This window comes from Ixodes scapularis, unplaced genomic scaffold, assembly GCF_016920785.2.
Source record: "Ixodes scapularis isolate PalLabHiFi unplaced genomic scaffold, ASM1692078v2 PGA_scaffold6__148_contigs__length_123643588, whole genome shotgun sequence".
Lineage (NCBI taxonomy): Eukaryota > Metazoa > Arthropoda > Arachnida > Ixodida > Ixodidae > Ixodes > Ixodes scapularis.
In genome coordinates, this window is record NW_024609881.1 from 33,995,593 (window position 1) to 34,067,681 (window position 72,089).

General features: G+C 45.3%; 1 pseudogene; it reads right to left on the reverse strand.

Annotated features, from left to right (window-relative positions):
- Positions 1 to 28,107: 28,107 nt before the first annotated feature.
- On the reverse strand, positions 28,108 to 44,300 carry LOC115324390 (annotated as a pseudogene).
- Between the last annotated feature and the right edge of the window lie 27,789 nt (positions 44,301 to 72,089).

Genomic DNA, 72,089 nt, shown 5'->3' on the forward strand with positions numbered 1-72,089 from the left:
TCGTTGCCTGAAAGGATGAGGACACCACGGCCTTACAATGTCGACGGTCAACAACTGTTCTGCCAGCCAAAACAACGCCGCGTGCGCGCTAAAACCGGCGGCGCGGGACAGAAATCCCGCAGACGCACACACGAAGATGGGCCGGTTTCGTTAGGGATGTGGGGAAATTTGAAACCAGCCATCCGTGCATGCGTGAAACGATACCGCCTGTTTGCCCTAGCTTCGAGCGCCCTATCCTTACCTTGAAACGGCCGTGCTCTCTCTCTCTCTCCGGGGAGATCCGATAGCACCGAAGGGTTATCTATTAAACTTGAGGAAGAAAACGAGAAGGGAGTGTTTAAGTTTCATTATCCCCACCAACCCGCTCGTTCTGTCCTTATAAAGGGTTATCTCTTTTGGATACAGCAAAGCCCGGAGACTGACATTAAAACGAGCGTGTTGGTAAATATACTTGTGTTTGTATTCTGCCCGGAGACTAGTTGGGTCGAAGTCAGCCTCCTTGTCAACTATAACCGTTTGTGAAGAGTGGGCTTCTCCCGAGATGAAACATTAGCGCCGGCTGACATGTTCTTTTGAAAAAGGGAAGGGGAAAGAGAAAGAAACTACCTCGAAAGCTCCTCTCCCGATATGAAGCTTGAAGCATAGTCTCGGTTACCTTCTCGCGCATCGCCTGCTCGAATCTATTCTTCACTTTCTTTCGTACAGCCACTGTTCCGCACAGCCGTCGTGGATGTGCGTAATAGAGGGAGGAACAGATTCGAGCATCATCTGGACGCCGTCATCATGCCAAACTTCAATGCCGTGGGACCGACTCGTGTGTGTTTCTTCGCCCCGCTGAACTTTGTTTCTCGGGTGCGGTTTTTTCTGAACGTTTTCTTTTGTTTGCTTTTGTTTTTCAATGTTTTCTTACTAACTGTTTGTTAGCACTGTTCAGTTGTTGGGTTTATTTCGTCACAACGTAGCGGCCTGGCGGTGATGTAGAGAGCGTGTTCGCACGCATTTGGTTGTGTCCCGTTTAGGGAATGCCCGGGGGAGTTGGTTTTTGTTCTTGCCATGTGCGGCTGAGTTTTCCCGTCTTTATTAAATTATTGATTTTTTGTTTGTTTTACCTTTACGTGCCGTCGACTTCTTTGACTCTCCACCAGGCGTGGACCTATCGCCTTGCCACCGCTCGAACCTAAATACTTTTTTTTTTTTAACGCAATTTTCGTTAAGATTGGAGTTGGGCAATTCAATTCCTATTTATTTATTTTTATATCCTACCCCTCTCCATGTCACACTCTCTGTGTGTTTCGGACCGTTTCTGTGTCACCACTTTTGTGTATTACGGAAGTGAAAGGACATTCCCTGGTGACCTGTGCGATGTGCGGTGAACAAGCCCCAGTGTTTAGTTTCGTAAAGAATTGTATATAATATATCGACGGATGTGCTGACTTTCTTTGTCTTAGTAATATGACAGCTAATAGCTAGTCGTGCTAGTTTACATTGAAAGGTTTATAAATCGAAACAATACAACGTCTGTGCCTTTTGGTTATTGAAAGTCTACCAGGCCTGCTCATTTGGTTAGATATGTATCTCATGGTTCCCGCTCCTATCAAAACATACATAAATATTCAATACCACAAAATCCGTTTATAATTGATTACAAAATGCAGAAGAAAATTCAAGAAAACTTTTTCACAATTCATAGACACGCATGGGTCGCTATGTCTGACTTAGGTCTTGCAAAACAAAGACGTCTTTTTCCGATATTCAGGCCTAAATATAAAACATGCAAACAAAATATACACTTTCTAGGCTTGATTTTCGTGTAGACAACTATCATATCTACATTTGAACAAAAAATGAAAAAAATAAAAAATGGGTTTTTTGAGAAAATCAATTTCAAAAGTGGTACTTTTTGGTTTTTGCATAACATTAACGTAAAGGTACCGCAAAGGATATTTTATACAACCAAGGCATTTTATTATAAATATAAAGAGCGTGTTTTGAACTCTCCGTGGACATAAAAAATATCGGTGTAACCCAAGTAGATCGCCAGTAATTAATTGTCAAAGTTCGTCAACAATTGACCGAGGAGGCGTTTTTGACATTTTTACAGAAAAAAAGCAAAAGGCCTAAAATTATTTCATGGTATTGGAGCCTTTTAAATGTGTCCACAGAGTGCTCCAAAAAAGATAATATAATGTGGACTGAAAATCCATGGCGGGAGATCAAGCGAAACATCCGACCCACGACGGGTGTGAAAAACACTGCTTTTCGCCGCGGCCTCTTTAAAAATTCATAAGTCGAGAACAAAAAATCCGACGAACTTGCGGTTTGTGTCGACTGCGGTTTTAGAAATGGCGCCATAACATATATTTTTTTCATCGAAATTAAAAATTCGACCCTTTTTGCCTGCACGATTTGAGATGAAACCACCCATATATATATTGTCACGATTTTATGTGCAACACAAAAAGAGTTCGGCTTCGTGGAAAAACAAAAACTTTAACTTTTTCACTTCAGTGTCAAGTCCCAGCGGAGTAGATGAAAAGAATGTCCCAAAAAACAAAGCTCACAGTCACGCGATGGCACGAGCGCAGGACGCTCGTGCGACCGGCCCGTGCGTCTGGTGTGCGGCACTGCCCAATGTCACGTGCTTATCTTAAAGCGATAGCCTGTGCCATCCGTCGGTGTGTCTAGCGCGTGGCACTGCCCTCCCCTTCCGATGAAGCATCGTCCCGATGCTTAAACAAAAATAAATGCAGAGTGAGAAGTGTCTATTGTCTGGCGTAGTAGGGCTTTAGCCGGACCACGTGGACGACCTCAGGGCGTGCGGAGCGTCGGAAGGAAAGATGTCCACTATCCGGAATGACTTCGTATGTGAGGTCACTCAGGCGACGAAGAACTTTCGCAAAACTCAGGCCGAAGTACTTTCGCAAAAGTTTTTCACTGAGTCCTCCACGCCGGATAGGTGTCCAAACCCATACTTGATCCCCCGGTCGAAATCGGACGTCCCGGCGGCGCAGGTTGTAGCGGCGGGCGTCGACGAGCTGCTGTCGGCAGATTCGTGCTCTCGCCAGTTGACGAGCTTCTTCTGCACGTTGCGCGAAGATATTAGCGTCGGCATCCATCATGTCCGGGAAGTGAGGCAGCATGGCATCCAACGTAGTCGTTGCCTCGCGTCCATACACTAGTCGAAATGGCGTGAAACCTGTTGTTTCCTGTGGGGCCGTATTATACGCGAGCGTGATATAGGAAAGAATCTCATCCCATGTGCTGTGTTGGACGTCCACGTACATGCACAGCATATCGGCGATTGTCTTGTTGAGGCGTTCTGTGAGGCCATTAGTTTGCGGGTAATATGCTGTAGTTTTTCTGTGAGTCGTCTGACTTAGCCTCATGACGTCTTGCGTGAGCTGAGCTGTGAATGCGGTACCACGATCTGTTATAACCACTTTTGCGGCGCCATGACGCAAGACGACGGTGTCGGCGAAGAACTTTGCGACCTCTAATGCGGTTCCTCGGGGGAGTGCGCGTGTCTCGGCGTACCGCTTCAGGTAGTCCGTCGCAACGTTACCTGAGGACGAGGTTAGGAAAGGGCCCAACAAGTCCATTCCGATTTGTTCAAATGGTGCTGACGGCGGGTCAAGTGGTTGAAAAAGGCCGGCGGGTTTCACAGGCGGCGTCTTACGCCGCTGGCACTCGCGGCATGTCCTTACGTAATGGTGTACAGCAGCGTACATTCGAGGCCAGTAGTACTTCTTACGGACTCTCGCGTGTGTGCGGGCAAAACCAAGGTGTCCCGACGTTGGCTCGTCGTGGCTGGCGTAAAGAATTTCGTCGCGAAGGGCGGTCGGAATGACAAGAACGTATGAAGCCGCGATTGGCTGGAAATTTTTCTTGTACAGATTTCCGTCTTTTAAGCAGAAAGAACCTTGACTTTGAGAAAATGCGGTTGGTACAGGTGTATCACGGCCTTCCAGGTGCTCAATAAAAGCACGAAGCTCGGGGTCTGTTCGTTGCTGTTGGCCCATGATCGCAGTGTCAATAGCTCCGAGAAATGCGTCGTCCATTTCATCGGTTTGCGGAGCAGGGTCAACAGGAGCACGAGAGAGGCAGTCCGCGTCGTTGTGTTTTCGCCCCGACTTGTGCACGACGGTGATTTCGAATTCCTGAAGTCTCAGGCTCCAGTGCGCGAGACGCCCGGAAGGGTCTTTGAGGGTGGCCAATCAGCCTAGAGAATGGTGGTCGGTGACCACCTTGAAAGGCCTCCCACAAAGGTAGGGGCGAAACTTGATGGTGGCCCAAATGATTGCGAAACACTCTTTTTCCGTGGTCGAATAGTTAGTCTCTGCTTTGTACAGTGAGCGGCTGTCATACGCAATCACCCGTTCGACTCCATCTTGCCACTGGACTAAAACAGCTCCGAGGCCAACGTTGCTAGCATCAGTGTGAATCTCGGTCTCTGCGAGCTCGTCGAAGTGTGCGAGAACTGGTGTTGACTGCAGGCGACCCTGAAGCTCTTCAAAAGCACACTGCTGCTCTTCCGTCCACGTAAACGGGACATCGTCACGCGTGAGTCGAGTGAGCGGTTCGGCGATTTTGGAAAATTGCTCCACAAAGCGTCTATAATTGGCGCACAGTCCCAGAAACAGTCGTACGGTCTTCTTGTCGGTGGGAGCAGGGAACAATGCGACGGCAGAAGTCATCTCAGGGTCGGGCAGAACGCCTTCTGCGCTCACGACGTGGCCTAGGAATTTGAGCTCTTTGAATTCGAAGTGGCACTTTTCCGGCTTAAGTGTGAGGCCAGTGGTCCTTATGGCTTGCAGTACAGCTTCTAGTCAATTCAGGTGTTGTTAAAAGCTCGTGGAAAACACTACTACATCGTCTAAGTACACAAGGCATGTTTGCCACTTGAGGTTGGCAAGAACACTATCCATCATCCGCTGGAATGTGGCCGGCGCCGAGCATAGCCCAAACGGAAGGACCTTCGACTTTTAAAGACCATCGGGCGTAATGAAAGCGGTCTTCTCTCGGTCTCTTTCATCAACTTCGATCTGCCAATAACCTGTTTTGAGATCCATCGATGAGAAGTACTTCGCACCACGCACCCTGTGCAGAGTATCGTCTATGCGGGGCAGCGGGTATATATCCTTCTTGGTGACCGTGTTTAGCTTACGGTAGTCTACGCAAAATCGTAGTGTACAATCTTTTTTTCTCACAAGCACAACAGGCGTTGCCCAGGGACTTTTTGATGGCTGTATAACGTCGTCATGGAGACTTTCTTCGACCTGTTGCCGTATCGTTTCTCGTTCCTTATCCGAGACCCTGTACGGTGGCTGTCGTTTCGGCGTTGTTGCTTCATTCGTGATGATCCGATGTTTGGCGGCAGTCGTCCTGCGCACCTTCGATGACGATGAAAAACAGTCATTATACTTATGTAAAAGATCCAGCAGATGTTCCTTTTCTTTTTCTGGTAGCTCACGATTAACGTCAAATGTTCTTGTGGAGGTTGTCGTTATCTTGCGTGGCAGTGAAGCTTCTAGTGAGAAGCACCCACTGACATCAGCGACGTCCTCAAGGTAGGCGATGGTAGTTTCACGGGAAATATGCTGGTGTTCGGAGCGAAAGAACGTAAGTAATAACTCAGTTTTTCCGTCGTGGAGATGAACGAGACCCCTGGCTATGCAGATTCCCCGTTCCAGCAGAAGGGAAGAGTTCGCCTCGGCGATTCCTGAAGAGGCAGTCTCGTCGGTTCTTACACTCACGAGCATGCTGCTACATGGCGGGAGACAAACGTGGTCATCCGTTACTCGGAGTGGAGAACGCCGTAGTGCTGAATTCTCCTCTTCAACGCATCGTGCAGTGGAGAATGTGATCATTTGCGTACGTAGGTCTATGATTGCGCCGTTCTCTCCGAGGAAGTCGATTCCGAGTGTAACTTTTCTTGAACACTCCTTGAGAACGACAAAACTGGCGATGAACGTAATTCCTCGTATCTGGATTCTTGCTGTGCACCTGCCGACCGGTGTAATTAAATGACCTCCAGCCGTGCGGATTTGTGGCCAATCCCAGACAGTCATAACTTTCTTCAGTCGAGCGGCAAGATTCCCACTTAACACGGAATAATCGGCGCCCGTGTCGACCAGCGCAGTCACTTCGTGTCCGTCGATAACCAGGGAGAGGTCGGAGGTAGTTAGTTGATCGTCGCTGTACGGTGTCTCCATATCGTCGTCTTGTGCGTCTCGCGTCGTTGGAGGGTCTTCTCGGATTCGGCGGCAAGCAACTTCACGTCCCGTAGTCGCCACCTTTAGTTTCCCCGGCGTGGACTTGGCGACCGTGCCCTGGGAGCGTCAGGGGAGGAGCGGCGTCCAGAATACTCGTGACGTCTCGGTGACGGAGACCTAGACTGGCGTCGATCAGCTGAAGCACCAGCCGGTTGGTTGAGGTAGTCCGCGATTTCGGGTGGTCGCTGGTCGTAGCGCGGGCGGGGAGCATCAGGCGAGAAGCCTCGAAGTCCCATTTGGCGGTATGGGCACTGTCGGTACACGTGCCCTGCTTCGCCACAGTGGCAGCAGAGCGGCCTGTGATCTGATGTGCGCCAAACCTCGGTCTTCCTTGTCGGCGGGCGCTGTTCGCTAGGGCGTCGAGTGAACTGCCGTGTTGGCCGCGGATAAGGCGGAGCTTGCCTGGAGAAGTCAATGAGGGGTGCGGAATTCCTCACGGCGGCAGCGTATGACAGAGTGCGCTGTTCCGAGCCTTCCTCCTGTACTGGTGTTATGCCAAGGGCGTTTTGAACTTCTTCCCGGATGATTGCTGACACAGGGGCGACGGTGGGTTGAAGTACCGGCGTCTGTAACTTTTGAAGTTCCTCACGCACGACACCTCGAATGAGCTCACGAAGGACGTCGCTGGTGCTACCGAGAGCCGTTAGTAGATGGTCTTGCGAGGCAGTCGGAAACTGGCGTTCGTACAGCCGGGAGCGCATCTGTAGCGTTTTCTCGATTGTAGATGCCTCTGCGACAAACTCAGCCACCGTCGAAGGAGGATTCCTCACGAGGCCTCCGAAAAGGTCTTGCTTGACGCCTTTCATCAGGTGCCGCACCTTCTTTTCTTCGGTCATGATCGGGTTGGCACGACAGAAGAGGCGAATCATCTCTTCTACGTACGCGACGACGCCCTCATTGGGGTGCTGCGTTCTTGCCCGAAGCAACTGGTCAGCCCTCTCCTTGCGCTGTGCGTTGGCGAAGGTCCGCAGAAGCTGGGACTTGAATTCGTCCTATGAAGTAAAGCTTGTTTCTCGGTTTTCAAACCAAACGCGGGCTGCGTCCTCAAGCGAGAAGTAAACGTTCCGTAACTTCAACGAATCGACCCAGCCGTTTAGTATCGCTGCCCGATCATAATGCTGGACCAGATCTTCCGCGTCTTCGTAAAGGTCCCCGTGGAAAGCCTTCGGTGTTCGTGGAACCTGAAAGACTATTTGACTCGGGGCAGCAGGGGAAGACATGATCCCGGTGCCTGAGGTTTCGGTTCTTGCTGAAGCCTTGTCCGAAAGAAGCCCGAACTCCGCTGGTAAGCCTTGTTGTCGTCGGCTTAAGCGAACGTCGGTGCTTAACGACGTGCTTCCTTCGATGTGGGCGTCCCTAGCTGGGCTGGGGTCACGGGTGTTCGAGGATGTACGAGACGTGAGCATGTGGAGGACAGTACCCCGCACCTCCACCACTTAATGTCACGACTTTATGTGCAACACAAAAAGAGTTCGGCTTCGTGGAAAAACAAAAACTTTAACTTTTTCACTTCAGTGTCAAGTTCCAGCGGAGTAGACGAAAAGAATGTCCCAAAAAACAAAGCTCACAGTCACGCGATTGCACGAGCGCAAGACGCTCGTGCGACCGGCCCGTGCGTCTGGTGTGCGGCACTGCCCAATGTCACGTGCTTATCTTAAAGCGATAGCCTGTGCCATCCGCCGGTGTGTCTAGTGCGTGGCAATATGCAAGACATATTGCACGCAGAACAGAATAGGAACACTTGAAGCAATAAAAAATACACTGGTATAGATAAAATAGGTAATGGAATCGAAAAACAAAGGAATAAGAGGAGGCAAGCGACAAGGCAATGTGATCTCAAGGCAGAGCGGCCAGGCGAGGGACAGTCTCTGCCACAATTCCTCGCGCACGGGCCAGGGCGCTTGGAAAAAATTCAGAACGTCTATTCAACGCTCGCAAGATTTGCGTGAATGCACCCTGTAGCTGGTCGCACTTTTAGAGTTAATTTGATGTTGCAAAAATGAATAATGACATTGACATATTTCTCGTGCCAAACCCTTCACACCTGTTCCGAACTCTGATCTCCGCGAGATCACAGTAGCGTCATTTCTGTTGTAGTGGCACGGCAGACTCCATAGTTGTTTTGCTTCAATCTTTGTAAGGAGGTCGCTTTAGTCCAATTCTACTCATATCTGGTGTACTAGATAGCAGCATATTTGCAGAGATAGTCTTCAGATTTTGTAGTTCCATCGAAATATATTTCAGCGTATAAAATATTTGTTATTTGGCTTGTACATTTTCAAGCATATCTAGATTGAAGGCAGCAAATATCTTAACGGCAGTCATGGTACGTGTCCGAAGTATATTGCATTAACATAATCGACCCAACCTCTGATTTTTGTTTTCAGTGCCTCTAGAGAATTGTTGATGCTAGGATTGCTTTTTTTTTTTTTGTTTGTTTCACATAATCTACAACACTTTTTCACCTTTATACTCAAAGCAGCCCTCGCCGAACGGAAGCTAGCATCGACTAGGCCAATTCGTTCCTGCATCACCAGCCGAGCGGAGGATCAGGTCCATGGCAATCTGCAAAGGTTGTTGATGGTAAGCTGGCTTATATATACATCTGTGTAATAGCAGCTTGTCCTGGATGACAATTTGAAATGCGTTTTTATGTTTTAGAAAGTGAAATTTGCATGGACTTACTTGCAACGTGAAACCTTACCAAGCCTGTTCTGATCTTTCATCCCCTTGAGATTTCAGTACAGCCGTTTCTGCTGCACACGCAATGCCTACTTCGGCCAGGTAGAAACTTGATCCATATGAAGGTAAGCAGGTGATTATCAACTGCTCAGTGCTGTCCGTGGTGACATTCTCTCCTTATCAGACGACTTACCATGCTTGGTTTGCAAGGTCAGCTGCTGCTTAATGCGCCCAGTACTGAACAGTCGACGATCGCTTGTTCACACTCGTAGAGATCACGACTGTACTTCAAGCTCGGCAAGTGTGACACTTATGTAATTCAGCCTAGCTGTGGTATGCTGAGCGGTATGTATATAGCTGGTTGACTTGTGTACACAGAGTGGCTGTGTGGTATAAAACGCGCCCAATTGACAACTTTAATGCAGTCTCCTGTAGTCCCATTGATGTTGTCTTTTGGCGTGCACGATATGTGTTCAGACTTTTTTTTTCTCGCTTACCGACAGTCCTAGCTGTCTGCAGAGAGTGAGTGTGAAACATGCCAGCAAGCCTCTAAAGCAGTGTGCAGTGCAATTTTGGTCTATTGTGCAAGCGAGGAAGAAGAGACTGCATGTTTGGCTGTTGAGGCTGCGACATAAACATAAGATAGTTTTATCTGAGCATCGTTAGACCCGCTCCACTCAAAAGGAAAGCACCTGCATGCGCACAACGCTCAGTCAGCAGCGACCAATTGGAGCGCAGATGCCGATGGAGCGGACAATTCCTGCGTCCCGATGGCCACTGCCGACTGAGCGTTACGTGCATGCCTGGCTACTTTCCCGCTCAGTGGCTGAGCGTTGCGAGCCGTAAAAAGCGCTTAGCTAAAACTTTTTCTGATAGGGGGTGGCTGACGCATAGATATTTCAGACAGAAGGATGGCCGACACTGCTCACATCAATTCTCAGTGTGAGCAGCTCTCATCGGAATACGGAAATTATGATTAAAACTTCCTCTACTCGTTTCTAGAGGTTTTGGGACATGTGCTCCTGGCAGTATTGTCGGGCTAGACATAATGACACCCAGATCCACTCAAATAAATTATAAGAGGATAAAGTCAGTTGCCACATAGCTTCTGCAAAACTAAATCTGAAACTCACACCTCCTTCCTGTTTGCCACTATATTGAGAACCTTGTCCCAGTATGTGATGGGTCTGTGAAGAAAATTGACCAGATAAACAATATCACTTAGAAAATAGATGTCCCATACATATCAACCTGCATCTACCAACCACTGTACACTGCCTCACTACTGATTTGGTATCTTTCAGTTAATTTGCCAGAACTGTTCGCACCTGTAGTCATCTTAATGATGATCACGAGGGAATGTTTCTTGTCATGTGATGTCACATGCTTAAAGTAAGTGAGGCTTGCGGGCATTTTCAAGGGCTATAGGACATGCCGATGGAAAACACTTGATGTGAGTTTGATGGTGGACGCTGGTAATATATACTAGTTTGTGTGTAAGTGGCTATTGTTTATTTCATGAAGTCTGCAGATGACTTTTAGTCGTCAAGTTACCATTATGTGGGAACCGGGGGGTCATACTTTGCAATGCATTACATGTTTATCTTTGTCTACCCAATCTCATTAGTATTTGTACAACATTGAGCTGTATATGTCAAGGATAAGATTTGTCATTGTCTCAGTAAGTCTAATGAATCTCTATATTTAGCTAAAGATGTTGAATGAGGATATCTGGGACTGCTCACCTATCCTAACAAACGTCAGTGTTAAACTACATGCCAACTACTCCGCCAAGCTCGCCCGTCTCTCGACAAGCCGTTTTGAATTATAATAGATGATTTCCACAAGCCTTTCTTTCAAGTGGGCCTTTTTCATACAAATAGCTTACCTTGAATATGAAATAACTGGATCATTTTTGCCCCTTGGTCATCCAGTGTGTTCTTACAGGTGTGACCCTTAGGGAAATCGAAGTATTCTTGTTTTGATATAGTTTCCAGATCAAAAATAAAATAAAGACAATTAGTACATTAGCTACAAAAAATTTCCGTTTACATGCGCTGCTTTTCTCATGCCCCTCACCCCAGTTTGGAATTTCTGGATTGTCACGTGCAGCTGGTATTGATTTACCCTGTCGTTCTACTGTGGTGTCGATTCTCTTTACAGGTGCTGTAATGAAGGACTTGCCTTCCCGGGTGCCTGGTGGACTTGCATCACAAGCTGCACGAGAAGTGTGAAGAAAATTTCCTAGGCCCGTGACGTGCAGCCGCTTTCATTCAGCGCACTCCTCAGGCGACAAGCGCATGATTACCAGCCGAACTGTAGCTTCACTGCAACTGACAGTAAACAAGTACGGTAATAATTTTGTATGTTTCATTTACTACCCATGTATGAGTGACAGATGGATGTGGCAGCTGCTTTACCAAAAAGGCGTATACCTATGCCAGAAATGTACTTTCATGCACAGTCCGAAATAATTGACTACACACATTACTTGTTAAAATTACCCTTGGTATGAACTACATAATTTCTGTTCAGTTGTGAATTGCACACAAAACCACATGTTAGCCTGAATAACAAGACCGTGAACTGTGCGGTTTTAGCCCGCTAGCCTGGGGTATTGCGGTACTGCTGGTACTATGCTGGGGATTTGTGCTGGCAGCAGCCTGGGAGCTCGCTTGTACAAAACACCGGGAACTGTATGGCTTGAGGCCGCTAGCCTGGGGTCTTGCTGGTATCTTACCGTATTACTTTTACTACGCTGGGAATTTGTGCTGGCAGTATCCCCGGAACTCACTGGGACGCCCAGTGCCGGGCGTCCCAGTCAGTCCCAGTCGCTGGCCAATGACTGGCAATCTCACTGGCCCGTTGTCGCCCCACGGGGCGTTCCAGAGTCGGGCCAGTAGGATCTTGCCGGCAGACCGGTACCGCCCCATTCCCCAACCAGCAAGTTGTGCTACTTGAAATATTGTTTCTGTCCTCTGTTAAATGGTTGTTTCTAATATTTGTAATTTTGCCTTTTTTATTCTACACTGATTCTTAGGCTCAGAATAGTCTGCAATATTATTAAAGGAATAAATAGATAAGCAAAAAAATAAATCAATATCGTTTAATTCGAAATATACGAATAACTCCAAAAATACTTTGAACAATAGCACGGGGAGTTGCCACTCGGGGTCACTAACGTTATTTTTCACTCAGAAAAAAAAATCTATAATGTATCCATCTCGGTTTCTATATTATCATACAAAAAACTCCGAGACAAAAAACAAATAAGTCCTACAAAGAAACATCTGGAAACACAGCTGATATTTTATTTCAAAGACGATGGTAGCGCAAACAAAAATAATATAAGTACAGGAATACACACACGGAAAAGTGCTGACTCGCAGCTGATGTTTAGTGAAGAAACAAAGGAACATAAATCAAAAGTTCAAGGAAGTATATGAAATCAAAACAAATGACGAAACAACGCAAGAATTTATTTAGACGTCAAAATTAAGAAACAAAAAACTGTATTTCAAATTAAGTTAGACTAACATATGCTTTCTTTTACTTGCCGTCGTCTTTTGCGCACCTTTATTTGTGTAATGTATAGACAACTATCCCGTCATATGGCCCTAGTGAAAGGTCATTTCCACGAGAGCCCCCTTTCTATATAGAACAAAGAACACCTCTCGTCCTCCCCCTCATCAGAGCATACATCCGTCAATCATAATATCTTCAAAGTGGAACAAAAGTACCAGATCTGCTAAAAGTAGGTTCGATAGCGGAAGCATTTGCATTCGAGGGAAGGGGAGGCGATTAAATTAAAACGTGCTTTTCGGTATCGAAGGAAGCTGAAACTCCCTGAACATGTTGCGCTGGCGCTTTGTGTAAAGCACGAGTGTTTGAGAAGGGGACGTTAGCTGAAATAAAATAAAACAAAGGAAACCATATTTCTCTGTGAGTCCACCTCTACCTAAGCCTAATTTTTTCAGTACAAGACATGATGCTGTGGATGTATCTGGAAATCATGTCAGTGTAATACACACTACAGCTAGAAAGAGTTCACGGATTTTTTTTTTCTGGCTGAAAATCTTTTTGAGTGAAATAAATACTTAAAGGGGTGACGCAGCGATTTATGTACTTTCAGCAAATAGCGCTAAGAACGGAACCCTTACGTAAATGACTTGTGAAACACCCGTCCGATTTTCACCACACGCAATCAAAATCGCAGGAAAACAAATGAAGAGCAAGGTCCTTCTTTTTGTTTTAAATCGCAGCCAGAACAAGCAACTACGTGATCTGGAGTCGACTCTATGCCGCCAATGTTCATCGTAGCCACACGCTGGGGTTGGCAAGGCACGTTACACGGGCTGAATTCCAGATATTGTCATGGTTCGTCTATTGTCGTCATTAAAGTGATTGGACACGGAAAACTACCCGAATGCTTGTCCAGCTATCGATTATCATGAGCCCAAATTCAGTGATCACACGATGCTGGGGGTCCAATCTATGAGCCGCCTTCAAATATTGTCACTAGGCAGTACTGCAATCGCCCAGCTATGTAAAGTTCTGTGAAGGAAATACTCCAGCTTGCTGCTTGCCTCCCGTGCCTCCCGTCCTTGATGGATGGACGGATCGATGAATCCGGCTGAGCCCTTTGGTTCGGGCGGCAGCTTGCGCCACCTAGCCATTTTGTTTTACCGCTTAAGCTTAGAATATTTAAATGTGAAAACTATATTCACTCCGCACTGCAAAGAAACTGAGGCTATACAACCCCTTGTCATCAGCTAATAAAAAAATACCTAGTTTTTTTCGCTTTCTGGCACCTTTCACTTAATCTTTGCTTGGCAATCTCCACTTTCTCTACTGTCCACTCTTCTTTCGCTGTTTCTAAAACCCAATGACTTTATAAAATCTATGTTGTCTTCGGTAGGTATAGGGTGAATACCTTTGCAGTAGAGTATCAAGTGCTCAGCCGTCTCGTCCTCCTCTCCACAGGCAGTGCACACTGTATTCATTTCCGGGTACTTCGCTCTGGTATGTTCCGGTTCGCAGAACACCCGTCCTCGCCTCAAACAACAATGAGCTACCCTAGAATTCTCATAAATGCTTTCTTTGGAAATACTGTTTTGCTTAATCTATACCTTTCCAGAGCCATCTTTGTCTGCGTTCCCTCTAGCCACCGATCTCTTTCTGTGGCCTTAACTTTCTTAACTCAGACCTGCTCTTCCGTAACTGCACTATAGCCTACAAACTTTCCACATAATTTCCTGGTGCGCTGTCTCCGTTTTGGTTCTATACTCCTGATGTATAAATAGATCAAAACTTTTCGTGCCCCTTGCTCTCCATCCATTTGCCTCAACCGATCCTCTAATTCTATCTTGGTCACAGCTTCCCTGCTCTCAAAGGACACCCATCCCAAGTCTCCTTGTACTCCCTGCTTTGGCGTTTTGCAATGTGCCCCAGAGCCAGCCTACCCACTCCACGCTGTTTTATTTCTAGTATAGCATGCACGGCGTATTTCATGCATAGCACTGCATTTCCGCAAGTCAAACCAGGTACCATGACCCCTTTCCAATTCTCTCTCACCACCTCATCCCTGTTGCAACTCCAAAGTGCTCTACTTTTTTTTACAGCAGGATTTCTGTTGCCCTTACCTATTATATACTTTTCATGCTCACTGAGATATTCTGCACCATCACATATCCATACTACTAGATACTTGTATTTGCTAGCTCTCTCAATTGTAATATTTTGTATCTTCAGCCTCACAACTTCATCATTGTTAAAAATCATGACTGCTGATTTTTCACTACTGAATTCTAAACCTAATTCCTTTTCTTCCCTACCACAGATACTCATTAAATCCTGCAACTCTGTCCTGTTGTTAGATATTAGTACGATATCATCCGCATACATCAGTTCCGGTAAGGATTGCTGAATTTTTTGGCCTAGCTTACAGTAAGAAATGTTTAATCCAAGCCCACTCTTTCTAGTATATCCTTTAATTCTCTCAGATACAACATAAACAGCAAAGGCGACAACGGGCACCCCTGCCTAAGACCTCGACTTATCTCTATTTTCCCCGTTGCGTTTCCTTCCCATGTTATAATCACCTTATTATTTTTGTAAATATTCCTTAATATTGATGTTTGTCCTTCACCTAGGTTTAGCTCTCTACTATGTCCCACAGGGTCCTTTGGTTCACATTGTCATAGGCACCCTTGATATCCAGAAATGCCAGCCAGAGCTCTGTGTTGTCTTTTTGCGTTGTTTCTATACACTGTGTTAGAGAAAATATACTGTCCTCCAACCACCTTTGTTTTCGAAACCCGTTCTGTAACTCGCCCAGTATGCCCTCGCAATCTAGCCATTCATCCAGTCTGTTCTTTATAATCTGCATTACCAACCTATAAATAACTGGTGTCACGGTTATGGGACGATAATTCCTAATATCAGACTAATCTCTCTTTCCCCTATATATCATACTCATCCTACTAACCCTCCATTCATCTGGAATATTTCCTTTCGTTATCATAGTGCTCACTACCTCCCTTAGTTTTTTCTTAGATTTAGGACCCTAATTCTTCACCAGCTTGATTCGGATACCATCTGTGCCTGCCCTATTGAAAATAATTCTAAAGGGTCTATCAGCCTTGACGGATTATGGGACCTCACAGGCCTTGAAAACCATTCAGAAATACCTTACAGAAAAACCCTTCAAGGATACCCCACAAAAAAACCCTTCAGCCCCACATCCCTTCACCCCATACCCCTTGGCCGATCAACATTTTAGACACGCAAATAACTGAATAATAGACAAAAATACAGTTCAAAACGTTATTGGAAGTTTATTTAAGACATTTTGTTTTACATGCATATTGTAACTCAAGAAGACAATGCAGCTGGGTAAATTCCTGATATACGGTAGTTCAGCTAATAAAACCGAGCGGGTGCACGTCACGGACACATATACACACAAAGTAAGCACGTTTGACGAAAACCACGAGCTCGGAAGCAGCACCCGCACCGTTGAGAAATCCTGAGCACGGTGGTGTCGTCCCTGATGCCGTCGTGGCGGCGTCTCCGGCGTCATTTTCGCTAGCTGGATGCTTCTGAAGCTCGAAGTACGAACAGGCGCACGGAACCGGTCCGGACAGCGGCCGCCATCCATCGTCTCAGGTCCCGCAGTGGCATGATCCCGGTGCGCAGGCACTACGTGCGGTGGGACGCTGACCCCGACAGCCTGATTTGCGGCGAGTAGGCCGATACCGGCTGGCGCGGGAGATCGCTGGAGAGGCCGCCTTGGTGAGGGTCCTCGGGCATCGCCTTGCTTTCTAGTGGGTCCCTGGTCACTCCGGCATCCAGGGCAATGAGCAGGCTGACAGGCTGGCCGACAACGTGCACGACGAGCCCCGGTTCCGGACGTCCAGCGTTGCCCCTACGCCGACGCCAAACTCCTTGCCGCCCGAGCGGCTGCGACGGCGCACCCCGAGCGGTGCGCGGTCGGGAATCACCTGGCAAGACCCCCCCCCCTTCCCCCCCCCCCCCCTTCCCCGGGCCACGATCCCTCGAGTCAACGCCGTCGTACACCGCATCCGAACGAACTGCGCCATGATCCCAGTGCGGCTCCGCTGTTTTCCGCACGACGCCGAGACGCCAACCCACGCTGCCCGAACTGCGGAGAACGGACAGATATAAGGCCCACCTCCTCCTCGCCTGCAGGGAGCACAACGGCGTTAGGGCGGCCATGACAGCATCCCCTGCCGCGCTGGGCCTTCCCTACGGAACGAAGGACGAGATTTGGCTGCCACGAGGCGACAGACGCACCAAGGAAAGAGCTCTAAAGATCCTGCCCACCTTTCTCAAGGATACCAGCCTCATCGAATCGCTGTGAGCCCGTCGACGAGCGGATGGCGCGGCCGGTTAAGTAGAGCACTTGGTGCGCGCCTCAAACCAGCGAACTTGCCAGGCGACTTAAAACGGACAAATGGCTCCCGCGCGGCATTCCCGAGCTTTTCTCCCCCAGCGTAACCGGTCCTGCAACTCCTCCTCGTCCAACGGGGATTTTTTTCCCCCACTGGATTCCTGTTTTTCCCCTTTCTACTTCCCGGCTTGGTTCTTCGACCATTCCCCGCCCCTCCTTCGCCTCTATTTTCAGCTCTATCTCCCCCATACCTCCCTGCTTTTTTACCTCCCCCTTCCAGAGACAGTGAGAAATGCGCCCTGCGCACAGACACTATTTGCTCTCATTTTCCCCCCTCATTTTCATTTACAACGCTTACAAACAGACACCGAGCGGACGGAATTGCGTTCGCTTGCAAAAAGCCGCCAGGCCGGCGCCTCGTCAATTCTTCAAATGGGGCGGTCATCCCCAGTGGCCTCCTTGGAGACTGAACACCCGGGCAGTGACAGACGGGTCCAAGAGCCGACTCGTGTTTGATAGAAGGGAAGTAATAAAAATTTGACCGGACACATACGATCGTCATTCTCGAAACGATTATTTTTTCCCATCGCAAACAATTAGTAGCTAATTAAACTTGTCGAAGAAAACCAGAAAACGGACAACCATGAAAGTTTGTTGTCCGTCCTTCTTGTTTTCTTCCTCAAGCTTAATTATCCCTATCATCCCACTCATTCTGTCCTTAAATAAGTAGCTATGTTCTAATTCTTGGTGATTTCAGATAAGATCGACCAAAGGGTGGCTGGTCGACATTTTTAAATCAACTGATGTTTTTATATGACATTGTCTAGTGTCTGGTATAAACGAATGTACACTTAGTTTTGACCAGAAAAAAAAATTGGAGACAAGAAAAATCGTAAGGCAGGGAGAGGTGGACAGTTGCAATAACGCGCACTGATGGAGGGGGCAAGTTTGAAAGTGAATAATTAAAACAATAAAATTAGGAGAATTTTAAAACTTTTGACAAACAAACTATGGGTACAACTTGCTTGTAAAATAAAGTAATATTATTTATTAAAAATTTATTTAGTTTTCTAAAAATTGCCAAACATGCCTGCTCGAACGACAAATGGCAAACTTTGGAAATCTGTACCTCATGAAATAATTTAATCATTATTACATAACTTGCAGACATTATTTTACTAATATACGGCTATTATTGAAAAAATAAATAAGGTATCTGAGTGACACAATAGTTACAATATATTTAGGCAAACATGGGAAAAAAATCAAACAAAGAAATATTCCAATGCGAATAAAAAAAAACACCACCTTCGATTTTTTTAAAATTTGGGTACCCTGTTATACTCTATTTCGGCATTAATTTCTATTAAAAACATGTTGCATCATTGCACTGTTAAAGAAGAAACAACTCCCCAAAGTAGGGTCCTTTTTCAAAGCCTACACTTAGCAGTGTCCTATACAAGAAGTGACTCTGAGTTCCAGATTCAGGAAACTTGCACAAATCTTTTATATACATTTATTCAGATGAGGTCATTGATAAAAAGAGCGATCGGTCACACAGTAAAAGGGAGGAGAAACTATATACAGCATTTTACATAAGCGTACAAAGTGGTATCATATTAGAGACTAATGATTTGAGAAAAGATGATGCAGTGTGAAGTTGTACCTTCCGGTATATTTTAGATCTAGAGTAAAATAAATAACTTTACTTCCACACACAAAAACAAAGATATAATAGTAAGATATTTAGGTTGGCTGTGTATTTACGATTACAAACATTTTCAGGTGACGGATGCCATAGTGCCTAACTGGAGCAGCTTCGACGCTCTCGGTGTATGAATGAATCGTGGCAAGCCGATATATTTTATTCTGCTCGAGGATAACATTTTGGGATTTTTTTTATAGTGATCAGATAAAAATTATTAGTAACCACCAACAAAAACAGTAGGTTAAATACCCCGTGAAGAAAAATGTGATAAATAAGATGTCCCTGCATTCAAAATCAGCCGTCCTTGGGAAATCAAATTCTGCACTTTACGCTAAGGTTTTCCTCGCTGTACCCATTTAATAAAGTTGCTTCCAAGCAGATCCGACTGTCCGTGCTACATATACGTCACAGGTCCCTTCTGTTGATGACTTGCTGAGCCGCCACGCGTGCCAAGACTGAATGCCAGGGAAGGCGCGCACCGTCAGCCACTCTTCTTTTTTTTGTTCACGATACCGAACAACCTCATTTTCGTCCTTATATACAAGGTGCACGCCTTTCAGTTTCTTTGATAGAACGCTCACCATTGTCCTGGCCGTCTGAATTGCGCTTACTGAACGTTCTCTCAGGTTGTTCAGCGTGGCCTGGTGCTTCACGAGTCCGCCAACTCCGTCACATGCATTTTTCCCATGTCCAGATGCAGAAAATAACCACTGGGTTTGTGGGCAATCGTCCTTTGCAAATTGGTGAAGCTGGTAGCGATTCTTGAAATGACTGGCGGCGCCGTCACTTACGTACTACGAGTATACCGCAACGTTGTCTTCAACCCACTCCTTCACTTTTTCTAGAGCCAAGCAAGCGTGAGCGGCGTCGTGACACAGGTCCTCACTGATGATGGGAAAGCTGTTTGTAGATTTTCTTGTCGTCACTACACATGTAAATATCGAAACTTGTTTTTTTTTTCCAGTGATATGCTTGCACTTCGTCAGGAAGCACGATGGTCCAGTTTTCAGCAAACTCAAAATGAAAGACAATGCTCCCGCGTTGCATGCACTGTTTTTCATCGTAGATCGCTTTACCTTGCGTTTGCCGGATATGGTTGGGAAGTACCCAACTTCCAACCGTCACTTGGATGACTTTTAGGAAAGTCTCAGGTTCCAAAGTTTTTTTCACAAGGTCGCCGGACTCCCATGTTGCAAGCACAATCTCTTCATCCTCCGGGATATCAAGTTCCTGGAGTGTAAGAAACTAGCCTTTTGGGCAGTGATCACAGTCTCCTTGAAGGCACAGTTCTGTTGCTGGGTCGCACAGAAATGCCGAGTTCATTTCGCCAGTGTTGAATGTTGAGGCTGCAAGGTTCTCTAGAGCGGCAATACAAAGATAATAATTGGCGCTGCGCACACAAACGCACACTTCCTGGTGTGGAATACATTGGACCCATCTAGGGCGCAACGAATAAAATTTCGTTAGCCCAACGCCGGAATCGGGATGCTTGTCTTTGTATATACGGAAGGCCTCTCGTATTGAGCGTGTCATGAAGCGCTTTGGCACGAACGTCTTCTCTCCGTTGAGCATGACAGAGATGACGTCCTTCTGGTTGGGACTTTGGCGCGAACATTGCAGCTCGTCTTTCGTGAAGTACTCTAGGGCAGCAGACAGGTTCTCAGGGCTCACCTTGCACCTCGTGTAAGGATCCGGCTCATACCACACGCCATGCTTTTCCTTGAGTTTTCGGGATTTACTGATGAGGTACATTGAGGCCCGTGGAATCATCTTTTGAACCTCATTCTTCGTCAGTGTTGACGGCAGGAGTGTAAGCAGTTGACAACGTTCCCGGAGAGAGGTGGCGGTTTCAAAGGCCTGCCGAAAGTTGTCCACCCACTCAGTGCATGTGGAGCATGTTGGTTCGGACGACCCCGATGGTGCGTCCCTGTCGTACGCAATACTTAGCCTTGAGCGTATATTCTTGACAGCAACCTGCTCCAGTTCTGTCTGCTTTCTCTTGACATAGGCAGGCCTGTCCCGACTTCTTACGACGCTTGGTTGTCTCAGCGGCGACACATCTGTAGGTAGTATGCTGCGATTTAGATCTTCAATTGCTTCTTCAGCTGGCACAAATATGTCAGGGCACTGCTCTGAGCTTCGCATCGAGATCTCCTTAGTGATGTGCATGAAGCAATGGTAGCACAGGTAGTCCGTCGCACTCACTTTGGTGGAACAGTCAGGCGGAAGAATTTGCTTCAACGAGTTTAGGTCCAACTCGCCAAGACTTCGAAAATTCCGCTGCTTTGGTATAGTCTTTTTGTGTTTGCAAAAGTAATCTGCACAAAACACTCGTTCGGAGCTCCAGGACGTCTTCATAATGTATACATAAATAATATAAATTAAACCCCAACTGATGGCATATAATTGCCAAGTGAAAAAACTACTGGGTGCACAAGTGACAAGTCCGAGGCTGAGGAGCTCACTCACTGCAAACGTACATTTGAAAAGAGAGGTCACAACTGAGGCTGTCGGCAAAGCTTTATCCACGTCAAAGGAAGAAAGAGGGAAAGTCTCCAGACAAAAAAATTGTGGTCAGCGGCCTTCGAAAAAGACTTTCCGGAATCGCACTGTCGTCCCTCCACGCGCTGATATGAAAGCACCCGAGCTTCTACCACGTGGTTCATGACACAGCCTGAGCCATGTCGGCGACCGGTTCGCGAGGGGTTGGCGGTGGGGTTACGTTGATGGTCACTCGGATTAGCCCTTTTTGTACTGAGCTACCGCCTGCAGTGCCTTATCGCCGGCTGGTGTCAACAACGAGAACACACACACTGTCTACACCAAAACTACAAGCGTTCACCGCACACGCGTCGCCGCCGCTTTTAAGCTTTTGTGAAATTGCTTTTTTTTGCCGCGGAGAACCGCTTTATCTTAACTACGCGCCTGAAATCCTTCCAGGCGGGCGTACACAATATCAAGCGTTTCGAGAAATGCCCGTGGAGTAGAACTATGGGAAAATTCGGAGCCCGCGATGTCGATATCGTCGCCGTTGTGTCAGTACGCCGTCGCGTACTGCAGTCCCCCGTTGGGGGAGGGGGGGGCGGTCTTACTACGATAACATGGCGACAGCGTTTACACTCTATGTATTTACGCGAGGCTCGAGTATTTGGGGATAATGCTGCCGGTTGGTGTGCCCCTTTGTGCCTGATATTATCACCCGTGACGCCAGCGAGTGAGATGGCGACAGGCATGACTGCTCAGTAAACAGGCATCGGCGGCCATGTTTTGCTGGTTGAAGCGAACCCCCTTGTCCTTGACAGCGAGCGGGGAAATGCGAAAAAAAGATTGTATCGGCCGTTTTGCCAGAACTAGCGACGAGTGTCGTCTGCGGTTTCCGGCAACTATTTTGCCATAATCGTGAGCTTAGCGAGGAAATGATTTTTGCTAGCCACAGAACACTACCACGCAGAAAGGGAATGCTTGAAGATGTTTTTGTTATGGATATATATCAGGGATATATATGAGAGAGAGAGAGAGAGATGAAGGTAGAGCGGAAGAGGGAATAGCATATAGTGTCGCAGGAGAATAAAGTAAACAAAGTTCCTAGTGGCCGATGGCTGCATGATCTTTTCTCGGATCACTAGTCCGTAATATGATACCTCTTTGTACACAGTAGTTTCTCCTAAATTTAAGTGTGTGAACGATTTCTTTAGTTATCATTGGCCTCATCTGAATAAAAATATATAAAAGATGTGTGTTGGTTTCATGAAACTGGAACTCAGAGTCAGTTCTTGTATAAAACACTGCTAAGTGTAGGCTTTGAAAAAGGACCCTACTTTGGGGAGTTGTATCTTCTTTCTCAATAAAATGATGCAACATGTTTTTAATGGAAATGAATGCCGAAATAGAGTATAACAGGTTACCTAAATTTAAAAAAAATCGAGGGTGGTGTTTTTTTTTATTCGCATCGGAATTTTTCTTTGTTTGATTTTTTTTCCATGTTTGACTAAATATATCCTAACTATTGTATCACACAGATACCTTAGTTATTTTTTAAATATTAGCTATATATTATTAGAATAATATCTGCAAATTATATCATAATGATTAAATTATTTCATGAGATACAGACCTCCAAATTTTGCCATTTGTCGTTCGAGCAGGCATGTTTGTCAATTTTTAGAAAAATAAATAAAATTTAAATAAATATGATTACTTTATATTACAAGCAAGCTATACCCATAGTTTGCGCCTAAAACGTATTAGAGTTCTCCTAATGTTATCGCTTTAGTTATTCACTCTCAAACGGGCCCCCTCCATCAGTGCGCGTTAATGCAACTGTCCACCACCTCATGCCTTACGATTTTTCCTGTCCCAAAGTATTTTTTCTAGTCAAAACTAAGTTTGGATTCGTTCATACCAGACACTATACAATAACATATAAGAACATCAGTTGATTTGAAAATGTCGACTAGCCATCCTTTGGTCGATCTTATCTGAAATCACCCTTCTGCGAAATGTGTTTTCTCCACCTAGGCCGCGGCCCCACAGACATCTCAAGGAGGCTGAAAGTTTTGCCGGCCCCATTACAAAAGTTCTCGACAAGCTTTTAGACATTTCAAGGCATTGTAAAGGGGACTTCAGACATTTCAGGAGAGCCTCTGACGGGGCCAACGAACACACCAGGAATTATCGGTGCCCCCTTCAAACATCTCAGAAATTCCTGAAGTCCCCTTCACACCCTTTAAAAAAATCTTGAAGTCCCATCAGAGCAATTTTTAATAGGGTGTCAACGTGCCACTAGGGACTCTTCGTTCCACCTTTTCCCATTCTCTTTGTCCAAAATCCGCGATGTCACAAGCTGGACTGCTAGTTCTTCTGGTGTTTGCTATCTTCCACATCAACTTGTTCCCGAAATTTCTCCTCCATCACTGCTCCTATATGTCGTATCGCGTAATCTCCCTCTAATTGATCTCCCTGGTGCGAGAGTATGAACCTCTATCTAGCTTGCGTCGTTTCACCGAATGAGTTTAACTGCTTCCAAAACTTCTTAGCTGCGTTTTTATCTATCTGGCTTACATTTCTCACCCATTCCTCACCCTTTCTCTGAATTTTCGCATTGATCAAACTGGAGGCCTCTCGGCGACACGTTATAAAAGTGTCCCATTTTCTTTTTACTTTCGTATCTGACTCCCCACTACACTCGGAAATGCCTGTGTTCTCTAGAAGCTTCCTGACGTTTTTGTTTCGCTTGCTTCACTTCTTCGTCCTACCACCTTTTTGGTCTATGGCCTTACTTCCCCTTTCGTTTAAACCGAACGTTGTCTAGTTCCAGAGCAATAAGCCTAGTTAGGTTCTCATAGGTCCAATCTGTATACAGTTGCCCTTAAATTGCTTCCTCTAGTTGGTTGGATGCTGGGTGGTGCTGGGTGAATGCTGGGTTATGCTGCGTGAACTGCAGATGCTGGGTAAGCTGGTGGACTTCTCCAACAGTTTAACCAGTTTAAATTAATACACAGGATAAACAAGCCAAACTCTTTAAAAAAAACCAGCTCGGCATCTAATTTATTATTTTCTTATTCATGGCTTTCTCACATGAGCCCGGATGCCACGCATCCTCTGCGCCGACACAGTACTAACCGACGCAGAGACAGTTGTCTGGGTGCAAAACAAACAGTGCTTTTCAAAATAGATTGCTTATCTCTCAACACGAAAAATACTAGACACACACCAGAAACAGGCAATAACATTAAAACATACTACACCGATGAGAGAAGCGAACCTGGGTCCCGCCAGTGATGGGGGCGAAGCGGCCTCATGCGTAGTCGGCAGAGGCGAGGAAATCCGTGTGGCTTGGGTGGAAATGGTGATACTCTTGGGCACCAGCGTAATTCACGAGCATACACATGTTCAAAGAAACGAAACGACGGCTCACTCGGGGCGTCCGACTTCTTCCCGCGCTGAACGAACTGCCGCTCGCTGTCACCTCAAATCCCGCTTCGCTTGCACCGCCATTCAAGTAGTCTCCAAACATCGCGCACACAGCCGTCCCTTCGAAAATCTGCCCAAGATAGCCAAACGGGTTTCAAACATTCCATTCCTACCACACTCTCACTCTCCCTTTTCTCGCAGACAAAGGAACCTCGCAGCGCTCCTGAAGCACGCGGTAGTTCACTGAAAACGAGAGGGCAAAGAGCAGGACGTGGCCATTCGACCTTGGCGCGCGCGCTCCCAGCATAGCCAGTTCGACAAACTCCAGCCGACCATGGCGTGCGCGCTCCCAGCAAGAGCAGCATGACCAGCTCGAGCCAGCTTTGCCCAGATTCAGAACCAGTTCAAACCAGCTTGACAAGCTTGAACCAGCTCAAGTAACAGCTCGAACCAGCTTGAACCACCTTGACCATCTGGAACCAGCTTGAACCAGCTTCAGTACCCACTCGAACCAGCTCAAGTACCAGCTCGTCCAGCTGAAGTGAGAGCTCGAACCAGCTTGAACCAGCTTGACCAGCTCGAACCAGCTTGATTACCACCTAGACCAGCTTGAACCAGCATAAAAACCAGCTAAACCAGCCTGATTTTCTTGCTGTCTTTTCTTCAAAAGGGGCTTAATACGTTTGTGGTCACTACCAGGACTTTTGAAACCTTCTTCATCTGTTTTCATTACTTGTAACTTAACATATATTTTGTGTGACATGAGTACGTAATCTATAGTTAAATGTAGATTGCCAGTTTCCCACGCTATGTGCCCGTCATACTTCTGACTAGTATTACACAAAACTAAGCCATGCTTTACCACCAGTCCAAGTAATATGCTTCCAGCTGAGTCCGGATACCCGTCCAGACCCTCGATATGGGCATTCATAACTCCCATAATAATTATCTCAGAGCCTTCCCCTAGCTCACTAATGTCTCTTGATATGCAATCAATCATTTTTCTGTTTTCCTTTTTAGCACCTGGCCCTGTCCATAAGTAAACAACTCCAATAACTGTTGATTCTCAAGCAACTTTTCCTTTCAGCCACAAATGTTCGGCGCACTCCTTTCTGATACTTTAAAAGTTCATGTTCTTCTTAATAAATGCTCCAATTCCACATTCCTTCCTCGTTCCCTCCATTATGTTGCATTCTTTCCACACATAGTCAGGGTTGCAAGGTGGCTGCTCCATGTCTCTGAGATGTGTTTCCACAAACCCATACACCACTAAATTCTCCTTTCTTGGTTGCTCCTCTACCTCTCTCCATTTTAACCTGTTTCTACCACCCTGCATGTTAATATATCCAATGTCTGATCGTGCTTTTTGTTTATACCTGCCCTTACGTTTTCTCCTCGTTTAACCCTGGGTGCCTCTCCTGACTTTGTTGGGTTTTCCGTTATTTCTGTGCCCCCAGGGCCCTCGGTCCCCCCAAAAAGCAGTCACCGTGCGGCCCATCCTATCCCGCAACCTGTGACACATGGCCGCACTGTAGTGAATGCCATCTGCAAAAGGGCGGGAGCCAGCCTCGTATAGTTTCCTGTTTACTTCCATTACGTCGTACTGATGCAGTGGGCTCACAAACTTAATTACTCTGTTGGCTTCGACAACCTTCCCCTCCGTTACCCCGGACTGCCCTCGACCTTCTGGAATAGTGCACACAACCACATGCACATTCTCAGACATGTCCCTCAGCTGACGCATTGCCACGTTTAGCTGCTTTCCGAGGTTCTGGCTCCTACCCTGGAGCGCATCATTAAGCCCCGCATCAACTATTACTAGGTTCCTTTCCTCCCGGTTATCCCACACCCCCTCCATGCTGTTGTCATATCATCCACCATACACTTCCCTTCACCCTGTTCTGTACACCCCTCTCAAACCCGTGCTACGTTAGAGCTCCCCACTACCAGTACCCTAGATCCCCCTGGTACCTGCGCGTCCTTGTATTGCGACTTAACTCCCGTCACCTGACTGCCCGACGCCTTCTGCTCGAAGGCGCTATTGAGCTGAGGGACACTCAGCTCTCCAGCGTCGTTGAGCCCGCCAGCCAACAGGCTGGACTCCCAACCACCAGCGACCCCAGCCTGCAGACTGGTGGTTCGTCCCGCTAGAACTGACACTTCCACCTTTCTTCCCTCGCTACTCTATCTCGCTCGAATTACCCCTTCCAGGCGGTCTACCCTACTGTGACACTGCCTCTTACGCTCCTCTAACCCGCCTTCCAAACTTCCCCTCAGCTCTTCCGTCTGCTTCTCGAGGCCGATCCGCTGCTCCCTCTCATGATTAAGCTGCCTAGTCAGCTCCTCAACCTCGGTATCGAGACCCACCCCCTTCTCTCCTTCTGCTTATAGGGGCCCTGCAACAACTTTTTGACTGGTTTTTAATTTGCACCGAACCTGAGCGCACTGAACGTAGTACCTTAAAGAAACTTTTTTTCTCAAATTTCGCTTTATTTTAAACGTTATGGGCAAATTAGAGTTACAAAAACAAGCAAGCAATAACCTCCTTCATGACGTCGTAGGCCCTGGCTTGAGTGGCCGTGAACTAGTGGAGGAGTAGTGAGCTCATCGAGCGCTCACGGCTGCCGCACTCCGTCTCGACGGCCCGAGAGAGCGCCACTAAAGCACGTGTTGGATAGGACGTATGAAGCGGGCGGCCAGGGCGGCTCGCATTGCATTTGCTGCGCGATTAAAGACTAATTCGGCAAAACACTTCATTGACCACAAAAGACAGGAAACACGGGATAAAAATCAGTTCAGAACGGGAGCCACTTCGTGCTGCTATACCGCCAAATGGCCAAATCGCCAGCCAAGCCCGCGCCGAAAGCCTGCAGAACGCTCGGAACCGTTCGGATCCTCAAACCGGTATACGACCGCAGCGCCGCCGTGTACATCCGGGACCTTTCTACGCTCGCCGTTCGTCGGAGCCTCATCCCACTAGCCCTTTCTAGTATGCGCCGTTTTTTCCGCCGCTTGGTAGCGGGTCTGTCCACGGGTCTTTTCTTGGAAAAACAGTTAGGGCGCAGGCGATCTGGTGTAAGTTTACCATTATTTAGACAACCTGATACTGGGTGGAAGAAACACGACGACGTCTCAATTGAGACGTCGTCGTGTTTCTTCCACCCAGTCTCAGGTGGTCTAAAAAATGGGTCTTTTCTTGTTTACGTACTTTATAAACTGCATTTGTTTCGTTTCTGATCTAAAATATCAAACAAAAAGTACTTTCATACATAATTGAAACGGTTCGCGACACTTATATTTTGTATTTCGACTAAAAAAGAAATTTTAGCGGCTCTGACCTGCACTCTCAACACAAGGGTAGTCGTAGCCCTACTGAAAAACACAGTATGATTTCGCTTACCGGGTTCATTATCGGGTTTCAATATGGATTATCGAACCAGGAATCATACTGGTGAGCCTAATCGGAAAAAAAACCGGGGTTAACGCCGGGCACGTATACCGGTCTACTTCGATCTGGTAATAAACCGATTTGTTCCAAACTGGGGACCAATCTGGGGACCAATCTGGAAACTACACCGGTTAGTTCCAAACCAGGCATGAATCAAGAATTGATTTGCCAATTAGGCCGATTCGTGTTTCTCCTGTGCTGAATACAGACTAGCAGGTGAAAGAAAATATATTTCGAATATTAAAAATGCTTCGGAAAAGATTGACCTTGCACCTTTTCCCGAAAAATAATAAATGTTTATTACATAAATTGTAAAAAAACTGCTCATTTGTGGCGACATCTATCGGCGAAGCTGCTTCTTTGTTTTTTGGTTTCCTCTGCCTTGGTGGTCTGTTCTTTTCACTGAGAAAATTGGACAGGTTTGTCTTCACCAGGTCAAGGCGCTCTTCATCAGCCAGTACAGTTGACTTCTTCCCTTTGATGTAGTGTGAGAAGCCAACTGCAAAAGAATAAGAATGTGCAGAAAGGAGGCAAAAAGCTGTTATTTGAGTCTTCTGCAAAAAAAACTGCTCAAGGAATTTAAGATGCAATGCTTGCTAGGTTTTAATTTTAAGGAATAGAAGCCATACAGTGCTGAAAACGTACATTGGCAAAGTAATATGGTTTACATTTCGGTATTGTGGCCTGCTTTGCCCATTGATCAGCCTGAATTTAGAGAAACTGCCCAACTATTACCATAGTGCAATAATTGACAAAAGGCTGAGTTGTAAAGATATGTAAATCGCGAGATTTCGGCAGCATTATTTTTGAGGAGGCTCTTGTTTACTCCACATTTAGTGGCCCGCACATTGCATGCCGGTACTGTTTCAAGCAGAAGGAAACACATGATCAAAATATGTAAAACATTAGGTCATACATAATCAAATATTCAGAAAATTCACCGTTTAATTAAGCTATAATACAAAAATATTCAGCGAGACGACCCACAAGCTTCCGTCTCCTCAAGTTACAATAAAGTTTATTCCTCGATCCTCCTCCACCTTGAGTCACAACGAATTTACCGTTCATCTTGAAGTATTGATCGTACAAAGCATGTATTGAGAAAAAGACCCACCCCTGACCGCTTCGACCTTTGTAGGGGTTAGAGGCTTCCTCCCCACATCTCCATACTTAATGTTGCGACGGCAGGGTTGGCCTGTCACACTCCTGTCAACCAGCTCGTGGTCCTTTTACATGGTGCGCAGCAGCAAGGAACAAAACCTTGAATCTGTCTTTCCCTTGTCCATTGCCCACTTAAACCGCCACTCTGGTATAAAGTGACCGTGGCCAAGGTAACCCTGCAAGTGCCAGAAACAAAATTTTTTGAAACCTGTTAAGTGTACTAAAATGTCATATTAATATCATTCTGTGGGTTATACTAAAAAGTACTGGTCCTACAGGGTGGTTTGATGTGACACACTTTTGGCTCAAAGCCTCGCCAGACTTTGAGCCGAACCGAGTTGATGAGCTTTCACCCCACGTCTTTCCGTGTGCAAGAGGGAGTGTTTTCCAGATCGCTAGAGTTCTTTTGCATCATGATCGGCTTCTGCTGCCGGAGCAGTCAGGCGTGTATAAGAGAATCGGCAAGTACTGAATATTTCTAAATATAGAGTGACTGAAATTAATAGGCTCAATCTAAAGCGGACCGTGAAAATCGACGCCTGCACGAAGCAATCTAAATTTTTTGTCAGATGCGCATTTCACAGCTCTGTTTTTCTTGTAAAATTACGAAGTGTAGCTCCTTTTCTCTAAGAAATAAGGCCAAAATCTTGCCAGGGTGAACGGCGGACGGCGATGCAGACAACCGAGTCGAGTGGCATTACGCGTTTGGCACATGTATTGATAGATGGCCCAACCTCCTTATTGAGACTGCTTTCAACGACCATGACTTACTAAAATGAAGATAATCCTTCTGTGGCGTATAAGCCGCAGATTTTTAATACGCTTTCTTAGCGGCATTTTCAGAAGCAACATCAGGTACAAGATGTCCAGCTGTCTTGGAGCACCAAATATTTTCTATGGTCACAGACTAGCAATACAGAGCCCAGTGCTATTTGTGAAACGTGCAAATTATGTTACCTTGTTCCCTACTATGTTCAGAGGCGCAGGCTCAGCTGGACTGTCAGCACCCTCAGCAGCCTCTCCTGCATCCCCAGCAGCATCTAAGAAAAAATACAATGTAATATTAAAAGACTGCACTAAAGAAACAAAACCATTTAGAATTAAGAAGCATATGGCCCATTCTTACACCACTCCAGTAGTGGCAGAAACTGCATAGCATCTAAATTAATTAACTATTAATTGTCGCAATATATTTTTTTTTCAAATTTGAAGATAAGAAACATCAGAATTGTGTTGTGAGGAACTTAGCCTTTAAATTAATTTGTTGCCAAGGCATTTCTAAAGTCCACGCCACATTGACTTGAGGTAAGAAATGCATCTTTATGAATATCCATATTCATCGCCCCTTCAAGATGTGAGCATATGCAAATTCAGACTACAATGTACTTGAGTAAAAGTAGACACCATAGGAAGGACCTTTTTCCATGTTATGCATCCTGTCACAGATTATGCCTGATTGCATTCTTCATATTGCATGGAATCACAAAATGCATACCAGTGCCACGAGAACGAACCTTTGTGCCGCCAAACAAGCGAAGGCATTCGCAATATTAAATGGGTAGGGAAACGAAATTTCACCACTCATTTTCTAGCGTTAATGTGTTGCATGTTGCATGTTGCACCCTAACCTCAAAAACACTAGTCCTCTGTTGAAAAGCACAAGAAGACTAATTTTAAAGCTAAATAAACGGTCTCTCAATGTGCACCTGGTGGATGCATGCGGAGCCTATTTGGGATGTAGTCTAGCAACGTTGTGGAATCTGCTACATAGTCGTGACGTAGCAGATTCCTTCAAAGCAGCGCCGCTCTTTGGCATTTCAACGTTTTCCTTCTTAGCTTTCCTCCAGAACTCACAAATCATGCATTCTACCAAACGGTCCAAGAAGACGGAAAGGAAGGACTCCGCTCTTTCTCGGACCCTTGTTCGTGCAACCGGACACAGCCGTACTCCCCCTAGAAGATTAGCCCGTCGCTCAAAACTCGAACAAAAGTTACTTTCCCCATCCCGTTCAGCCCCAAGCTGAGGGTGTTGTGAAAGCTACGTGCTCCTTGGGCCAGCCACATGCTCGTCATCCCACGGGTACTTCCAACGGCTCGGTCATGACGTGCCAACGCTGTTGACACCCCCCCAACGCTGACAACGCCATGAACGGCAAAGCTCTTAATGACGCCAGCCTTGCTACGTCACGAATGCGGGGAATCTTTTCTTTCTGTTTTTGTTTGCGCCAGATATCCCATGACGCATAGCTCTCGCCGTTCGCTTCTCTTCGAGCGCTTGCTCGAGTGCACCGTTTGGAACGAAAAATATAGCCAATCGTTCAAAATACAAACATGCAATTATCAATTACAGTTATTATCCGTCTTGCTTGACTCATTTCCGAACAAAATCTGAATATTTCAATTTTTGTTTCCGTACCCCTTTACAACAATGTTCTCCTATTCAAGCGGGTATTATCTCATCTCAGTCCAGTGAATGGGACAGACTATAGGCCGAGGTGGAAGGAGGTTGTCTGACCGCTCACATGGCTGCTAGTTCTTGAGTCTGCATTGACTATCTAAGAATATCTTAAAGAGAAACTACTTATCAAACTTTCGTTCCCGATCAATGTTTATGCTATTCTGTCAAGTAATGAACAAGAAGTGGATTTGGTCCGCCCTTCTATAGCAGGGAAATACCAACCTCACACCATCTAATTAATGTCTATTTGGCTTTGTTTTGCTTATCCCAGACGTTATTCCAACTGAGCTACAGGATCACTTACAACAATGTGGGCATCAGTGAATATTTTTTTATTAATGCATTTTTGTTGCCAGATTTAACAAAGCGAGGTTCAGTACGCATGACGTTTCTGAACAAGGTATAGTCATGCAGATATTTAGTAAAATTTTTCACAGACGTACCAGCGGCAGGACCAACTGCTGCATCTTCTGCAATGTCCACATCCTAGTTCTCGTTTGCGTTGGGGGCAGCCTGGTCCATGCGGTTAAGTTGTGGTGCATCTGAAAGTAAAATGTATATCAATATTCTCAGACATAGAGCAGATCAGTACCGTATCTTTGCATGTACCCCCAACTTACTATTCTGAAAAAAAATATTATCTCACAGTTAACCATGCAAAGCAAGGTCCAGACCTTGCTAGAAATCACACTTGCCGTACCTTTATTTTAAATACTATTCAATCATCGCTGCAGTTGCTGCGTGGTATCATCTGAAGTGCCTTCATTGTCCCAGACGTGCCATCAATACGATCACTGACACATCACTTTTTTAAACTGCCCTGCACCACATCGTCTCGAAAAGTCACTATCACGCAGTATCTCTGCAGACACGGCATGAAAGAGACATTTTCTCGCCTTGATGAGCTTTACGACCGAATTTCAAGCAGACTGCGAAATAATCAATAGTCATGGTTGCAGTTTAGGTTCTGCAGAGGTGCACGGCAAGGTGCGTTGCTCTGTTCAAGCTTGCACGCTCGCGACAACTGGCGTTTAACATTGTGTTTGTTCCTGGAGCCGTCTCATCAACCATGTTGTCCGATTCCAGAAGCCTGCACTTTTGGAACGATGCACAATGGTTTCATGTTTAATAGCAGATTTCAGCCGGGTAACGTATGTTGCCGCCCATTAGAAGCTTTGAAACGGTGCTCGCGACAGTTGCGGCCACACCAATGAAGAAACATGCAATGACTGCCACCAAACGCAGTTCTTGATGGGCACACGGGACGAACGAGATGGGAAGGTTGATGCTATCCGAGTTGATCCGACGACGACAGTCAGCGCAGGTCGGCACATACAATGACTCGGCTGAGCCACTAAACCCGCAAACAACTGCAAAGGTGGCTACCCGAAAGAGAGAAAAGTGGGGATTGGGAAATCTCTAGGAGACGAGAGAAGAGGGACTCTGGGCGAATCTATCACTGACTTCATGTGTATTACCGTGAAGCCGCACTGCCCACTGAAATTCGCGTCTAACCCGCACCTTTTTCTGCCTTCGATTTTATGTAAATATTGGTGCGGGTAATACGCGAGAAAATAAGGTATGTTGAAACAGCTGTGCAATCAACAGCCGATGTTTCTTGCTTTCCAAGAATGTCCATGTACTGTCTGCTGTGGCTATCATGCAAAGCTCTCTCTCTAGCTCAGCATGAGTGTGTTAAATATGCACTGTCAGGCACCCTTTGAGATTTTTTACTTGCAAAAAGGAAGTTTTTAATGTCACATAAATGCAGGAAAAGTAGTATTCAAGAAAAAAATAAGAATTAAAAAGTAAAAAAAAACAGATAATTTAACTGCATAGTTTGCATGCAGTTAAGGCATTGGGATAGAAACTATTAGTAGGAAACATACCTTGGGGCACAACCGGATGGTGAAGGACCAATGGCCCTTGCTGTCCAGGAATGTCTACATTTTCTTTGCTGTGGCTTTCACGCAGAGCTAGAGAGTGTCAAGGATGCACAGTCAGACCACCTCATTTGAGATTTTTTACTAGTAAAAAAGGAATTTTTTAATGTTAGATAAATGCAGGAAAAATGGTACTCAAGAAAAAAAAAATAATTCGAGGACAAGACCCACACACATAATTAAGCTGCATAGTTGGCATGCAGCTAAAGCTTTGGAATACAAACTAGTAGTAGGAAACACATACCTTGGGGCACAACAGGACGGTGGACAGCCAATGGTCCTTGCTGTCCAGGAATGTCCACATTCCCTTTGCTGTGGCTCTCACGCAGAGCTAGAGAATGTCAAGGATGCACAGTCAGGCCACCTCATTTGAGATTCTTTACTAGTAAAAAAGGAAGCTTTTAATGTTAGATAAATACAAGAAAAATTGTATTCAAAGAAAAAAAAATAATTCGAGGACAAGACCCACGCACATAATTAAGCTGCATAGTTGGCATGCAGATAACGCTTTGGAATATAAACTATTAGTAGGAAACACATACCTTGGGGCGCAACAGGATGGTGGACAGCAGATGTTCCTTGCTGTCCAGGAATGTTCACATTCCCTTTGCTGTGGCTCTCACGCAGAGCTAGAGAGTGTCAAGGATGCACAGTCAAACCACCTCATTTCAGATTTTTTACTAGTAAAAAAGAAAGTTTTTAATATTAGATAAATGCAGGAAAAGTGGTATTCAAAGAAAAAATAATTTGAGGACAAGACCCATGCACATAATTAAGCTGGTTAGTTGGCACGCAGCTAAAGCTATGGAATATAAACTATTAGTATGAAGCACATACCTTGGGGCACAACAGGATGGTGGACAGCAAATGTTCCTTGCTGTCTAAGACTGTCAGCATTCCGTATGCTGTGGCTGTCATGCAAAGCTAGAGAGTATTAAAGATGTACAGTCAGGCCCCCTCATTTAAGTATTTTTTACCTGTATAAACGGAAGTTTTTAACGTCAGATAAGCACAAAACAAGTAGTATTTGAGGTAATAAAAAAGCGATTCAAGACAAAAACAACTGAGCTAAAGAGTTTGCATATTGTTAAAATTGCCGGTCGTTTATGGGAGCTTCTTTTCTATAAGAAAATGTAATTCAGCTCTATTGCGATGCAAAACATGCAAATGTGCTAAAGTTTGGTTAGAGTTTGCTTTACAGATTAAGGTATTTCAGTAGAAGCCCTGGCATGCTACTTTTACTTGCATATGCTATTCATCGATCTTAAGTTCTGATTTCTTTCTTGCATTCACTGAAAATTGACGAGCTACAATAAAAACTGGTGCAGCCTAGGATCAGGCTCAAAAGGATTCATGATATAAATTTAGTCAAATGTTCAATACCTAAATTGTGAACAAAATATGCACCTTCCACAGGAGCAGGAACACGAGGCTCTTGAGGAGCCTGCAAGGCTGGACCAGCACAGACATGTGCGGGCGGCTCCTTTGTAGTACTCGCCAGAGGAGAGGTCTTTGGGACGCTTGCTGCTGCTTCTGTGCATAAGGAAAACAAAAAAGAACCCTAAGGAAAAATAGGAAACTGAAATAACGTAATATAGGTAGGGTTCTGCGTTCTTACTTTAAATTTATAAACATATGCTTACTCATTGTTGAGAATTTGGTTTTAATTGAGAAAGGTCAGCCCATTAAACCAGCTAATTGACTTTTTATTTTATTTTTTTAGGGGGGGGGGGGGGTCATCGTCCGACTTCGTGGCACCCTTTCTTATGGAGTTATCAGGCATTTTTAGATCATGCCGCTTTAGGCTGGGAGGGTTCAAAAATGAAATATCTTTGGGGGATCAATTTTTGTTCTCGTTTTTGATCGGGTTTCGTGTGCAAAGTTTCTTGCTCTTTCATAATAAGGTCTCGATTGTTTTGATCGTCCAAAGTCTACTGTCAGGAGCAAAAGTTTGGATAACATGGGAGCGCCAACCGAATCGCATCGCCGCGCTCCTCGACGTTGCGTGCCTGCAGCATGCGCATGTGCACTTCGCGGGTCTCGGCAGCAGGCCATACGCTGCCAGAGCACGGCGATGCAATTTGGTCGGCGCTGCTATGTGATCCAAAGTTTTGCTCCTGGCATCCCCACAACGTTTCAAGGTATGAGGGCATGAAGGTATGAAGTGCTTCGAAATGGGGTATTGGTTGCATTTTGATGCCTACATTTGACTGATTGGCCAGCTTCAGCTACTGTAGTACTCTGCATCGGCAGCTTGCCAGTTTCAAGCGTAGACGCACGGCCACTTGTACGGAAGTGGTACATAGAGTGATTGTGGTAAACCGTGAGAAGTTGTTTCCACACCTTTCTGATACACTGTAAACGACTAAATTTTCACGAGGACCTAATTTTCGCGAATGGCCTACGATTCGCGAAAAATACATCCCGCAAACAATTCGGGCAATATGTGAACGCTATGGAAGCTACACTCGATTCGCGAACATTAGAACCCGCAAATAATTTCAAATTTTCAGCTTTAGCCCGATTCTCGAAAATTTGAGCTCGCGAAAATTAAGTAGTTTACGTAAACAGTAGAACAAGTGTGCACATCAATATAGAATACCTCATAAACTATGTGCAGAATATTGTTACAAAATATAATTGCAATCCGCATTATCATTGAAATTCAATGTTCTTCGTTATGTTTAACCTGAGTGGAGCACATCGTCTCTATGTGTTGCGCCCTTATTTTGATGTTGTTCGGGCTACTGCGGAACCTAAGCTATTTTAGGTATATCCTTTTCAACATTTGGTCCAATCACAAAATATTCCACATTGTTACCTTTCACATGGCAAATACATACACCTTGTGACAGCACCATGCTGTCACAATCATTTGTAAATTTTTCCCAGTGCTGAAAAAAAATCAAAAGAAATACAGGTTTCGGGTTATATGAAGGTACCACCTATTTTATCAAAAAAATAAAGTTTTAACACGTAAACAAACAGCAAAAACAATTATTTTCCAGGTAAAAATAAAAAAAGTATGCAGAATTCTGAAAAAATACAAACCGAAAATGCAGTATCCTAAATATACAAAATCATACCCATCTTGCGAAGCAGAGCACTTGTCGGGCGGCAATTCATTCTCTCCACCTGTTCTAACTTTTCTTCTAAACGTTTGATTGTCTTGTGCGCCATCCGAAGTTCGCTCTTGAGGCAGACCTCGTCGTCATCGTCACTCGACTCGGCCTCCAAGTGGCGACGATGAGGAGCACGCCTGCGTCCCTGTGGCAACAGCTCCCCCATCCGGCGATCTCTAGCTTGTTTTTGCTTCTGTTTCGTTTCTTTTGTTGTTTGAGGCATTTCATATGCAGGCTTCTGCTTCTTGGGGGGCCTCGATACCTCCAAGTCGTCTGACCGAGATTTCTCCGCATCCTTCTTGAAAATCAAATAGAAGAGCATTCAATCTATCACAAAGACTAAAATGACTTGGAAAACACTGTCAGCAATCTGAGAACGCAAATTCTGATTTCAACACAGTGTGGGAATAAATAGGCTTTGCCCAGTTTTAGGAAATCTGCATGCTCAAAGTGAGAAGTGTTGAAGAAAATGGTTAGGGTATGGTACGTTGATACTCCCAGAATATAGAGCGGGGGTGGCCATTCTGACCCGGCCTAAGAGCCGCAAACAAAGCCGCAAAACTTCCAAGAGCTGCGGGGCGGGTGGGGTGGGGCTGGGGGGGGGGGGGGGGGGGGGGAGGGTGGAGGCAGATATTTGTAAATAGCAAAAAACAAAACTCTAACTACTTTCAGTCTATCCGAGTCGAAAGCGCTCCAACTGTACGTAATAGCACAAGACTACCAAACCGCAACCTGCCTTTCGATTTAAAACGCGTTCCATTTCTCTTTTCAGGGATGTGCTCGTGTGACCGGCAGGGAGGGGTAGGGGGGGGGGGGGAGGCTGGAGAGGGAGCCGCGAGCCGCACTGTGTCATGAAAAGAGCCGCAGCTTGGCCACCCCTGATATAGAGAATGAGGCAGGAATGATAAAAAGGCCCTCCGGAGCATTCTGCGATGGTCTATTTATGGCGGTAACTCAATCTACAGGCCCTAAGGATCCTAAAAATCATAAAATTACGGCCATGCGCGGCGGATTTCCCTATTAAAATTGCGATCAAAGTCCCCGGCACGCCCCCCTTTCTGAGACGACCCCGGAAAACGGGAGGGGCATCTCTTCACGCGTCAGCCAATACCAAGCGAAGGATTCCGGCGACAATGCGCGTCACCAACGCGGCCGACCGCCGACCCGCAGAGGATCCTCTCGAACAGGCGCGGACCGTCGTCAAGGAGCCCGGACTTTTTGCTCGGCAGTCGTCGTTCGTCGCACCGCATCGTCGCGCTGCTATTGCAATACGGAGTCGCATTCCACAGATGGCAAGGAAAATTTTGACTCGTTGACGTGGAAGGATCGCAAAGCTGGCTTCGGAGTCGGGATCCACGGGAAGAAGGAACACGTGTACCGCAAACACACGCCTGCAGACGCCCCGGGAAGCAGACGGGCCGACGCGCCGACGCAGCGCCCCCTAGCAACAAGCTTGCGGGGAGAAAACGTAGTTCGCTTGTTTTGGAGCGATAATTGCGGACTATGTTTCCCGCAACACAATCAGTTTACGTTTTTCTCAAACTATAATTTACAACAAGCTTAAAAAGTGTAACAATAATAACGTTCGCATTCACCGCGAGGTGCAGCATTTCCATTGGTCAAGTTCTAGCGGTGGGCAGGGAATGGGGGATTGTCTTCCAAGAGAAAATAGTCCCGATATATTTCTACTGCCATCTGCTTAATAAACGGTTTTGTAATCTAAAACCTTGTACACATATTAACTTACACCTACTACGCAATATAACAACAAAAACAGACGATCGCAGGAAGCTCCGGAGGGCCCCTTTAATTGGTTAGTTCAAATGTGAAAATGGCAAAGTACATACACATACAGGTACATAACACAATTTCATTTTAAGGGCAAGCAAAGCCATAGTTAGGTGTGCGAGCCCCGCAGTTTAATCATAGCTGCCGTGCACCCACTTTCACGCAGTGCAAGCACTAGTCAAATCAACAGCCTTGTGCTTGTAGTTTCCACTTCGCTAGTACTTAAAGGGACACTGACACCCCCCAAAAATTTGTTTTCATTTTTTGCCAGGCGCTTCATTATGGTGTTGGAGGACTACCCAATTAGCATTTTGCAACAGAGTAGCGTATTTTTTTAATAAACCCAAAAGACGCAAATGCTCGAAAACGAAACCAAAACCCTCGCACGGAGGTCGGAGAGGTGGAGAGGAGAAAGAGAGTGGCGGAAGTCACGTGGCTACACCCGACCGTGCGCTTTTTTTCTTTTTTTTCTTCTCTGCGTAGCAGACGACATGCGGCCACGGTGTACATGCGGCGTAGCGGGAACTGCTTGCCGCGCAATTTTTTTGCAGTTATGTTTGTCCCGCTCGCTGTTCTGTACTCCAAGATGAGTTGTTTTGTGCATTGAGGAGTGAGTACCCGTGGTGAATTTCCATGATCGGCTCCGAAAAGAATACACTCAAGATGTTGCGTGAAGAGCTGGCTCACATGTTCTGCGTCCGAAAAAGGTGGCATTGCGCGACCGAGTTTCCGAAAGATCAACGGGATCGGGACCAATGGCTGGCTGCAATTCCTGTAGAACATATACGGGCACCCCGGAAAGGGACGCTACCTTATTTATATGCTCCTTGCATTTTGTGGAAAGTGATAACATTGAGTTCCCAGGTGTCAAGAAGTAAATCCCATACCATTAATTCAGCGACGTTTTTTTTTTTGTTTCTTTAGCGATAATTATAAAAAAAATGGAAACATCAAAATATAAAAAAAAAGAGAAAAAAAAAAGGAAACGAGCGGGGATCAAACCCGGTCCTCCCGCGTGCAAAGCGGACGTTTTTCGAACTGAGCTACTAGGGCGCCTGTCTACTGGCGGCTCTCTTTCGTTAGTAATAATGCAGCCGGTAAACTGTAATTTGGAAAGTTTGCTGCCGATTTTCTTTTAGCAAAAGCACTCCCGGGTTGAAGTCGGGAAGCACCACGCATTGGCGGCATTCGCACCTAGTAAAGAAATCGTGCGCGTGCATATTCAACTCGAAGTAGACACGTCGTGCCTGACGTTTGCGCTAGCGATGTCTTCAGTCACGAGAAGGGAGCGACGGCTCGGCGACGTCTTCGTTCAAATCGGCTTGGTGGTCGGGCGCGTCGTGCGGGATGAATACCAATTCTTTTGATCAGTCCCAAATTTCTTTTTTAAATGCAGACAGAATTCGCCCTTACCGCCAACGACAGTTCTGAAGAAGAGGTCATCCGCTGCCATCCGCTGCCATCGCCGTCCCCGCGAGTCCCACGATGCGCGAAACGACGCACGCACAGAATACTTCCCGTTCTCTGTGGAACATTTTTTTTTTCAATCAACGTATTTGCAGCTTTTTATAAGCCACAAAAAATGGGTTTCATATTTTTTTTTCTATTTTTAATATTGAGTGTGTGCCTTCAGTGACCAACGACTTTGATTAAATTTGGTGGTCGCTTCGATACCTTAGAAAACGGCCCGTGACCACGGAAAAGAGAGTGAGCGAGACTCGAACCGGCCAGTTCTTGATCGGCGGTTTTAAAGCGGAAAGAAACCGAATTTCGAGTCGCAAATTGTGTTCTGGGTAGTTGGGCTTCCATATGTCATGTACAACTAAAAGCCTCGGCGAGCATGAACACCCTGTCATTGTCCCTTTAAGCTTAAACGAAGTGTAGGATACTTGTCAAGCTTCCAAAGAACAAAAGAATAGTCGCCTTACTGGCATGTTTCTACTACCACTGTGATTGAGTTGTGCATGCTTCTTTAAAGGGGCCCTGCAAGGACTTTTTACTCGTTTTTAATTTTCACCGAACCTGAGCGCACTGAACGTAGTAACGTAATGCAACTTTTCTTTTCTCGAAATTCGCTTAGGCTTAAAAGTTATAGGCAAATTAAAATTACAAAAACAAGCAAAAAATAACCTCCCTCATGACGTCCTTGGTTGCTTGAGTGGCCGTGAACTAGGGGAGGGGTAGTGGGCTCATCGCGAGCGCTCACGGCTGCCCCACTCCGTGTCGACGGCGCGAGAGGGCGCCACTAAAGCATATTCTGGATAGGCTGTATGCAGCGGGCAGCCAGAACGGCATTCATTGCATTTGCTGAGCGAGTAAACACTAATTCGGCATGACACTTCATTGGCCACAAACGACAGCAAAGACGGGGTAAAGATATGTTCAGAATGGGAGCCACTTTGCGCTGCCATACCGCGAAACGGCCAAACCGCAAAACAAAGCTGCTCGCCGAAGGCCTTCGGAACGCTCGGAGCCGGTCGGATCCTCCAGTTTGTAAATGACCGCAGCGCCGCCGCGTACATCCGTGACCTTCCCGTGTCGGCGCCTGATCCCACTACTCCTTTCTAGTATGCGCCGCTTTTTCCGCCGCTTGGTGGCTGGTATGTCGACGGGTCATTTCTTTTTTCCGTACTTTATAAACTGCCTTTGTCTCTTTTCTGCGCTAAAATACCGAACGAAAACTACTTTTATACATAATTGAAACGGTTCGCACCAGTTATATTTTGTATTTCGACTAAAAAGAAGCTTTTAGCGGCTCTGACCTGTAGTAAGCAAAGGACCTAAGACGTCACATATCGCACGCTTTCGGTACCGCGGGTCGCCCCCTTCGGTGGAGGAGGCTTCCGCGTCGTCCGGTTAAAATATGATGCACTGATATTTAGTAACTCTCTCCGTGCTTCCTGGCTTGCCCGAACTCCGAGGGACGTGGAAACCGCAAAAAAGGTAGACGCTTAAATATGATTGCGGGGCCCCTTTAACCTTGCAGCATCACAATCTATTTACACAGTTCATTTTATGCAGGACAAAGTCACACAAGCAGAGTGGTCTGGCATTTCTAAACATAGCTACTGTGAAGCTTGAAAACTGCCTCCCATTTTGTAATAGTGACGTCTATACAAGCTGCATAGCTCTTGCAAGTTGTCTTGACAGAAGTTAATAACAGATTTACAGAAATGAGAAAAGTTTTCCATAGAATTGTGCAGGTTATATCCGTGCAATGCCTTATGCAATCGGAACAATAAAAAATTCTATAGCATAAAAGCTATGAATATTGCTTATTATTTTGCCATCCTCAGTATAAATGACCGTAAGAGAAGACCGTTTTGCTTTTGCAATATGCTTGCACAAATCAGATTCTGCACCTGTAAAAAAGGGTAAGAAACAAATTACTTTAAATATGAATAATACATCTGCATTTCAAAAGGCGGCATTTAACTAGCTCTCATTTGTACTGGACACATTGTTTCGACAGTGGAGGCAGAAGTCACCAACATTCGACTGAGACTAAAATAACAAACACACATAGAACCGATCCTTTACCTTGAATGATTATTGCAGAACGTCCCTCAGCAACAACGAACATGAGGCTGCACCATAATTCAGGGTGACTATACACGTAGGGCCAAAGTACTTCCTCATTCAGTTATGTGTGGGTTATTTCTCAACAGCTGTGGCATTCTGGAGGACGACGTTTTGCTGAATGAACTTACGACCAGGTCGAAAGACGTTTCAGTGAATAGTGGTGTTCAGTACACTGACTGGTAGTAGTTTTAGCCTGTCTAGAATGTTTCAACAAACGACTGGGAAAAGGCAAATCATGTGCAGAAACATGCAATTAAACAGTGTTCTGAAGATAGTCAAGAGTATTAATAGGGAAACGTTTTGCAGCTTTGATAAGCTAGACTGCATCCGGATAGGATTCTGAAACGATATGGCAAAAATGAGTTGAGCTTCGATCACAAGCATGCACCTGATCTCGCCACACTGCTGTCTCCTTCCGCAAAATAAAGTCCGCCTACTATGGTCACCAAATATGATATACGCCTACGTGAATGCAGCGCCTGAAGCCGAATGTAGCGCCCGAAGCCAGCAATGGCTGGCACCATTTTCCAAACGCCGTCTCCTACTAATGTAACAACGCCAGCTTGAGGGTCCAAGCCAGACTTCATCGTACAGAAGGAGATGGTGGAGCGGCAAGATCAGGAGCGTACATGGGATTTCCCACCACGCTTTTCAATGGACAGATTGTGAACAGAGTTTGAAATAAGGAACTAATATTTAGACGAGCCTTGCAGGAAAACTATGTATTTAGCTCACCATTTGCACAAAGTCTACAATGCCGTCCAACGGCACTCTTATGTAGCATTCAAGTGCCAGTCGGATGGTTCTGCTTCCGAATGTTGAAGTAGCGAGGAACAGCAGGCTTTTATCATATTCCGACCAGACAAAGTACGTCTTTTTTTAATATAAATTAATTGATCGAACGTGAGCATACTGGGAGATAAATAAATAATAAAACATTCATGATAGAAATGGAAAAATAATATCTGAAATCCAAAGGATATTTCTAGCTCGCTTCGATTGTGCAACAGTGAGCATGCCTGGCAATTAGTTCAGAAAATAAAGCAATTATTATTTGACCTCCAACGAATATGCAGATTTAATACGCCTGTCAGAAGGCGTTGTAAAGATCATTTTCACTAAGTTCCTTTTTAAAATCGGCAAACCAGCCCACGCCGTAGCACACGTGCGCACGCCATACAGCACGTGCGCACTCCACATCGCGAGCTGATTGGCCGATTTTATAAAGGAGCTTAGTAAAAAGGATCTTTAGAACGCTGTCTGACAGGGGTATAAGACCATGTTCCTCAGACAATTTTTTACCCTTTTTTATAGAATCTTGTTGTATGTTTGTTTGTTTTTTGGAGGAGACTATTTTGCCGGCATCCGGCACAATAGCCTGGGGAAAAAAATGCCAGCAGTTTCGAACAGCGCGTGTATTAGTGGGGAGCTCGTTAACACAAGCCCCTCCCCCCCCTTCCCCCTCCCCCGGCCCGCTTAGTCTGCGGCTGCTCATTAGAAACGGTAGAAATATATTGACCCATTCGGCCCACCAGTACCACATCTTCGCGGCGGCCTGTCGGCGGCCCAAGCCCAGCTGTCCTCCATTCACCCCCAAAAAGAAAGTGTTTTGTCAACAACATTTTTTTGTTTATTCCAGTGTTAATTCTAAAAGAGAGATGTCGTAAATATCGCCAGAACCTAAAAAAAAAAATATTTAAACGGGGAATTGAACCAGGGTCCTTCTGCGTAGGCAAGCACCTTACCCACAAGCTAATCCACAACTTGAAATGGCCATTGTTTTACAATCCGTTTTATACGAGACCCAATAGGGGACAACTGCCGGCACTTTTTTTTTCCCCGGGTTCTTGTGCCGGCTGCCGGCAGAATATCCACTTCCTTTCTTTTCTTTTTTTTATAGTGAATTTTGGAAAGGGGGAAAAATTTGAGCTCCAATTTCATTTGAAATCACGCTATCATAACCTGGAGGACATGTCGAAATAAGCGTGATAGGCGTTCAACACTCTCGGACGGTACTTGAATGCGCGCGTGGAGTTTCGTCGGTACGACACTCTAGACACAGCGTCTTCTAAAACTCTAATATGCACCTGCTTTCATCGCAACAAAGCGCCAAACAAATGTACTTACTGCCAAGTTGGAGCACATTGGCATCGTAGTAGCCTTCCTCTTCTCCGTTTGTCTTTCGCCAGTATGTTCTCACAGCACCATGAGGGAGATCTTCGGTCGACTTCGGCGCGAACCTCAGAATGAGGGAAAAAGGCAAAATGGCCCGCTTACCGTCTTCCACGTACTTTACGTACGCGTAGATCATCGCGAAATATCGGAACTGGTTTTATCGATGTCTAAGAGTAGCGAAACTAGTAGCCGATGAGCTCATCGGAAGAAGCAAAAGTAGGAGGCGAGACAAAAAAAGACGCAGCGCGAAGACGCAGCGGATTGGAGATCGGATAGGATTAAAAGTGTCAGAACAAACTGGCCGGAAGTTGAGTTTAGTCGGAAGCTGGAACGGATAAAATCCTTGTAGGAGCGGAGTGGTAACTTGTTACTAGAATAACATATTCTTAATAATAATAATAATAATAGTAATAATATTTATTTGCATACAAAAATCTGATCCCTGGTGGCGTGCACGGCTGTGCAGAAAGTTTAAAACCCGTACGCGAGTGCGCCTGCCAACTCGCCACCCAAGATTTGAAAAAAAAAGAAAGAAACTCACGCAACAAGAATTACCAAATTTGTGTAATTCTTGTCGTTTGAAGTTTTATAAAGTAATTACTGCTTATATAAATATATTTTAGGTCTGTGCCAACGAGGTAGAGGGGCTTAGAGCGATAAACCGGGGTTCCGGTCTGCACTCGAAAGTGACCCCCATAAGGCGGCTGCCATTGTACGCAACTTTGACCACTCGTCACATGACCAAACCAAAGACGTGACGTCACAGGAAAGATGGCAGCGCCCATGCAGCGGCTGGCCCCAGCCGGGCCGGAGCTTGTCGGATGCTTTGTTGGTTGTCGTTCGTCTCGGCGAGTTGATTTCAGACGCGGAAGCCGTCATAGGAGGCCGGTCAAAAGCGACTTCAGAGTTCAGCGTTGTGTCTGACGTAGTTATAACGTGAAAATACGGAGTAACGGTGTGCATTTCTCTGGTGACCGAGGCGGATGTTGTCACGAAAGAGACAATCGGCCCTCCGTTGCTCGGACTTCGGATTCATTCGGAACCGCTAGGATAATTTTAAGGCAACGTTTCTGTGCTCGCGTTGACCATCCGCACCTTCAAGATCTGCAGTGAAGCGTGTGCAATATATTTGGATACACAGTTTAGCGACGGAAATTGCGCGAGTCGTGCTTGGCAGTGTGCAATCGTGGTGCCGCTTCGTTCAAATGACCGAAGGCTCACTTTTGTTGTGCGGTGCATCGGAGAGCTGCCTTGACGCTTGTAGTTCCCGCACCGTGCTAAATGATACTGTGCTGCTTCCCAAATTGTTCCGGCGTAGACTTGCACTTTCGCGGAGCACAGGTGTGCGGCGCGCCGAAGAGCTGCCTTCAAACTGGCAGTTCCTGTGCCGTGCTTTAGGTGATGGTGTGCTGCCTACTAAATTGCTCAGGCGTAGACATGTACTTTCACGGAGCACAGGAGTTGCTGTTGGTACTGATTCTGCTGGTCTGTCGTACGTTTCGTCGACACCAAAGTTTCATCAACACTCGTTACGCGAATTGCAAGCTTTATGGACATTTCATTGTGCGTGTTACCTAACTAGTCCACCCGTTCAAGCCGCTTTGCGACGACAGTCTGCAGCTGCTCATTACCAGAAAAGTGGTCCCACATCCATTTCAGTTCAGCTCGTCCTCGGCAGTCGCCAAACCCTGAAAGAGAGGATTTATTCGGACAGAATGCCACTAAAGCAATGCAGCTTCTTTAGTGGTAATGAGAGACTCTCTTCTGTCTGTTTTGTTATATTGTCACGGATGCTTGCTCCAGTCCTATTTTCTATCAATATTTATTATTCTGGAAAGTCCCAGGCCATGCTCAGCTGTCATTGTATGTTCTGGTGGAAGTGCTGGGCACTTTACCCATAGCCCTTCACTCTGTGTGGACCCTGGAGGCTCCTCAGCCGAGTTGTCCGATAGCAAGACACGGGTGGCACATTATCTCGTGTCTTAAGCCCCCGGCGAGCCGGGAACCAAGTCCTATCGCGAACCCGGCAGAAAAACCGCAAGACGAGCGAGTACCACAAGGACAAACCTGGGAAATACACCACGAAGAACCTAAAATCCAAGCCTGTCATTGCTACCAGCAAGAACCATTGGAATTAGGTCTTTTGTCAGAAAAACCGAACCTAAGTCAGCAATGACAAACCTGTAGCAGCAAACCGCGTCTGCTCCCACCATCGCTTGCATGGCTGTCGCACCTCGCACTGTGATGTCTTTTTGAGCAAGGTGCATAAGACGTTGGGGGCTGGATTGAACAATATGACCATATGACCGTGTCACCCACCAAAGTGGGTAGATGGACAACCAGCTCCTGCAGAACCTATACTTCTCGTGGAAGAAACTGCCAGGCACTGGTTTGAGAACCAGGAATCCTCCTTAACATCGTGGGAAGTTTGGAAGATCGAGCTGAATTGCAAGTTCATCAGCCAACATTGAAGAGAGAGAGCGGAATTCCTGATTCTGTCCAGGACACGGCCCCAGCAAGAACGTCGCCACCTTTGTGGAGGATGTTTAGCGCCTGATCGAGCACCCACGCCAACCCTGATGCTACAGAAGACAAGAAGCTAAGAGCCTTATGTGAGGGACAACAACTTCGGCAGCCTTGTCTGCAACCCCACGACAGCAGTCGAAGGGTTCATATCACCGAGGCTTCCAACATTGAATGTACACTGCAGGCCCGAGCCTGTCAATATCAACAACTCCCCAGCGTCTCGACACTCGAGTCGTCCAGCTGCAACTTTAATGCCAGCCCTCCAGACATCCGCGACGTCATCCACAACAGTGTCCGGGAGGAGATAAGGAAGCTAGTTCCTGCCATCTGTTGCCCAGCTTTTATTTTGATTGCCGAGATTGTTTCGGAAGTTCGACAGGCATTTCAACTGGAGACATCTTCGAGCAAAGCGGCATCTGACGAACCGAGGGCGACTTATGCCACAAAGTCACAACGACCACCACCGGCTACCTGTTACTATTCAATGCCAATTTAACGAGACGCCCCAACTCCGAAGCATTCCTGACATCGGGAAGAACCAGCGTAGGTCCGCGCTGAACAAATTACACCAAGGAAAACGGAGGTGCTGCGAATTGCCGATCGAAAACCACTGCTATCATTGCATGAGGCCGACCACGTCCACTGGAGGTGCCCGTAGAAATGAATCGGCATGCAAGGGTTTCTGCGAAACGACCCTCGACCACGTCTTGACGAGCGTCCGCAAAAGATTAAGGATTATCTTCGGCAATCTTTGTCCCTGGTGCCGACATTACCCCGAAGCTCGTGATCCACTTCATCTGGACGGGCGGTAACCACGACAAAGCAGGTGAGCGGCAATCAAGGACAGTTGATCTGGTGTCGGTTCTCGTCCAAGGACAATACCTAATAATTTGCTGACACTAATTATCTGTGTCCACGCCACGAAGCACACAATTTCCAACTTTGAGGGAGAATGCCGCTGAGTGACTTGAAGAAATAGAATGGTTGGTTGCTCCCAAAAGTGGAGTGCAAGCATCACCAGACTTCACTTTCCCACACGAGACTTACACAAGTTGCAGTGGTCACGGGATGCAGAATAAATCGCGATTACGAAATGGAAGTGAAATGGCTTGGATAGCAAACAAACATTGTTACCGGCTATCAAGTCAACGGTACAGCAAAAGGCACAGCCACGTAATCAATACATGCCCGAGCTTGCTGTATTGATGCAGAAAACTACCAGGAAAATTTGCGGATTAGAAGCCAGCCCTGCGGCTTCAGTGCATCAAATGTCAGTGGCTGCACATGACGTATGATTACAAGGCGGCATCAGTCGGTCAAAGTTGCTACTCGACCAAACTGACCACCGACGTGCCAAGAGCGTCATCCGACAACAAGGTCCATAGGTACTACGACTGAACGCCTGACAGAAGACTGTCGCAGAAAGAACTCGTTATGGAACCATTTACTAAGAATCAATAATTATGCAATCAAGTGGAAATAAACATATCTGATACACTAACCAGATAAACATATTTCCGCTTGCCTTTACGCCTTGAGAGTCTATACACCAAGAATTCTGTTCACTGCTCTCGCAGGTCCTTTTGAGGACACTCGCATCTCTGACCCTTCAATAATAATTAATGAGACATACCAAACTGGCAGACTTGTTGCATGGGGCTGCACTCGTTCCACCTCTCCTAAACACGTGGTGCATTCGAAAACCAACTACAGTGATGTGAAAATGCTATTTATTAATTTATTCCCTCTAGGGGCCCTCGGAGGAATTGCAGAGAGTATACTTAAAACTACACACATGAAAATAACATTAAAGCTCACTGCTGTAACTTGTTAATTGCAAAAATAAACACACCTCTGAGCATATACTTTATTAGTTTGTGTTGATGCATTGTTATATAGCAGGACACTTCCTATACGTATGACACAATAGACCCTTTGCAGAACCCCATCGAGCAACAGAACTGTCACCATTTTTTTTCGGCGCAAAGCACACGACTGGGCCCCAGTTCACGTCGAATGCTAATGCAGCGTTCGAGTCGAATAGGCGCCGAGCCGAGTTCACAGTGATGGCGGACATAAAATTCTTGCGAACAAATGTCCAAAGTATGAAAGCCTGGGGTAATTAGAGTAGTAGCTACTGTAATTCGTTTTATCACAATTTGGCAAAGGCTACAGTCTCGGCGAGTCAATAGGCACATTGGAGAGAGGCACATGGCAACATATCATCAGAGTGCTCGTCTGCACAAATTTGTCACACACCTTCGCTCCGTCGCTCTGATTGGCTCGAGGGGGCTGTGGCGGTTGCCCTTTTCCAAGTTACAACGATACGAAGTATAGGCAGCCCAAACTTTCCAAAAAGTCTACTGAAGAGACCGACAGGAATGGTCAACATTTTTCAACGATTGCTCTTCAGGCAAGGGATGAACACAAATGTGAATCATCTTATCCAGGTAATTAGAACAAGTAAATAATTGACCAAGTAATGCAGTACACTCTTGATGAAAAAAGTATTGCTGCAATAAATCCTACAAAAGAAAAAAGGTACAGTTACTCTATGCATACACCAAAACAGTTGCTCCTATAGCAACTCGAATAGCTGTGAAGCAGGTGCCTGCAACGATTTATTCATCCCCACTACCAATAAGACGTGATCCTCGTAGCTGAAAAAAAGTGTGCACTTCGCACTCACAAAAAAGGAAGAAAAGCGATCGAATGCAGAATCGTCGATTAGCATAAAAGGTTAAAGATCGCAAAAACTTCCTCGCTAAAAGTTGCTATGGTTATTCGGTGACGCACGGCTGAAATAACTTCCCCTAGGCCCTAACGCGACGTATACCTTTCGTTTCGATTCTCAGACATTCCAATGTTCAAACAAAGATAGAAAAATGCGAATATTTTATGCCTGAAGTTATATCGTAAAATTGTTGATAAGTGCTAAACGCAACGGTCGCAGGAGCTTCCTCGCTAAAAGTTGCTGTGATTATGCAGTTACCTAGGGCTGAAACAAATTCCTCTAGGCCATAGATCCGACGCATACATTTCGTGTCGATTCTCAGACATTCCAACGTTCAAACAAAGCTAAGAGAATGCGAAAATTTTATGCTAAAAGCACTCAAAGTTCTATCGATCCTCGAACTGATCCCGAATCCGAGCACCGGTACGGCGATACGGCTGATGCTGCCTCACAGGTGCTAATATCCAGATGATCCAGTGCGATCTTGCGCAAAAAGGGTATAAAGACTCATTCCTTCATTTTTCACATTATACCTGCGTCAGCGAACACGAAAAAGCCCGAAGTCGTCGGTAAGCAGCGGCACATCACGGCTACCGCGCACCGAACAAACTCGCATCCACCAGCTCTTGGCGCTGCCATCTTACCTGTGACGTCACGGCTCTTGGGAGGTCACGTGACGAGTGGTCACATTTGCGTAAAACATGGCGGCAACCGCGGGGGTGCCACTTCCGAGCTTCCGGTTTATCACTCTAAGCCCCTCTACCTCGTTGGTCTGTGCGTATAAATGCTAATGCGTTATAAACAAATTCAGAATGTTATCAGAAATCAATTCAATCCAATGCAATCTGTTACTCTTGGAAAGCGTCGGTAGCTGCAGGACTGCTGTTCTTGTTTTACTTCCGATTTGGGCATTGTTAGCAGTTTAGTCGTTTAGTTGCAAACGCAGCTTCGAACTTACAGCATGTTTCAGTAGTGACCTTAAAATCCCAGTGATCTGTAGGACTTAGGGGTGTCTCAAAGGTATCGGCAGTCCATATGGAAACCGGCGGCGAATGTAAGCGACGTCGACGGCTGCGCTATCTCGACAGCGGAAATCAATCACAGGTACCGAAGTCGACATTGGCACATTATAGGGCCATTGACTCACCGAGGAGTTCAAAACAGTCCGAAGTGTTTTCTCAAAGCGTGCCATCAGCTGCTGAAATCCACTTCTCTGACAACGACTCGCATTCACACGCGTGCTCCAGCTCCGACATCACGGACGAGGAACGCAGACGAGCGAGCCCCATCGCCCCAGAGAGCACACTCCATGACGCAATTGGCTCGGCCGATTGTTCTTTTGAAGAGTTTCGCTCAGCCAGCGGCGACGAGCAGATCACCGGGGACAGCGAGACTGACGATGGAAGTCAGCTAGACGCCGAAGAAGACATTCGTGAACCAAATGCCATGTCGGAAGAGGACTTCTTGGCTGCTGGACTGCACCAGTTTGGTTCGGAGACATTGCCTCACTCCACCATTACGAAAGCTAAAGCTGTTGCCTTAATGATGTCATTCCTGTCAGCAAACGGGCTGAGCTGGAAGGCTCTGGACGACCTTCTAAAAATGGGCAACATATTCTTCACTCCTGCTGCAGATGTGTTCCCACGGAGCAAATACTTGTTTATAAAGTTATGGCGCCCAGAGGCTGAAAAGGTCGTTGAATACCACTTCTACTGTAACGTGTGTAGCGACCTTTTATCCTTGGATGATGGAATGGATCGCCTTCTGTGCCCAACATGCAAAAAAGAGAGCCAAGAAAACGAACTGAAGAGGAGTGGGGCATTCTTTGTAACGATGAAAATGCATGAGCAGTTAAAGACTCTCATAAGCCAAACAAAGGCCCTCCTGCACGACAGCCTTTCAAGGACGTCCTCCAGCGAACCTACGGTAATTGGTGACATTACCGAAGGACAGACTTACTGCCAGCTTCGGGCACGTAGGATTCTGGGCGCCACCGACCTCACTCTCACCGTGAACACTGATGGGAGCCCCGTCTTTAGCTAATCCGGGGCTTCTATTTGGCCCATCCACTTTATGGTGAATGAGCTGCCAGTGCCGCAGCGGTTTGAACACTGCACTCTCGCAGGACTCTGGTTCGGGAAGGGGCACCCAAACATGGCTCTGTTCCTCGCTAAATTTGTTGAAGGCATCAACAGTATGTAGCCAAACATCTGGGAGCACGAAGGGACTCGCCACTCTTCCAGAGTCTTTGTAATGTGCTTCTTCGTTGATGCGCCAGCACGGTCTACGGTCCAGAACTCTGTGCTCTTCAACGGCTACTTCGGCTGTCCGTGGTGCCTCATAAAAGGAGCCTACATTGACGGTGAGAATTGTGTGCGGTTCTTGTCTGCACAGATATTCATTAATTGCAATGACATTTACTCTGTAATGATGAGCCTACTATTTCTATTATCGATACAGATCTACGCAATCTTCAGTGTGCGAGAAATGAGGGCACTGCAGGTACAATAAAGTAAAGAAACAAAAGCGGAAATGAAACGAAAATGATGTACCACACATTCTTACAAAAAAAGATGGAAAAACAATTTTTTAGTAGATGCCATTGTCAAAAGGCGACTGCCTGAAATGTTTCTTACCCATTTTGTCACTGATTACTCGAGGTGTGCAAATAGTAAAACTTCGACAAGCTTTTCTTGTGCTCGTCCGTTTTTTTATCATTCCCCATCTCGGGGTCTACAAGATGTTGATTAACAGCTGGGCTGCATTTTATCACTGCCTTCAAATTCGAATTGAATGGTGCAAAATACTAGTATGGCCAAAAAGTCGAATGTAACATAAATATTAAATACCAAAACTTTGATTTGCCTTATGTATACAGACTAAAAAGCAAATGTGTTAATAAAATACAGCGGATGTGATCATTTTCCCATAGGGCCTGTGGACGATAGGCGGGTAGCACAAATAAACAATGTTAATGAAAGCACATGACAATGCCAAATATGAGGTTCAGCCGAATGATGCATCCAGTGTGTTGGTTGGACAAACGACTGATCTTGAGCCACCCACTGAAAGGAGAAGAAATGTAGAGCATGGCATGTTATGTTTGTTCCTATAGCTTTTTGATTTTTTCTTTTGTGCTCTTATCAACTTAAGGTGGAGTTGAGAATAAGCTGCTCGGTACACGTCATGCCGTGCATTTCTTAAGCTCTGAGTGTCTATAGCTGCAGTGGCACACTTGACCCTTCGGGGAGTGATGGATTAGCAGATGAGGATAATTAAATTATTGTTGAGATTCATGTTTTGGTAATCATTTTTTCTGTTATAGTCACAAAAACTGGAAATAAGTAGTGAACCAAGCTAGCTGGGTGTTCAAGGAATACAAGAACTACTTTCTGTTGGAATGGCAAGTGGCAAAGGCTTCTCAATGTAAACTTGATTTAGATCCAGAGGTCTTTAAGGAATGCTGCTAAGAGGCATCATTCTTGTACAAACTAACATTGTCCAGCTATTCAAGGTGTTGCATTATTCAAACATTAGAGATTGTTAAGTCGAATCGAAATATTCACTCCATTACTTTTTGATTTGAATCTGAAACTTCAGTATCTGCTCACACCTGCTGATTACTCAAATTAATATTATTTACCACTGTTTTTAAAAATGACTAGAAACCAGAAACATCCATAGTGGTTTTTAGCTGCTGATAATCTTACTTTTTTCAAATATGGTGTGTGTTTCGCAGCATGTATCCAGTTGCTCTGCACTTAATCTAAATATTTATATCATAAGTTTGTGGTTCTTACTTTTTAACGGGGCGCGTGCGCTACACGAATTCATCTGATGCTTTCGAAAGGACCACGGACGATGTTCTGAGGGACATGGCCCTCGCTCTGGAGTACTCCATGCCCATCAATGGATATAAAGGCCCATCTCCCACTGTGAAGCTCCCACACTTTGACCTTGTGTGGGGCTTCACAGTGGAGTACATGCACGCTGTGCTTCTGGGTGCTACACGCCAGATTACTGAGGAGCTCCTCTCATCTTCAAGCTCTAACAAGAGATACTACATCGGTGGGTTTCGCCCAAAAGTCTTCGAGAATATAATCCATTCACCTTTAAGCTGGCAATGCGGTGGGACGTACGCAGCTGCTGTACCAATTAACCACCTTCTTTTCACCTCCTGACCCCGCTCTGCACGTGCATATGAGCAAAATCGTGGCAGTGTGGCAAACGATGAAAATATTATAACTGGCGTGATAGTCTTGTTACTTTCACTGCACTATCAGCTTACGGGTGAACAAGGTATGTAAGGCAGAATCTTCTAAAAGTGTGCCAACCCGTGCTGACTGCATGAATTGGTACTCTGTTTGCTATTTTTGTTCTATTGTGTCCATGATACTGCTTTCACAAACAGGTGAGAATTTAAAGGGGAACTCTGCTTCATTTTTCTTTTTGAAACAAAATTGCAGTAATCTTCAGTATCACCTAGGTAGATCACATGTCAAATTTTATGACCTGGGTATTTCTATATGTTTCTTAAGCAGTCTGGCAAACTTTGCAACGTGCCAAGTTGCCAAAATCGGCTGACTTTAGTGGGGGAATCAGGGTGCAACCAGGCTACGGTGTTGGCCTAGCCAACATTGTGCACCATGGCCTCTTCTTGTTTGTTTTTAATTCTGCGGGCAGGAATGACGTCAGCAGTACTTCCTCTCTGTGCTCAGCGGTTTCCACATGATTGGTGCAAAGCGCCTGCGCAGCGCGCTTATTAAGAGCCGTCAGGCTGTCTTATTGTCTCCCGTGTCACAACCGCCGTCGTCATCTCACCGTTTGTTATTATTGTGTCGGAGTTTTGTTCACACTACGTGCACAGACTGATGCCCCAGTTGTGCAGACGCCGTCAAATGTCATAAACACCAAAGGATGATGAAGAGTGTGGTGCTTTTTAATGTAAAACCACTCATTATTCTAAAATTTTCGGAAATGAGTGGAGTTGCCCTTTAGTAGCTTTTTAGATAGAGGCCATATTTGTCGCATGAACATTTAGATCGCAGTAAGGCCGCAATAAGGGTAAGGTCTGGCACAGGCGGTGATGTGCATCTAGTGTCTATCTCTGCTGCATATTAGTAATTTAGCCAGTTCAATATGGCAGCTAAGATGGAGTCTTCCAGTGTGCATCACACAGTACTGTACACTAGTCCTGTGCGGATCTCTGCTGCATATCAGTAATTTAGCGAGTACAATATGGCAGCTAACATGGAGTCTTCCAGTGTGCATCACAGAGTACTGTACACTAGTCCTGTGTGGATAGTGGATATTTAGTTCGATGCGATTTTGGCCGAATATTTTCGATTCGAATATTGAATAGTTTTTCCACACCTTTCACTACCATTACGTCATGCTTTGACGAAAACCCAGATAAACTCGTAAAGGTTGTTCCACTTGTTCATTTATAAGATGAGTTTAATCTATCTATATTAATGAATTGTAACCTCAGAAAGTCTAATATCTTGGGATAGCAAGTAAACGATGGATTTGACATAAAATTAATCCTGTAGAGGTGGTCAACTATACCCAATTGAGTGAATTTATAAATTTTGCTATATAAGATATTCCTTCTTTAATATCGAGTTAAAAAAGAAAAATTTGCTCATGATGAATGCAGGTTCTAAGGGCATCTCTGCCTCACATATACCCTTGCATAACAGGCAGTTTAATTTTGAAACGTTTCCTCAATTGTAAATATATACATCCACAAAGTTTTCATTTATTTTCACATACTGCCAGCACACGTGCACCATCCCACTTTGAATGTATGATTTTCTGTCAAGCATGCAAGTGCGATATTCATACTTTTTGAAGTGTTTATTGCGGAGGGTTACCCCATTGCGTGCGCTTCTTGCCGAGCAATAATGTAATGCAGAGAAGCAACACCCATGAAGCTCGCTTCCACGGGTATTGCTTCTCCGCAGTTCACCGGTGTTTGATAAGAAGCGCTGGTTGACAGTTCGAAAAACGCGAATAGTGCAGTTCTTCTCGAAGCGAATACTGTATTATTCAAAACTACTATTTGAAATTTTTAATATTGGCACAACCCTATAGTCCGTTAAAACTCAAGACGGTAGGGCAAGGGAAAGAAATGCTGGGGAGGAGGAAAGAGACGCAGCACTGGAGAAGAGAGGGGGAAACCTCCTTCTCTCTTCAGTGTTTTGTCTGCTTCCTCCTCCCCACCCTTCCTTTCCCTCGCCCTACCTTCTTGAGTCTCAATGGACTATGGTGTACACAAATGCATGCTGTTACAAGACTCATCCAAGTCCAAATGGGTCTGGGTGGAGATTGAGCCGAGGTTGTGTGGGCTCTGCAGAATTAGCTTTTCTTCCATATGCCCTGAGCTTCTGTGCACTAAGAGACTTACCCACCCATCACCCTTTCTAGATGTGTTAGTTTTTATGCGGTGCTATGATTTCAATTAGAGGAACCACCGCTCGAGTTGAGGAGATCAGCCGGCGCCTTAAAGCCATCAAGCCTCCCCACTCGTTTACAAGGTTGCCAAGGCCAATCGGCACTCGGGGGAGCTGGAAAGCCAGTGAATGGCGGCACTGGTTGTTGTTTTACTGCCTGCCCTGCACTCTGGACCTGCTGCCACGGCAGTACTGGACCCATCTGAAGCAGCTGGTAAAGGCTGTCCACATTCTCCTCGGAACCGAGCTCACTCAGCTCTCCATCAACCGTGCGGGTAAGTATCCCATGATTATATTTAAAGCATGGAATACTCTTTAACAGGATTCCCCAATCTCAGAAATTTGTTTTTCATTTGTCCATCCATGCATTCTCCGATAAATTCCCTCGAGAATGGTAAGCGACGTTTCCGAGCCAGATGCGATGCACTTTTTTCTGTCCCAATTTTTATTACATTCTTCTTGTTCTTTTACCAATAAAATATAAAATATAAACACAAAACTAGAAAAAAAGATGACAGATGTGTTGTTTGTTGATCTGTCGACTGTCGCACCATTCAGATGCCTCTTGTCTGCAAACTGAAGCCGTAGGTACTGATTTCAAGTTCTTGATTTTAAACTTTTTATTTAAGTAAGTTCGTTCAGTGAAAGTATTATAACCAAGGTGCATATGCCTCGTGCACCGCTATGTAAATCCTAGCGTGATATATTAAGAAATCAATTTATGCGGCCCCTTGAAACACTAATCATCCCTTTGTTTTCCGCTGTAGAGTGAACAACTTTTATGTTTGTTTCATACTATACACCTAGTACATTTATTATGACCATTACTTCACCACTGAGGAAAGCCTATTTGTCATTTTATAGTGTCATGCTAATAAGTTTTTGAGTTCTTTGGCAGCGGCGGCAGCGAGCTGTTCGGGGGGCTTATCATCCCGCTCTCTTCACAGATACCTTCACGATCCTGCCCCAGCCCCTAACGCACCATCATCGTCAGGGGTGACCTTCCACGTGCCGCATCAAGATCAAGACCGGTCCACGTTTCGACCGAGACCATCAGCGCCACCACCGCAAACAGCCGAAAAGGAGCCTTGGACCAGCGGCCAGTTCTTTGGCAGCGGCGGCAGCGAGCTGTTCGGGGGGCTTATCATCCCGCTCTGTTCACAGGTTGGAAGCAAACGTTCTTTATTTTTGTATCTTGCATGCCTAATTCTGTATTTTGCGCCATATCGCTGACGCTGCTGCCATTTAGCGTGCTGTTTGCTTAACCGTTTGTGCAATGACTGCTGATTTTGCTAAACTGTGTGACGACCTAAAAAAAGAGATAAAACAAGAGTTCAAATATTTCCGTAGTTCTTTCGAGAGAGAAATTCGGAAAGAGCTCAGGGAGATCAAGCTGAGTCTCGATAATTTCAACAAAGACTTTGAGGATATGAGGGCTAATGTCGCCATGCTAAAAAAAGAAAATGCAAGCTTAAAAAACAGCAACGGTGACCTCCGAGAGGAGCGTAAAGCCCTGAGAAGCCAAGCCGAACACAGTGAACGTCGGCTTACGGCCTGTGAACAATACTCTAGAAATCGAAACATAGAGATTAAGGGTGTTCCCCCACTCGAAAACGAAGATCTGGCAGCAATCCTACAAAAAATCGGCAATTTGATTGATGAACCAATCCTTCCCTGTGATATCGATGCATGTCATCGCGTTCCTGCTGGCAATTCATCGTCATGCCCGCTCATCATTGCACACTTTAAGTATCGTTCGAGACGGGACGCTGTAATCGAGAAAGCGCGGAAGAAACGGGTATCAACGGCCGATCTAGGTCATGCTACACGCGCCCCTGTCTACGTCAACGAACACTTGTGTCCAGAGCTAAAAAAACTGCTTGGCATGACAATCGCCAAAAAGAACGAACTAAAGTGGAAATCTGCGTGGACGAGGGGAGGAAAAATCTACGCACGAAAAACAGATGAGTCACGGGTTGTTCATATCAGTAGCACTAGTGATCTTGCCAAGATGATATAGCAACTTAGGCATATCTTTTCTTGTAGTCTCGTTTCTTTATCATGGCTGCTCACGCACATCTTACGCCAAGTGAAATAACCACTCTTTTTACATCCACTAAGGGAAAATTGATATCTTTCTTTCATTCGAATCTGCGTTCTGCGCGTAATAAAGAGGACGAACCCTGTGCATTGTTCCAAGACTTTGGATTCTCGTTCGACGTAATTATGCTCACCGAAACCTGGTACCAAAGTGAGGAGGAAGTACTAAAACTGAATAAATACAAAACGTTTTTCTTAAATCGTGATTGCAAAAGGGGTGGAGGAAAATTGATCTGTGTAAAAGCTACTTTCGACTGCGAACTTGTTACTGAGTTTTCTAGCATATGTGCTGATTTTGAGATTCTGACGCTGAAGTGTGCGCAAAATATTTTTAGTGTGGTGTATAGGCCCCCAAGTGGAAACTCTAACAATTTTTTGTGTTATTTCGATAAGTTTCTAGATTTTTCAAGTGCAAACAAGTATAATCTTTTTGTGGGTGGGGATTTTAATGTCAACATGCTTACTGCCTCAAGTGTGCAATGTTCATTTAAAAGCGTCCTTGATTCAAACGACTGTGTCAACGTCATTACATCGCCAACACATGTTACAAGAGTCTCATCCACGCTTATCGACCTATTCATAACCAATAGATTTAGGTAGCGCATACGGCGGTGTCATTGGTGTGCAGATAAGTGATCATTTGCCAACATTTATGATCGCAAGCAACGTCAATGTTATTCATTGCGCTACACTTGGAGGCATTCGTATGTTTCGAGATATAAATTCTCAGACACTCGAAACCTTTAGGTCCTTGATTGTTGACGTAAACTGGAACCCAGTATACAACTCAAGTTCCGCTGATGACGCGTATATCAATTTTCTAGCTCTTTTTTTGAAAGCATATAACAGTAGTTTTCACTATAAACCAATCCAACAAAAGAAAAACATTCATAAGCCGTGGGTAACCCAAGAATGTCGCAAGATGATTCGCATGAAAAATAAATTATATCATAAATTTATAAATACTAGGAAGCCTGGTGATTTAAAAAAAAGTTCAGGACACATAGAAATAGACTGACTAAAATGCTTAGGCAAGCAAAGAAAAATTATTTGCACTCTTTATTTAATGAATGTCAAGAGTAGACAATGTCAAGAGTAGACAAAACATGGAAAATAGTAAATCAACTCCTAAATCGATCTCTTGAAAACAATAGCATTCTAGAAATTAAAATTGGTGATAGAATATTGCGCGGACAAGAACTCGCAAAATCGTTTAACAACTATTCAGCTAACAGTGTTCATAGCAGTCATAATCCTCTGTCGACAAGCTACCTAGAAACTCGCAATGAAAGCAGTGCCTTTTTTCAGCCTACTGACGAATACGAAGTTTTCAGTACATTCGATTCCATCCAAAATAGTAAATCAAGTGACATTGACGATATTCAAATTAGGCCTGTCAAATACGTTGTGGACTTATTAGCACCGGTATTATCCCACATTTACAATGTTGCAATTTCTTCGGGTAATTTTCCGCGTCAAATGCAAATTGCCAAGGTGGTGGTTATTTTTAAAGGTGGTGACAAAAATGATCAATCCAATTACAGGCCTATCTTCATTTTACCCGTCTTCTCTAAGTGCCTGGAAAAACTCATCCACACCAGAATTTCTTCGTTTTGCAACCAATTCTCTATTCTGACCCCCTCGCAGTATGGCTTTCGAAAGGGGCGTTTGACTGAACTTGCCTTGCTAACCCAGAAAGAAATAATCTTGAAATCATTTGAAGAAAAGTGTACCACTCTCGGTATATTTGTGGACTTTTATAAGGCATTTGACCGCATTAATCATATCACTCTACTTAAAAAGCTTGAGTATTACGGCTTTCGTGGAATAACTCTTGACGTTGTGGCTTCATATTTAGAATTTCGTCAACAGTGCGTTGTCATCGACAATCAGCGTTCAGATTTACAGACATTAGCTGCCGGTGTTCCTCAGGGAAGTATACTGGGTCCTCTGCTTTTTAATATATATATCAATGATATTGTCAAAATTAGTACGGAGGCAACTTATGTTATATATGCCGATGACACTAGTTTCTTTTTTTCTGCTCAAGATAAGGAAAAACTCGCGCAAGTCGCAAATTATAGTCTTAACTCGCTTCACAAATGGAGCTCTGTAAATTCACTTCCTATTAACACTTCCAAAACTAAGGCAGTGCTCTTTAAACCGAAGAATAAGTCTGTGGTTTTCGACTACAACCTTGTTCTGGGGCCCTCCATCATTGAACTAGTACCTAGTACTAAAACCCTAGGCGTAATTTTTCAGGAAAATCTGTCATGGGATATTCACATTGAAGGTCTCATTCTCAAGCTTTCACAAGCCGTTGGCATTTTTAACAGGTTTCGCTTCGATCTCCCAGTAAAAATTAAACTCCTTTTATACAACTCTCTATTTTCTTCACATCTAAATTATTGTCATCTGGTTTGGGGAACCACAACATTAACCAATATAAATAATCTTCATGTCTCTCAGAAAAAGGCCGTACGGAGTATCGTCAATGCCCCATATGATTCTCATACACAACCCCTTTTTAAGACTCTGCATATCATTCCAGTTACCAACTTGTATGACTACACAATAATTTTAAGATACACAGCGGGCATTAAACTGAACAATCCTTTATTTCAAGAGATCGCTGGTCTAGCACGAAGTATAAACTTTTATTCTACTCGTAATGAGGATGTCTGGAAGGTACCATACAGCAGAACAAACTATGGAACGCAGATGTTGAGACACCACCTCCCATCATTATTGAACAATCTAAGGAGCAACAACTTCACCATAGAAACACTAACACCTCGTGCCATCAAAAATATGTTTCTGTAGCTCACTTATTTTTGTATTGTGCCTCATGATATCAGTGTTCTACTTCCCAGTTACAAGTGTCTACATGTTTTTTTTGTTATGTTTTTTTTACTCGTCTTCCTGCTATAACAATTTTGTTTTCCTTTTCGTACAATTTGCTTATCCGCCTCTGCCAAGAAAACGGGGGTGGGGCCCAGTCAAGCCAACATGTGTTGGCTTTTTGCCCATGCCCCTGTCGTCTGTACATATAGACGAAATAAACTGATTCTGATTCTGATTCTGAAAAGCATCTATAGTCACCTGAAGTTAATAAGGTACAAGTAGCTGCCTTGTTGGCTCTGTGGCAAAGCTTGGGGTTATGAATCCCTATTTGGCAGATTTAAATCCTGGTTGGGGTGTATACCAAGCCTTTGGGTGCACTTCAAAAAATCCCCACGTGATAGGAAGGAATCCCCAACCCCTCGCTGTGGCACACCAGACTGGGTGCGTTAAGTCCGTGCTCCGCAGCGCGAGAGTTTAGCGCTCCTTTCACTAAACGCACAGGAGTGCCACCAGAGACTGATACTCGAGCGCGCTCTTCGTGCACCGAGAATTTCTCGGAGCGCGATTGACTTCTTCGCGCTCCGTGACATCATGTAAACAAACAAGATGGCTGCGCTCCTGCTGAGACCGTCGAGATGAAAGGCGTAGCCGGACCGCTGCCCCTTTTCAGTTGATTAGTGCTTCAGCTAGCAGTTAAAAACGATTTGATTTGAAAACCAAGACAGCGATTAGCGTTCCGAAAAGGTTAGTTCGTGAATCTCGCCGGAAAAAGAAATTCATCTACAAACGGTAGCGTGCCGGTAGCACAGCGACAGAAAAGTTATCGAGATGAGACATTCGGACCGCTGTGTCCCTTTTATAATGCTTAGCCCAGCGAATAAAGATACTAATATTTGAAAGCCAAAATATCAGTGAGCGTTAAGGAAAAGGTTTGTTCGTGCATCTTGCCTGAAAACGAATTGATCTCTCGAACGAGCGACAGAAAAGTTGTGATGAAAAGACAGTCAGGCCGCTGCCCTGTTTAGAATGCTAGCCCAGCCGCAGCGAATAAAGATACTTACATTGGAAAGCCGAAACACTAGTTAGCATTGCGGGAAAAGTTTCTATATGCATACCGCCTAAAAGCTAATTGGTGTGCAATCGAACGACGGTGTGCCGGTATTGGCTTAGCTTCTGTCTCGCTGCGAGACGGAACCAACGAAACAAGGGAATCCCTGACAAATTTGAGGGTTTTTCTGTGTCGACGAGCGGGATCAGGAATGCTGTCTTTAATTTAAATCGGAAGAGCATGCATGGTTAATAAATAGATCAACGAAGGTAACCTTTCACATATGTGCACAAAGCCAGTCTTCAAACCTTTCAGGAATATTAAAACGTTCGTAGAAACTTCATAATGTTGCCGTCTCTTTTGCTTTAGACTCTGCCGCTCCAAACGGGCCTAATTATTTATTTTCGAAATAGTTTCGGCTTCTGCCACCCGTATCCACGGTTGGAAGGAGCTCGTGTGGGCCGTGGCCCGTCGATAGTTTGTGGCCGTGTTCCAAAACTTACTTGATCTAACTCTAGAGTAAATGTGATTACGAAAAACCTACTCGCGTCCAGCGTTTCTCTTTGTTGTCACGTGACATAATCCGCCGGGGTAACTCGGATCCGTTCAAGTAGGTTTGGAACACAGCCTCGGTGTGTCGCGCTCCTGTACGCTATGCGTCGTTTAGTTGCTGCGCTCCGAGTATGAAACTCGGAGCATCGGAGTAGGAGTAAAGATGCGCCGACTTAACGCGCCCATTGGTTCGTCATGTAAACACCCAGATTTGCCTTCTATGAGAGAAGATTGCACGAAATGTTTCATCTGTCGATACTATGTCTGGATGGTTCTGTGATGACTTCAGCTGACTGTATTTATAAGCCTTCAGTGTTTCTAGTGCTTTCAAAATCAATATTTTTAAACATTTGTGTTCACAGAGACTCTGCTGAAGCTCTTCATGAGTGAAACTCAACGGCTGTATGGAGAGACAGCGATTACTTTCAACCTGCACCAGTTGATGCACCTGGCAGAGGTCGCCCGCCGCTTGGGACCTCTTTGGGCTCATTCTGCATTTGTTTTTGAGAGTGGAAACGGGCGGCTTGTGAAGCAGGTGACTGGTTCTAGTGGGGTACCGCTGCAGATTGTTGAGGGGGTAGTGATGGCTCAACAAATGGAGTGCTTTCTTTCCTCATCACTACTTTCTCAGCACGTTGTAAGCCTTTGCCGAGAGATGCTTGGGTATGCTAAACTGGAGAACTCTCTCTATGCCGGTGATGTTTGTTTGTTGGGCCGTCCTCAACAACTTGAAACTCCTGAGGAGGTTAACGCTGCCTTTGCAGGAGAGCCTTGTCCAGTGTCTTGCTTGGAATACTCAAGGCTTGCTTACAAACGACAGATATTCCATAGCCAGTCGTACAGGCGTGCAACCAAGTCGGATTCTTCTATCATCCAGACCAAGGACAATTACTATTTTGTCATTGCCAAGATAATTTCTGTCAGTGGAAGAGTGTTCTTGCTCTGCGAAAAAAATCTTTTGATGGAGAGCGGTGAATTTCCGCCGCATATTAAGGAATGCTTTGTTTCAATGGTTTCCACGTTGCATGTCCTGGAGCCTCACAGCTTAAAGGCAGCATGCCTTTTCATGACGCTTTCAAACCCAGCTGCAAGCTATGTTTGCAGACTACCTAATGAAATTGAACGCGACTGAAGAGAAATATGTGCCCATTCAATCATGTCGTGTTCTTTTTAACATGTGTAATCGCCGCATTGCTAGGGACAAATCTGCATTTTATATATTTTTTTACAGTTTATTGTTTCTGTTGGAAATTACTTCTAATATAGATTGCTGGCAGTCCAGTCTAACTGTTGTGCACAAATATATAAATGCTTTACACATGAACAGGTTTTCTTTTTATGTACATTTTTTCAATTGTGTTTCTTGTGGCTGTTGGAATGAATTGCACTGTAAATTTCTGTAATATACCCAGGGTGTCTAGCAGCCGGGGAAACCGGAACTTGTCAGGGAAATTTTAATTGCCATGAAAAATCAGGGGATCGTCAGGGATACTATCAAGAAGTGGGCCCAGTCAGGACAAATGAGCCACACCATCGAGTGTCCTGAGACGTATGACGACTTAGGGGCAGAAAGATAGGCGATAAATTTTGCTTAGAGTGGGGCGCGGGCTCTGCTCATCCGATGTAGAGTGAGCCACCCATGCAAAGAGAACGGCCAACAAATCCAGTCCAACCCCTGGATTGGATTGAGAGCGTGACACATAGGCCAGATCCTGTTAGAGCTACTTGATTTAGTAACACATGGAAAAGCCGGAGACCCCAAGAAAAGTAACACATGGGAAAGCCGGAGACCCCAATCTAAGCATTAAACGAAAAGTATTTGAAAGTGTGCATCTGGCGGCCATGTTGCCAATTGGTTATTGACGTGTGTGGTTGAGCGTCGTGTTTTGATCGTGTATCTGGAAGTGGCCTCTTCACTGGCGATGTCGACGGCTGCCGCCGACATCCACTGGATATGGAGAGGTCCCGGGTGTTCGATACCCGGACCAGGTGGATTTTTTCGGTCGCACTAGTCACCTAGCTGTGTTTGGAGATTTCTGGTTCTCCTTTGTCCTTCTTGTTCCCCTTCTCCAGGGATTATTTTCGTCATTGCTCTACAGCTCGCTTTCACCTTTGCATTTGATTGCATCACAATCATAACCTTAAGAAAGGGCTCGTTTAATCCAGACTGGATAAACCCGAATATTTCAGAATATACAAGTTTAATGAAGTCTGTGCAAAATTCTCGTCAGTGCTCAAAGTTCAATGCCTTGTGTTGTAGTATTATATATTTAACCACCGGCACAGTGGTTAGAGAATTTCACCTGAAATTGTTAGGGACAGCCTGGAAAAGTCGTGGAATTTCAAAATAATATTCTGCTAGACACCCTGTATAGCTGAAAGTCTGATCTTCCTTTAGCTGGATCCAAAAAGAGGAACCCCCACTTTTAATATAGTCCATGTTCAGCTTACACTTCTGTAACTGCTTGTAATTATGCTATTATTGGTGGATATATCCCTTGCAGATGAAAGATTGAGCCAGTGCGAATAGTATGCCTGGGGTCTTTAACATGCGTCATGCAGTAGTGAAGTGCAACGGCATTCCGGTACGATGGTCATTGAGATCGAAACGGGCAGGTATTAAGCCCAGGATCTCTGGGTCCTGCAGTGCGAGCCTTCACTCCATGTTCTCGTAGCTGTGGTGTGTACACTGAGCCACCGTTCTGTATTTTAATTTATTTCACTGCCCTTGGTTCTGGGGTTCAATCCCCACTCGTGCCCGTTTCGACCTGTATAAGCCTGATCATACAGGCGTGATGTTGTCGGCTAGCGGTTGTACTGCACTGGCTAAATTTCTCATCTACAGTTGGGAGACAAGTCGCCCATTAAGGCAGACTAACATCAGGCTGTATAAACATACACACACCCCAATGTTTTATTTCAATTTCTGTTTGATGGGCATGTTTTCTGGCCGAATTTCATTGATTTTTTACATGTTTCTGTTTAATTGTCAATTAAAATGTTTGCAATGTGTGAAATTCAGCTTGTCAAATATCTTAATGGTTCATACAAAATATTTATTTATTTCAGTTTTTCATGGTTAATAGCTATTTACAGTTCCTTTTATTTCATTGTTTACGCCCACCTGAGCTTGGAAAATCTGTTGTCTCAGATGACTTAGCTAAAGTGACCCCCTTATATCCCAATTTCAGTTAAATGTAAATTAATGGTCCCAGCCAAAACCCAAACTGGGTTTCTCTTCCACGACATACGCCCAAAGAGTTTCAGAATTAAGCTGTTATTCTCAATATGGGCCCCATACACTCAAACTGGTGTTTTGGAACAAATAAGTTTCCTGGTTTGTGCAAATTGTTTATCAAGTCCCTGTCCCCTGATTTCTAGAAACTGTTTTCATAACCCCAGTTTGTTTTCTTGTTCGTGGTCCCAGTTTATTTCAAGTCCCAGTTTGTTCCCTGGTTTGTGCAAACTGGTTTCAAGTCCCAGTTTGTTTCCTGGTTTGTGGAAACTGGGTTTTCAAAATCGCAGTTTGTGGTCCCAGTTTGCTCCCTGGTTTGTGGAAACTGGTTTCAAGTCCCAGTTTGTTTCCTTGTTTGTGGAAACTGGGTTTTCAAATCCCAGTTTGTTTCCTGGTTTCTGGAAACTGGGTTTTCCAATCCCAGCTTATTCCCAGATTAAAATTATACTGTTTTTTTTTTTGGTAGGGAGGGTACTACATTTGGGGTAGTCAGAAGCCGTCACAGATATCGCCACCCTCCCTTAGTAATACTAACGCCCCCATGGGTAGTCACGCGGCATGCAATCAACAGGTAGTCACAGTGAGCAGCCCCAAAAGCAACATGGCGGCTGACCAGCGACAGTGGAGATATACGAGTAAGGCCTAGCGAGCTGCACTGCTTTTTGCTAAAATACGATTCTCAAGTGCGTACGCCCGTTCGCTGCCTTCCGTGCGCACTAAAGCACTCCAAAACGCGCCTCGAAGCACCGGCACCGCACCTATTACGAGTAGGGGCGGCGATGTGAGGGGGATTGGGGGGGGGGGGGGGGGGCATTCGAGGGGGTTTGTCCGCGACTGCTTTCGCGCGGCCGGCTGCATTTACTTCGCGGCCAGAAAACATTCAAACAAGGAATTGTATAGCGACAAATGAAATCATGTCTTTATTCAACAGAGAATCTGCTTGCTGTGCTTGCCGCAAGTGATCCGGCGTTTTCGGTTGAGAGCGGCGAGACGTGGCATCACCGATTCAAGCTGCGTCGGTTCGGATCGTTCAACGCTCCTGCTCACCTGTTAGCGTTCGTTATCCACTTTCAAGTCCCTGGTAATCGCTACGGCGTCTGTGCAGCCACTATTCACCGCACGGAACACCCATTCAACTGGCTATGGGACTGATCCCACCGGGACGAGAGGCCGATAACCGAACCCTTTGTGGCTGCTCCGTGGAGCCATGAAGCGCCTTCATGTTTTTTTACTCAAATAAGTAGACACATAAACGCGCGACTCCTTGAATTGGGCGGCGACACGCGCCACCTAACGGACAGCGCTCAAACTAAGAAAAAATAAACCAACAGTCTTTGCTCTGAGGGCCTCGCCAGACATGCACGTACTACATTTTCCACACCACACTTCACTCATAGGCGACATACACCATACAATATCATACACGAACGCGTTCACAAGCAGCACAAGGTACAACATGAGATATTGACACCCTACATTCCCACACACAGGACTAGTCGACACCACCAGCTCATATACTGCTGTATTTTCGGTAACCGATAAGGATGGTGACCACTGTCATATTTTGCATAAATACGAAAAGACTGTGCAAGATTTATCCGTATATATTATCTTCCTCTACTGCCATTAGGAAAGCGCTTGTATCCCTAATGTAATCCACTGCAAAAGTGAACTGCAGGATACAACTCAAATTGAATAGTCGCTACACGTCACGATTTGATCAGTTTCGTCTTCTCGCTTGCCTACACTTCAAGTATACAGAAGCCCGTTTAATTAATTGTATTAATTATCGAAACCAATTTCTGCAATCACAACTTTCTGAACACGTTGATGCGTTTTCTTTGCTCTTTATATATATCCGAATGACTTCAGTGGCGGTTGAGTAAATGTTGAGTACACTGAGCGGACGCAGGTGATTCCTGCGACGCCCGTCCGCCGGTCCTCCCCGAAGCGTTGTTTCAGTTTTCTTCTTTTCGCTACAATTGTTTCTGCTCAAGCGCGTGTCTTTCAAATATGACTTCTATGCGCTCGCGCGCGCGCCAAGAGGATAGTGCAGAATGGCCGCTTTCGGGCCCGTGCCTTCACCTACAGCGAACGCGAAATACGTATGCTAAATTACCTGAAGCCTGGTTCAGACAGTTGCGTTTGACTGCGTTGCGGCAGCGAGAAACCAGGACATCCCTGCTGCTTATATCGCGTGCCAAGACGATTTTTTGAATTGGATTCCACGCTTCATATGAAGCACAGATGTGCCGGTGAGTCGCTTTCGGTTCTCGACGCAACGCTGTCAAATGTATGTGTCTGAACCGGCCTCAAGCATAAAAAACCGCCGAGAACATAGTTCTCTGCGCTGCACCTCCTGGCTTCTCCAACAGCACTTTTTCTAAAAAAAGAAAGAAATCTAAACCGAATAGCAAAAAAAAAGAAATCTAAATCGAATGTTTGCCAACGCCTTATTTTCTTAAATTTACTTGGACTCCTTTATATAGGTAAAAGGAACGCGTGCCGAAAGGCCTGAAATCCTAGTCGCCTTCAAAGTATGCCACCTTGGATGACACACACTTGTTTGAAGCATTTTTATCGAGTATGCTCGATGAAATCTGCCAACTGAGCCAGTGAAGGCGAATCATATATCCCGAAACAGAGAAATACAGAAATCCGTGGGCATGATTCCAGATATCTGTGCACGTTCGTCCTACTCGGCCTCAGTGGTGGTGTTCAATGCTTCATTCTTCACTGCACTTCAAAGCAAAAAAAAAAAAAAATGGGTATGACAGACGTGCAAGTTCGGCGGAACCGAGGAGGACATTTGCAACTGATCTGCACGCAGGACTGAACGATCACACCTTTATTGAGAGCACGCTCTTTACTGAACCGCGCAATAAAATACGACAAAAGTATCTGGTCCGACGAACATTCCAGTCAACTCGCGTCTGTGCGTAGCTTCCTGTGCTTTTCTAGAGATTTGGTTAAATTCCTTGAGCACGACGACAGTTGTTTACTACCAGTACATGGTAAAACACGCGACGGAACCAAAAAGGACAACCGCGATACTTTTTATCTGCCTCGGGTTTTAGTAGGTGCCTACAAAGGTTGCTGTAGTCTTTGGCATGTTTGTTTTCCGCCAGTTTAGGCGAACTGAGCCGCGCGCCTGTTTCGACCGGTTCAAATTTGAATAAATGGTAACCAACGGCACAAAGAAAACAAGTTTCAAGTATTTTTGAGATTTTTGAAGTGACTTTTACTATTGAACGACTGCGTGCACTTGAATGTGCAATTCAAGAGTTTATAAAACATGACTACACCATGATTATCACTTGCCAACACGGTGGTAATGCTCAATGGCTCGAGCCCAGTGGGTAGTTAAGTAAGCCTGTGGGGTAGTTATAGCCGTCAAAACGCATGATGACCAGGGGGGGAGGGGGTGCTCATTTTTTTTTAGAGTGTGTAGTAAGCCCAGGACCAAAGACGTCACATATTGCGCGCTTTCGGCAACGCGGGTCGCCCTTGTAGGTGGAGGAGGTTTCCAGGTCGTCCGGTTAAAATATGACTCACTGATATTTAGTTACTCTCTCCGTGCCCGCTGGCTTCCCGAACCCCAAGAAAGGTGGAAACCGCAAAAAAGGTAGAGGCTTAAGTATGATTGCAGGGCCCCTTTAAGCTCGGCCTCAATCTCCCGAACTCTACCCTCCCATTCTCAAGTTACGTGCTTAAGCTTCACACAAAGCCGACATTCGAAACTCATCCCCGCCGGCTCCTCAAGACTCCCGAAACCCGCCTCCTCTAGGTAACGCCACCTCCCACACCCCTCGCACTGCACCAACCCGTCCCCACCCCTTGTCATGCCGACCCAAATCTAGACCCATGTCCAGACCGGGAACAAAACCGTCACTTCCCGCCAAAAATTGAAACAGAGCCTACTTTTCTAAACTAACTTCTTAGCCTCAACTAACCTCAACTGATGTTATAATCAAACATGGCTACCACATAGTCACTTCCAATGAACTCGCAAAAAGAGAGAGAAAAGAAGAAAAACTGCCACTTAGCTTCGGATGCTCGAGGAGAACCAGGAAACACCTACACTCACCGCAACCGCCGCTCACAGCTGAGTCATGGCGCCATCTATTGGGAAGTCGGAAAACTATACCAGCCACATTAGGGGACACCGCTTCCCGCAAGTGCGCTCCGGGTGACGCGGTCGTAAAAATAGAGGGGTCGTGGAATGGGGGAGATCCCACCGCTGCCACCAGAATTTTACTGGCGTCTTTGGAGCCTTCTAACGTTATTTTTTTTTATTCAGACGCAGCGTCGCTTTGTTTTTCTTTACCAGTTACAACATGAAAGAAATGCATAATAGGGAGCAATAAAAGTTATCACGTAACATCAGGCGCGTATCATAAAAAAGAAAAAAAAATATTCAACCCGAACTCAACGAGTTCCCAAATTATTAAATTAGTATTAAGAAAAGACAACAACTTGGAAAATCGTATGTCCAAGAATGCTTCAGGCGGCAACTTGGGGCTCCATTCTTCTGGCTCACTCACACAATAAACAAGAAACACAATTCCTTGTAACGTCAAGGCGTATCAATAGCTATGCATTTTTGAGTGTATATTACATATTGACCTGTGTCTGAACTTTCGATGCCCCACGCATTAGACCTCTATTCACCAAAACACATATGCTGCACAAATGCTTCAGCACACAAAACATTCAACAAAATCACACAGCCACACTTGAGCTTCGGGTGAACCAACACCTCTTATCTGTAGGCTGTGAAATGTGTTGGACCAAAACAAATGGGCAAAGACACTTAAGACTTTTTGCGTGTGGGAATGCGAAATCATTGCATCCGAAATGTGTTCAAGACCCAACACTTAAGGAACGGCCCTTTGTTGACCTCGGACGCAATGACGGGAGGCAGTTGCCTCAAAGCTCCGCCCAAAATGACATCGTAACTGCCGAATGGCACGTTGATGCGCATAGAAATGCTGCGCAGGACATGTGAAATGACGCGCGCACTGGGCAAACCTTTAATCGGCCAGAACCGAAGAGCCATTCGGCTTCGGGGAAGCGTGCTCGTCTCGCACCCGGGAAGCCCGGTCTTAAATCCCCCCAGATCAAAATGTACCGAGGTATATTTTTTAAAACATCATAAGCTGGTGTCGGACCTGGGAAATATTCCTGAGCATTGACCTGCCCTCTCGTCTACAAGTAGGTATCAAGAAAGCTGTTTTGAAGTATTCATAGTGTTCCGTAGTGGTGGGAAATAAATTCCTCCCGCAGTTACATATGTAAAAGCTACCATCACTGAAAACTTTAGCTGGAATTAACACACACATAACGTTTGTTATAATGTTTTTGGTCTTTTTAGTGAGTTGGACCTAAGGTTGCCAGACCCCAATGTGTGTGAAGCTCGCGGCTCACTGGCCTTTGTAAGGACTTGCCTAGGAAGCGCAGACTATATAATGAACCCTCATATTTCCACAAACATAGCTAAGCAAGAAAATCCGCAGTAGAGTGCACCTAGGTTAATTTGGAACCTGTATAAAAGAACAAATAACGCGGCAAAAATAATTTGTTTGCTAGGCCTTTAAATGCTTAACGCCAGGTGCTAATAAGAAAAGGTTAAATGATTTTATTGGCACGATATATTACGGCTTCACTCAACAAACTCCCTATGATTGTGATAAATTTATTGTTGCGAGAGAAGACTAGTTCTCGCAAACTAAATTGACGAGGGAGTTTCGCTCAAATAATTAAATATTCAATACTTTTATTCGTCGAAGTCATTAGCTGCTTGGAACTAGTTGCCGAAAACCATTGATGTTACAAAATATTAAATATTTACTGATAATTTAAGAGTGGCACTAATATGGCAACATTTTATAATTGAAGAACTCGATATATTTTAGTTGATGTTTTTTTCGTCATTCGTTAAAATGCTGTTCCTAATAGATTTCATTTTTTCTTTCGATATTGTACGCTCTTGCTTAGACTCGGAATAGTCAGGAAAATTTTTAATTAAAAAATATGTGAGCAAAGAGGTCTCGTTTTTTTCAAATGAACGAATAGATCCATGGAGTTTTGGACAATAGCACGAGAGTTGCCAGTCAGTGTCACTAACGTTATTTTTCATAATAAGAAGTAGAACACTATTTTCTCTTGATGGGTTCTATATTATCACTAAATAAGATATCCCGAGACAAGGGAAACAAAAAATAGCACCAAAACAACGTCTGAAAACACGGCTCAAACTTTATTTCCACGAGAGACCATTTTATATGAAGCGGAATGACCGCCATCCCCCTCCCCATCATCAGAACCTACATCCGTCAAACACAACGTCATCAAAGTGGAAGGAACATACCAATTCTTCTTATAACGTTGTTGACAGGCGAACTACCTGATAACGGAAGGAAAGGGGGGGG